The 70178-nt window shown below is 44.2% G+C and overlaps 5 protein-coding genes across 8 annotated transcripts; 3 read left to right on the forward strand and 2 right to left on the reverse strand.

Moving 5' to 3' along the window:
• Positions 1-344: 344 nt before the first annotated feature.
• On the reverse strand, positions 345-10068 carry LOC133972182 (claspin). Its single transcript, XM_062409472.1, has 24 exons — positions 9843-10068; positions 8873-8990; positions 8177-8571; positions 7812-7964; positions 7544-7618; positions 7386-7458; positions 7172-7274; positions 6479-7062; positions 6194-6382; positions 5858-6015; positions 5564-5751; positions 5369-5421; positions 5065-5252; positions 4394-4934; positions 4092-4125; positions 3868-3973; positions 3635-3756; positions 3354-3515; positions 2957-3078; positions 2593-2723; positions 2342-2462; positions 1999-2081; positions 1293-1454; positions 345-959 (listed from the first exon to the last, which is right to left on the reverse strand). Exons 1-24 carry the CDS (start codon positions 9867-9869, stop codon positions 834-836), a joined length of 4014 nt encoding a protein of 1337 aa, XP_062265456.1. The 5' UTR covers positions 9870-10068; the 3' UTR covers positions 345-833.
• A 960-nt stretch (positions 10069-11028) lies between these two features.
• ago4 (argonaute RISC component 4) lies at positions 11029-30314 on the forward strand. Of its 4 annotated transcripts, none has more exons than XM_062409473.1 (19): positions 11029-11205; positions 16673-16844; positions 17020-17140; positions 17732-17913; positions 18683-18819; positions 19564-19698; positions 20248-20335; positions 20474-20621; positions 20767-20886; positions 21080-21241; positions 23310-23458; positions 23713-23897; positions 23992-24151; positions 24468-24648; positions 24814-24957; positions 25048-25182; positions 25293-25394; positions 25727-25926; positions 26044-30314. In XM_062409473.1, the coding sequence occupies exons 1-19, from the start codon at positions 11187-11189 to the stop codon at positions 26150-26152; spliced, it is 2649 nt and encodes an 882-aa protein (XP_062265457.1). In that variant the 5' UTR covers positions 11029-11186; the 3' UTR covers positions 26153-30314. The 4 variants fall into 4 exon arrangements, with proteins under 4 accessions (XP_062265457.1, XP_062265458.1, XP_062265459.1 ...); XM_062409474.1 differs by having other exon boundaries at positions 24468-24639; XM_062409475.1 differs by having other exon boundaries at positions 23325-23458.
• Positions 30315-32885: 2571 nt separating this feature from the next.
• Positions 32886-33835, forward strand: cldn35 (claudin 35). Its single transcript, XM_062410330.1, has one exon. The coding sequence runs from the start codon at positions 33146-33148 to the stop codon at positions 33833-33835; it is 690 nt and encodes a 229-aa protein (XP_062266314.1). The 5' UTR covers positions 32886-33145.
• A 300-nt stretch (positions 33836-34135) lies between these two features.
• Positions 34136-36808, reverse strand: airim (AFG2 interacting ribosome maturation factor). Its single transcript, XM_062410331.1, has 4 exons — positions 36355-36808; positions 35414-35593; positions 35212-35330; positions 34136-34669 (listed from the first exon to the last, which is right to left on the reverse strand). Exons 1-4 carry the CDS (start codon positions 36621-36623, stop codon positions 34629-34631), a joined length of 609 nt encoding a protein of 202 aa, XP_062266315.1. The 5' UTR covers positions 36624-36808; the 3' UTR covers positions 34136-34628.
• A 73-nt stretch (positions 36809-36881) lies between these two features.
• Positions 36882-40480, forward strand: cdca8 (cell division cycle associated 8). Its single transcript, XM_062410329.1, has 11 exons — positions 36882-37015; positions 37297-37389; positions 38140-38268; positions 38439-38479; positions 38612-38687; positions 38793-38860; positions 38967-39049; positions 39150-39248; positions 39552-39681; positions 39962-40048; positions 40162-40480. The coding sequence occupies exons 2-11, from the start codon at positions 37299-37301 to the stop codon at positions 40195-40197; spliced, it is 840 nt and encodes a 279-aa protein (XP_062266313.1). The 5' UTR covers positions 36882-37015; positions 37297-37298; the 3' UTR covers positions 40198-40480.
• Positions 40481-70178: the final 29698 nt, after the last annotated feature.

Consider the following 70178-nt stretch of genomic DNA (forward strand, 5'->3'; position numbering starts at 1 on the left):
CATGCTTACATACAAATTTAGAGTCACACACTTACTTTTACTGTGCAACAGCGCCCTCTGCAGCCACATGGTGATAAATTCAGTTGGGCTGTGTCTTCGACCGATGAAGTTGTGTTATTGAACTCACTGAGCTGTGGATATTACCCATGATCCCCAGCTCCCTAAACCAGAAGAGCCACCACCAAACTCCAATTTGAATACTTCACACTTTACAGTCAGCCCCACACTGACCAGTAACTAAAAGACAGAACAAGGAGGTTCAGGGTGAGGAGTGGGAATGAAGGAGGACAGACAAGTTGATAACATGACCTCTGGTAACACGGAGTCAAATAGAGGAAACCCGGTAACGTCTTAAAATACACTTTTATTTACACTGTAAGACAAATACACACAAAATCATCATACAAAAGAAGAAAAAAATCCCTATTCATTAAAAAACTAATAATCCTATTTACACGATAAAAAAAACCTTTTTAAAATGGACAAACCAACGCAGCCCAGATCAAGTTGAGTGAGATGTAATGGACGATTGGTGCTGATGCCGTTACATATTTAATTTAATAATATTCTTCAAGTAAAACTGAGAGGTTTCTTCACTGCTGGTCTTTCGTTTTCCATTTTGAAGCAATGTAAACACACACTTGTGTAGCTTCAGACACACACATGTGAAGATGTCTGATCAGTAGCCTCCGCCCATCCTCAGCTATAATGTCACCACATCCTTCGTTGGCGGTGGAAACACTGGACGTGACTGGTAAAGTTCTGGTTCTTACCAATAATAATAATAATAATAATAATAATAATCATCAGTAACGCCTGGTGTTCTTGCCAACTCAGTGGTCCAGGAAGTTGAAGATGCTCCTCTGGGGGCCTTTCGTCTGGCCCGCAGGTTTGTTCTCTCCGCAGATCCGTTTAGCTGCCGGGTTCATCGCCTCCACCTGCCCCCTCTTCTTCACCATCTGAAGACCAAACACAAGAAGTTCAGGCACGAAGACTCTCATTCAAAACACTGACTGTGTGCGTTCTAGGATTTGAACATTATAACACTGACACTAAGAGGAGTGGTGGGCTTTGGCTCCATCTAGTGTCACATTGGGCAAATGTCAAACAATGAATTTGAAGCATCACATTCACATGACCATCACACAAAGATCTGAGATTTGGAAACTATTTTGTTTTTGTGCTTATTTGAAAACAGGAACCTCTTATCAACACAACCTGGAGCAGCCTCCCTCTGTTAGTGATCGATCAGTGCAAACAGTTTCCTGAGCCTCAGCTTTCCTCCCACTCACCTGTTTCTGAGGGATATTAGAGTTCTTGTTGTCCTTCTCAGGAGAGAGCGTCTGAAACAGAAATCCACGGCTGTTTCTGGGTGCCAGCGGATTCCCGTCTGAGATCGAAGCCAGTTTCTGGAGGACGGAGTGAGGCTGACTCAGAAGTGAGCCTCTCTTTAACTGGAAGAAAATCAATAAAACATAAATCTTACGTCTGACAGGTCACAGATCACAGATCGGAACTGGTTAAATAACACAGAAGGACGATCTCACCCCTCACGCTGCATAATTTCAGCGAGGTTTGTTTTCCGTATCATAAAGTCCCGAACAGAAAATCAATGTTCCACTCCAGCAGCCGCAATAATCTGACTTTCAAACAAACCTGTCAATTTACGGAATCAGATTCCACACTGTCAAATGATAAATTAAATGTAATATCTCGTGTGAACAGATCGTCACAGAACCACGAGATCTCCTCCCAGAGTAAAACCCATAGAAACGGCTTCAGGCGACAAGTGATGAATTAACGCTATTTTTATAAAGTCAGATGCTCAAGTTACACAAGAGCTACCTTTCCTCCGCCAGGCCGTGTGCAACTGGACCCAGAAGGAGCGTTAAATGATGAAATTCCTCATTCATAGAAGCACAGATATTATAACAACCAATAAACCGTTACAATATTTAGCCGTTTCCGCATCTTATGTAATCAACAGCAGTGACGTACCTTCAGGGGCTGTGAGGGCCTCTGGAAGGGATTGAAAGCTGCAGGTGTCGTCTTCCTCTCAGGCTGCGGGGCCACAGGCGACTCTGAATTAAAAAATGGAAAAGTAAATTCATGAAATACTCCGTGAACCCTTGAACTTTGTTTTGAAAACGTGTGGCTATGTGTTATTAAATCTTGTAAAACATTCTGGTGTAGATTTATCATGTATATGTTCTAAAATATGAAGCCATCGAAATCTAAAACTCTTGAGTATGATGTTTAACCACCTCCTCGCTCCCTGAAATCTTCAAAATGAGGGTTTGTTCTGTTTTCAGTGTTATTGAAGGTCTTGTATCAAACTGACCTTTTCTCTGCAGGGTCTTGGCCGTCAGTTTCTTTGCCACCTTCATAAAATGACTGTCTTCATCTCCGATCCTCTCATCGTCTGCATCCACATCGTCCCCTTTCTTGGCTTTTTGTTCAGACTATGAGAGAAAAGACAAAGAGAAAAGATTAAAGATGATATAACAACACGCTCCCTTGAGCTCATACTGAAAATGTACATTTTGTTAATTAATGGTTTCTCATGTATCTGTGAAAACGCTTGTGACCTACTTGTTCTCTGAGCCACTGTTCTCTCTCCAGTCTCTCTTTCCTCCTTTGGACCTCACTTGAGTCAACGTCTTCTTCTTCGTCTTCCTCGCCCTCCCCCTCTGCTCCCACTCCGTCCAGGTTGAAATCATCATCTGGAGGAAAGATTCAAACAGAAAACTGTGAGTGGCACCGTCAGACGCTTGAGTTAATTTGTGGGATCTGTAAATAACCCTGACCTTTACAAAACTTCAACCATCATTATACACTTCAAACACTTCAAATAGCCAAGAATATCTGGTGTTCCTGAGCCAAACAACTGTCACAAATCCATTATAATTCAAAATGAATCACGAGGACATGGTATTCGATCACCCTGGAAACTCACCCATGTTTTTCCAGCGGAAGCGACGAGCTCGCCCGGGACCTTCGGAGTGCAGGTCGCCGTCAGCCAGGTAGCGCTCCTGGTAGAGTCTCAGACGGCGCTTGTCATCGTCCATTATCTGCTTCCTTTAAGAACCAACAAAAACATATATTTTAAAATGAGATGAAAGTAATCCACCTTGCATTATGACTAAAGGCTTCTTTTAAACAGGCTTCCTCCTCCTTTAAGAAGAAAACAGGGACAGGCTTATCGGCTTATCCCCACCGGCTTCCTCTGTTCTTGCATTAATGCATTTTAACCAAAAGAAACAATTTCCACAGTGAAAGATATAATCACCACAGTTTAAACCATTACACAGAAATTAGTTGACAAACACGGTGTAAAAGCAGCTGGTACTCACATGTGGATCTTGTTGACCTGGTCCTGCAGCTCTTCATCAGACGGAAGATCCTCGAGAAGCTCCTCTTCCTCGTATTCGCTGCCCCGGTCACCATCCTCGTCATCGCTCCCTGCATCGCTGCCTGACAGCTCGGCCTCGGATTCCAGGTAGTCGTTCACACGCCTGTGAGCAACATGCAAGAGGTGTTTGTGGATTATTAGGATTGTAGCAGTGATGATTCATTTTTACAACATGTTACATTAATAAGGTGCCATAAACATGAAGTAAGACTTGATTCTTACATTTTCTTCCTCTTCTTGACCCGGCTGGGTGCAAACACACCCTGCATCTCTTCCTCTTCTACATCGTCGGAACCTTCCTCTTCTGCAACATCAGCTTTCTCTTCTCCTCCGTCCTCTTCCTCCTATAAAGCCACATTTCTTGTTAACTACATTTTATACACCACACATTAAATGTTTGTCCCTAAATCATAACAAGAACATTGATGAAGGTTGTGTTTTCAGACTCTTCTTACCTGTTCACTTTCTACATCTGAGAGAAGCCGGAATTCACAGTCCTCATCCTCTTGTTCCTCCTCCTCCTCCTGATTCTGCTGCTCTTCCTCCTCTTGGTCCTTTTCACTATATATAGAGAAATCACGATGAGAATCTTGCATTACTTTGAAATATCAATATAATATACTTCTATCAAAAGGACTGAAGGTATGAATAAAAAGGAGGAACATAAGGTATTCTGTACCTGTCTTTTGCTGGTGAAGTCATGTGGTCACAACCTTAAATTGTTAGAAAAGAAGAGAAATGTAAATATTGAGTCACTGGAAGGAAAAAAAGTTAAAAACTGATGATCAATATTTTAAAACCAACAATAAAGTAATGTGAATCAACTAAACACTAAAGTCTTAAGGGACATTAAGAAAATGATAGAAATTCTAGCATGTTCAAATGTTTCCACTTTTAACAACAAGGCAGAAAAACAGATTTAGAATAATTGAGTATACATTTAAATAAAAATATGACAAAGGGCCATACACACTCATTTACCTTGACTAGGAAATTTTCCAGAGCACATCCCCAGGAGCTGGTCCATGGTGTTGTCCGATTCTTCATCACGCCCTCGCTCATTGTTCTGGTTTCTTTCCATCTGCCTCTCTGTTCCTGTCTGCGTTGGTGGAAACGCTCCTGAGCACAACCCGAGCAGCTCGTCCTCCTGCGTCGACCCGAGGCCTCCGTCCCGACCGGAGCCGCTTTTTGCCGTTGCAAAGACCCCCGAGCAAAACCCTAACAGCTCCCCCATGTTAGCATCCATGGCGTTTTCATCCAAACTGTCAAGGATCAACTGTCTCTTGTGGGAGCGAGGGGCGCCGGGGCGAGGCCCAACGTTAAGAAAGCCGTCAGCGTCAAGCAACTGGGAGTGAGCGTCATCATCCAAGGAGAAGCGGCCTTGGGAGTCTCCTTCCAGGCCGTTGACAGAAGCTGCTCCACCCAGGGGCCCGGAGTCAGTACCTGGGGATGGCGGGGCATAGAGGTCTTGAGAGTCCTCGACCGGGAGGCAGAGAGAGGGCTCAGAGAGTTTGCCAGAACTCTGAGGACGGAAAGAAAATACAAATTAAACCACAATTTCAGGCAAACAACATGGTATGAATCTTCTTTGTTCTTCTTCAAGTAGAATTGAATCCCCTGATGACATCAAAATGAAGAAACTTTTTTATTACCTTAGAAGCAGAGCCCAGGAAGCTGGGTCTGAAGAGGCAGGGGGAAGGGGAGCGGAAGATGGAGGGGACACCTCTTCCTGTGGAGCGCTGATAACTCTCCGGCTGGTACGAGGTGATCATCGAGCCTGCCAGCTCAAAGCTGCTGTTGTGGCTGTAGTCCTTCACCATTGAGAGAGAGTCATCCTCTTCTGGAGAACGAGGATAAGTGTCAATAGAAGTAGGGTTATCAATAATATTAATAACAAGATATTAGTTTGTGTTGAGTGAATAAACAAACTGAACAGGGGTCCCTCTCTCTACTCACCCATCTTGTTACCGCTGTCCTGACCAGAAGGACCAGACCGTCTGAGACCATCACTAAAATGGAAAATAATAAAAGTTAAGCTTTTCCAACACACTCACAATTTAATCTAAGGCTGCTCTATCATTCATTTGTAGTGTGCATGCTCAACAGTCACTCATCAAGTCAGACAAACACAGAGACTCCAAACGCACTTACCCAGTGCGAGAGCAGGAGTTGCCGGGGAACAGCATGAGTGTTCCTTCTCTGTGAACAAGGTCAGGAGTCCGCGAGGGCCGAGTCAGTACCACAGGAGAAGAGCTCCTGATACTCTGAACTACACTGCCTTCCTCATCGTCCTTCTCCTCTTCCTCCCCACCGTCACCTCCCAGTAAGTCCTCCACGTCCTTCAAAAAGAGAAGATTAGGCTTGATGTGAGCACAACGAGATAAAAGCACAAATGTGTGTCGCATAATTGGTTTCAGAACAGCAACAAAAGAAAATGATTGTTACCTCTACTTCTGAATCATCAGTCAGCTCTTCCTCCTCCTCTTCCTCGCCACACTCCTCATTGTCGAGGCGATTCAGCTCGGCCTTGCGGGCCCTCTCCTCTTGTCTCCGCTGGGCCATGGCGAGTTGCAGCCGCTGCTTCAGGGTCAGCAGCTTCTCTCCTAAGCAAAAGACCCAAGCTTGAACAAACCAGCGTGTTCATGTGGACTATGTGGCTTAAAAAACGATTACCCTTTCTTTGTTAGCTAATGATTTCAAAATCTAGGCCCTCTTGTGCTTCATATACATTAGGACCAGTTTAAACTCTGGCCTCTACGTGCATGTCACATTGATCCTCACCAGGTTTGGTGGGCACTGGTTCGTCTGCTCCCTCCTTTACTGTGACAGCTACCGACTCCGTGTGCAGCTCCTCCTGCCCGGACGGGGTGCTGTCCTTGCGGATGATGTTGAGTTGCATGGTGCGCTCGGCTTGGGGCCTAACGGGAGGCTTGGCATGACGAAGGTAACGTTCCTTAAGGGCCACCACACCTGATTGACGAAGACGGGGGGTACACCGCGGATCATTTAGACTTGACACATTCTCGTTCTACATCTCTCGACATACAAAAAAGATCCATCACTCACCGGGGTTGAGCTGCGGAGCCTCAAGCTCAACAAATGCTCCATCATCCTGACAAAGTTTAGCAATAGGTGGGGGGTCCAGTCCCAGCTCCTTCAGTCGTGCAAATTTGTCCTTCTTGGGCTTAGTGTGTTGTTGCATTAAAGGTTCTTGTGCAGCTGAATTAGAACTCCCGGCTACAGGTACAACCCCAGTTACAGGATGTACTAGCAGGGTTTCAGAGTTAGGATTTACCGCAGTCGGTATTTGATCTGTGGGTTCAGCAGCGGTTTCTTCCCCAGAGTCAGAAACAGTTTTCTCTACTCCATCTGCCGATTCCTGCAGGCTCTCAGAGAGGAAAAGCATGGGCCCAGATTCCTGGTTGGAATCAAGGCTTGCGTTTGCTTCACCGGGCTGGCTATGGCTCTCCTTCTGCGGGGACGAGGTGGCGGCGGGACGAGACACGGGCTGGAGCTGAGTGCCTGAGGGGTCCAGAGAAGGAGAAGAGTCCTGCTCGACAGATGATTGCTGGGGCTCGATGGGTGGATTTACAGAGGGTGCAGGAGGAGCTGCCGGCTTTTCCGACATCATGACGGAATACTTAGTAGATCTGAAAATAATAGGATTATAATTAACTTTTGACCGTTGACAGAATTTGTACAAGTGGTACTTTGTTGCTGCCCTGGCATGTGTGTGTTTTCTATTATGTTTGTCTTTACTTCAGCAACGCCATGGCTGGGCCCTCTGGCCTGGCTTTCTTCCTGAAGAACTGGTCGATGGTCTTGGGCTCGGGGATGTGGTAGGGCAGGCCAGACGTGGACTCTGCAAAGACATGAGGAACATGTCAAAGATTAGGATGCATCGAAGACAGAGAAATAGCTAATTTAACACGTCGACACAGCAGATAAAGAGAAAGGTAAACCGTTAACTGACCTCTGACCAGCCTCTGAGTTTCACTGTGGAGTTGTTTCATGGCCTCTTTACTCGCTCGTGCAGCTTTCCTCTCCTGAGAACATCACACAAGTTGAATTATATGTAAATACATTTTTTACAGTGTTTAGCGAAAGTTCAAGCATTTTGCAAACTCATACCACACGCTGAGGTTTCTCTGGTGCCTCCTCCTCATCATCATCATCCTCCTCCTCGTCTTCATTAAGGAGAGGTTCCTGCAGTAATAGTTAACACTGATCAATATTCTTTGAATAAATTATATTACAAGTATTACATATGATTCACTTTATGCATTTCATGTATGAATAAAATGGTAGTTACAATTCAAAAGAAAGCTAACGCTTAACCAAGCTACGAGAAATAATGTTGATATCTTGATTGAACGATTCAAAATCATCTTTGTTGTACCTTGTGTTTTTTCATCTTGTGTTTCACTGCGGCTCGGATGGCCTCCAGAGACTCTTCCTCCATCTCCTCATCATCATCCAGTCCAGTGTCAAACAGGTCTGTGTCGCCCAGCAGACACCCGCTGTCATTCAGAGGCCGAGGGGGAGGTGCGTCCTGAGAAAAAAGATAAAATGGTCTATAATCGTACAATATAGGATTGATGATTTGGGTGTTTGGTGTTTAAGTACATGTAGAAAATGTTAAGTGTCATGTAGAGGAACATTTTTAAATAAATACTTATTCAAGGTTTATGAGCTGATTTCAAACACATATGACACAGAAGACCCGAGGCTAGAGGAGAGTAGAAACCTTGAAGTTACACTCACCTCATTCACTTCAGAGAACCTCTCTTTCTTTTTTAGTTTTTCTACTGCTTTGCTGCGCTTCTCCTTTTTCTCCCGATGCCTCTGGCTCTTCTCCCTCTTCTTAGATTTTGCTTCTTTCTTCACCTCCTCCTGTCGCTCCTCCATTTTTCCTTGCTCAGACTCACTGTCTTCACTATCAATGGGTGCTCGGCTTATTCTCCTGCTCTTCTGTGGCCCTTTTTCTCTCCTCTCCTCAGTCTCCATCTCCTCTCCACTGGAAGTAGACAACACCAGGGCTTCAGTCATGTTGACACTGCTCTCTGCAGCAGTCTCCTCCTCTTCCTCGCTGTCACTGTCTCTGATGGCGTTACGACGAGGCTTCCTGTGAGCAGTGATGTCTTCTTCGTCATCAGAATCTGGAAGAAAGTCGACCATTTAAAATTAGACAAATATCACAATGGTCACACTAAATCCATTTAAGACTTGATTGATATATCCTGAATAGATAGATATGTACTACTTTGTGGATTCCAAAGGAAATCACTCAATATCTTGAAGCCTTAACAAAACTAGGATATTAGGAACATTAGTATTTGACATGTAGTTTATGCCTGTTGACCAGGAGTCATAACCACTATTTACCTAAACTGTATAAAACAAATGCCACAACCCTTAATGGGTCTCATTAAATTGTACTCTATTGTCGTTATTCTTCACCTGGAGGCTTCTCTCCATTGTTGATCGTCTCCTTGACCATCTCCTCGGCTGGAGAGCCCACCCCGCTGTCTGAATCACTCTCTGCAGCTGTTCGGGCCACAGCTGGAAGCCCCAGAGCCTTGGTACATAACACAAAAACGTTATTCAACCAACATGCAACGTGTTTTTTTCTGTCACATGAGGAAATTGGAGTGTACCCATGTCTGGTTAGTGGGATAAAACATGGAGGCTCCCCTTTGACATCTATTATCTTCTATTAGTGCACATTGCTTGGTTAAAATACAAAAACTAGTTTTCTTTTAGTGCAACATGTACAGAATATATACTATTATGTAAGATATGAGTACAAGTATTGATTTAATTGTAAAAACAGTAGATTTCTACCATTCCTCGCAATGCGACTCGCTACACTCCTTTTCCTAAGATACCAAAGTATTATAAGTTCCATTATTATCAGAAATAAAACGGGAGAAAAGTACTATGTAGGTATAAAGTTAACATGAAACACGGAAGTCGCTTGTGTAGTTTAAAGCAGCTTAATTGCTGTTAAACTGCACAAATGGCGCCTCGAAACAATCCAAACAATAAGGCTCAAGTTAGCAGGAGACATGGCTTCCTCCCTTCTCCGCTTGTTGTTGGCTAAACGTGCACATTTTACAGATAACTATGCAAACACGAGTGACTAATATCCGGGGAATACTCCAGAAGAATATAATGTACTCAGAGAACTAAGGGTAAAGGCTAAAATGCCTGATAATCACACATGTAATCGACGAGAACCAGGCCAACGCTGGCTAAACGCAACCTGGCGAGCTAGCAAAGCAGCTACAGCTAACGTTAGCAGCATTTATTCTGATTTGTGACAAACTCTTAATATTCAACCACGACTTATAACGAACCCCGACATGTGTCCTAACGTGATAAATCCACGTTAGACACATGACCACCGTGTAGCTGAGTGTTTCCTCACCTGCTGCTGAGAAAGGACCGTGCTCATCTTTGTCCTCCGGCTAGTTTCACGCTCTCCAAACTCGAGAAGCCGCAAGAGACAACGCGTCCACGGAGCTCGACACCGACAGCGTCCGTCGGGAGGTGGATGTCTGCGGGGGAAGAGGTTACTTCAGCGGTTTAACGCGCATTTAGAAAGTGTTCTTTCCCCGGAGCAGCTCCTCTTCCTCCCGCCTTCCACAAGGACGAATTGAAAGTTTTGATCTTTCGCGCGTCGTGACAGCTGGTCCGCCGCGTTTCCGCCCCGAAGTGTCACTCTACGCGCTCCCGCCTCCCCATTGGTCCGTTTGGAGGTGAGTTGTATCCGCCCAGTGTGACGACACAGCCGATTGGGGAGTTAATTTTGGTCACCGGGGACGCTCAGGCGGGCGAGACAGAAAGACAAAAAGAAAGAGAGAGAGAGAGGGAGAGAGGGAGAGAGAGAGAGAGACAGATAGAGAGAAAGAAAGAAAGAAAGAAAGAAAGAAAGAAAGAAAGACAGACAGACAGAAAGAAAGAGAAAGAGTGAGAGAGACCGAGAAACATACAGATAGACACACAGACAGACAGATAGATAGAGAGGAATAGAGGGAGCGAGATAAAAACATAAACACAAACAAAAAGACAGACAGAAAGAAAGAAAGAAAGAAAGACTCAAGTAAAGGGGATATACCTGACAAATCTACTTAAGTACAGTTACAAAGTATTTGTACTTCGTAGATTTGACTTCAGTATGAGTAGTAGTACTTTTAGTAAACTGGTCAAGATAGGGTCAGATCAGATAAAATAAGACAAGACAATATAAAAATGAGATAAGATAAGATAAGTTAAAATCAGAAAAAGTAAGATAACATACAAAAATTATAATATGAGACGAGAAGTTGTGTTTCTAAATGTGCAGTATTCAATCAAAACCACACCCACATGTATCAATATCATGAAAATATAAAACACACAAAATACACGTTTATTGTATTAATAAAAAAGAGAAAATGTGATATTTATATATGTATATTTGTGTTTCTGTCCCACTCCTCCCTCGATCAGTAAAGTTGGACCAGCAAGTGCGCTCGGTGGGGGGGTGGGGGTGGAAATTACGCATGCGCACTGCGGCTCAAACGGTCTGTAAGTGGCGCATGCGCACTTACAAATCTTCAGAAGCAGCAGCAGCGGTGGTTCGGCTCCGTCGGTCCAAGTCGTCCACGCATCTATTTTATTCCCTTTTCTTAAGAAATTTGCCCTTTTAAGCTTCGCGATACCGCCCCCAATATCAGCGTCGGGACGGAGCCGCCAGGCCGGGACAGAGACGGAGAGCGAGGACTCGGCCATGGAAGCCCTCGGACCAGGTAAGAGATTTGAGAAACGACGGGGACGTGGGGGAGCCCGAGCGGCGGCAGGAAGCCGAGTGCGGGACGCGTGTGGGCCGGTGCGTCGCTTCACTGGGGGCCGCGGCTTCAAGCGAGGCCTCGACGCGCTGACGGGGAAAACAAACCCGAGGCCCTGCCCGTGTGCGGGGTGTGTAAATGTGCGTGGGAGCGTATTCACACCGACAGAGGGGGGCCCACGGTTCTCCTCCACGCGGGGACAGCGGGTGTTTTTTCACCCGTCGTCCAGTCGTGTATGCGCGGGTTTTATTCCCCCGGCTCGTCGTGTCGGGGCTGGCATTGTGCGACTGGGGGATTTAACTAGGGACCTTCCTTCCGCGTCGTGGTGCTGTGTTTACGTTGTTTGTCCGCCGTGTGCGTGTCATTTCCTCCGCCGCACGGTCGCGACCCCGTTTCAGCACACGACCCCCACAAAGGAGGCGTCGAAATTATCTTTAAAATATCCCGTTTTTTTCACCACCCTGCGTGGAAACCGTTCGATTCCGCAGGAACAGCGCGTCTCTCTGCCTGCGTGCAAGATGACAGCGGTGGATGGAAACACAAGATGAATGCCAGCACAACACATGTTGGTGGCGTTGAATGGGCAGAGACGCGTTATTTTATATTTGTGTGTGTCTGTGTGTGTTTCTCGTAATTTCCGTGGTGTTGCTGTCACTGGCACCTCTCCTCGGGCAGCAGCCATGCGCCCGTGAGAGCGCAGCAGGGAGGGATGGAGCTGTTTCTATCGATCACATCTGCAGCCCGGCTCCATATTACTCATCTCCTATATGATAACAAAGGCACTTGGGTGTTTTGTGTGTGCGTGTAGCAGCGGTGCAGTCTAACCATGACGCCTGCAGAGGATGCACACCAAAATCCATGCAGTGCGTTTTTAAACTGTCACATGCACAAAACATTTTCTCTGTGTGAATTGGATGCATCTCACAGGATAAATCCACCAATTCTTGCAACAGGGAAGAAGCTGTTTGTGTAGTTTTTTTTGTCGCTTGTCCACACACATCGCACACTGACTCCCAGGGAGATGCTGTTGGCATGAGGAGGGGAATCAAGATGTATTATTTAAGGAGGGAATTTTATTTTGCGGCAAAAATGAAGCTGCCAGAGGGACAGTGGGCGACAATAATGTTCAACCGTCCACAGGTGTGTGTGTTTGTGTGTGTAGGTCCTGGTGGGTCCATTGTCTCACACACAATCAGTGCAGGATTTGGGAGTTTTAATTCAGCAGCTGCAACAAAATTAAACTTGTACTCTCTCCAATTTTACCAGCGAGCTCCCTTTTTATAAATAGTTGTATTTAATGATTGTCTACGTCCCTGTGTGGAGTGTGGCTGCAGATTCTGTAACACACACAACGATAGAAGGGCAAAGATGTTTGTGGCTGTAGGAAAAAATGCAAAACAGGTTCACGATACAAACAAGAGGATCATTCATCAAGTTGTGTTTTGAAAACCTCTTTGTATCTGTAAACTTGTCGGCATGTTGACGTTTACAGGTACAACAAAAAATGTGTAGTCTGAGGAACACAACTTGTTTTTAAAGGTCATTTTTTTTCAAAATAATGTTCCATATTCTCTGCTCGAGTTGCAGCTGTATTAAGAGACTCCCTCTTAGAATGAGATCGTTAAATATCACCTCCCACGAAATTGGCCAAGTAGTAGCAGCCAAGTCGTTTACTAGAGTGACGCCGCATTGGGCCACAGCTGGAGGTCCTGTCATTCGACGGCTCAACAATAGAACCTCCTATGGTTCCGTTTTTGCAGATTTCTTAAGGAGCATGTCATATTATCGGTGCTCTCGCTTCACTGTGGCTGGATTTATATCGGCAGGGCTGCGGTGATTTCACAGGGTGGCCTTCTTTCTTCTTATGTTTCCGAATTGGTGAAGTCCAGCTGTTTAAGGAGTAGATACAGACTCGCAGGAAAAACGTATAGATGGAGGCGAACTGACAGTTTTGTTTATGTGCTGTGAACTGTGGCAAAGCTGAGTCGACTGAAGTTGAAGTGTTTTCGACTTAAGTTAGAGTTTCACAAGGATCCCAAAACAATTGCATGACTCAATTTCATGAAAAATTGCCGCACAAAGGAAAAGAGCCAGGAGGAAGTTAGAAGAAACGACCACAGCTTCTGATGAGAATTAAAATTTCAGCAACCTCACATGGACATATTGACACTGCTGGGTGGATATTTACATTTGGTGAATGGTGAGGAAGCCTTTGTCTTTGTCCCATGCTCTGTGTATTGTACCTTTAGGAATCCAGGTGTCTTGCAGGTGTGGGCGTCACAGCGCTCCCACTTCAGTGCTGTTAACTCTGACTCATGCTCAGCTGAAGCCCGGCTGTCTGACGGCTCCATCGCACTGTGGTTACCAGCGTAGTGTTGGTGCAAGAGCAGCAAGCGGCGCTCCACACACTGATGGTATTTTAACATTGGATTGATGTAGAAAAGGTAGAAGGAAGACGAGCAGGTGACAATCTTTGTCTGGTGTCGCTCCTTGAAGCTAGTGGTCAGGTTGAATCGAAAGCTGCTTTTGCGTTTTATTGTCTTTACCAGGAAAAGTTCATTTCACTTCCTCTGTGACTCAAAGTGGATACTTGGAAGGAAGAAAGCTTCCTTGACGTGTTGTTTTAAACGGAGACATTGTCACAGTTGTGAAGTCAGCAGGGCGTCTTTGTGTTATAACTTGAGAAGTTAGTCTGTCGGGGAGGAAGTGTTTCAGTGATCTTCAAGAATGGGACATGGCTGCTAAAGCTGTGTATAAAAACAGACAAATATAAATTGTTATCCAGATTAAAAGGACTTTCTTCATATTCATTAGAACTTTTTATAACTTAAATTTGTAATTTAAGTCATAGCTCCAGCCAACACAGCACTACATGTTTTTACTGCTGAAATTAGTTTTGACATCATCTGGTCAGAGCTGAGAAGATGAATCAATTAGTCAGATATTCTGTAGCTCCTCAAATGTGGGGATTTGTCTCACCTGGATATCTTTGGATTTTGGATTATTGTTGTGGAATTTAAAGATGCCAACATTGGGCTCTGGAAAGATGCGGTTGACATTTTATTTTTCCCAACTTTCATTGTTGCCATTGCTTGTGCACGTAAACAACCTTTTTTAAAAGAGAGGTTCAAGTTACAAACCGGTTCAGAGCTGAAACAACCAGCTGATTTAAAAACTCACAGACAGAAAGTTAATCAACAACTGTTCGATAATCAGAGTAATAATTCCAGTTTATTTGTAACCATTGTACATTCAGCATCTCCAGCTTCCAAGCTGACATCTTGTTACGTTTTGTAGACTTGATGATTGATCGACTTATCAAGGAAAATACCGGTCAGATCAATTGATAATGAGGACGTCAGAGTTGGGTGTGGCGATATGAATGGGGGGGGAAAGGAAATAGAGAAGTTGCAGAGTAAGGATGGGTTCTGGCGTTTCTAAACGTGGTAGTGTGGCAGCTGAGGAGGCTATATTTAGCTACAGGTCTGTTTTTGGTGAAAGTGGAAGAGGACGACCTCAGACTCACTGAGCTTCACACGCACACACACAGTGTAAAAGCCTTTCTGTTGTACCTGCATGCACCAAGTGAGCAGAAAGAATAGAAATATACATAGAGATATAAATGTCTTGTATTGTGCTTTGTCTCCTCCAAAAATAGCAAAGAGTCTTAAATTGAATTTACCAGAGTCTTTTATATTGCCTCTTCCCTTTTGTCAGGGGACGTAACCAACCTATAAACATGAAGTGGGACCATAAGACACTTGTTATTGTGACACAAAATTAAAATGCACTGTTTAGTTTATTATCATGAGGAATTATTGTTGTATATCTGCAGGGAAATACAGAACAATTTAATAAATAGTTTTTCTGAGATTTTAATGAAGTAAACGTTAGATTTTGTGTTCATAGTTGTTGATGGTGGTGTTGCATTTAATTCAAACCTTTTCTCCACCTCCTGTGCAAAAAGAAAAGAACTTTCCACAAGATGTTTCCATACACATCTTGAACGCAAAGCACCCAAAAAATGGAGGGAAGAATAAATGTTCCTCAATGACAACTTAAAATCATTGCACTTGAAATGTTGCAGTGTGCCTGTGACACATGATGCAACGCTAAGCTTTGTCAGCGAAGAGAAACTTGTGTCGCCGTCAGATGATTTCAATCCAAGTTGTGACAAAAAGCAGCTTCAACATGCACCGACCAGCTCTTTACGTGGGACTGTGTAATAAAGAGGAATGATGTTACAATCAAGCTGTTTGTTTCTAGGAAAGAGGAAGAGGAGCGGGAGAAGGAGGTGTGGGTAAGCAGGGGCGGGGGTGATTTGGGGCCCTGGCTACATGAGGACATGTTGGGAAGCGTGTTTTCAGGAAGTGATGGGGAGGGTCCCGATTGTCTGTGTTCTTGCGCTTCACTTGCTAACTGGAGCGTGCGGGTGCATGCAGTTCAGGAGGACCCCTGCAGTCTCTCAGCCGTCGGTTGACAAAAGCATTGAGCCGCCGCCTCCTCCCCCCTCCTTCACTACCACCAAGGAAATATTATTTTAACTTTATATTTCTGTTTTTATTTTTTGTCTTGAGTTTGTTCTTCAGTTCCAACTTAAAGCAAAAAGAACCACCCTGTGTCCTCTGTGAGGATTTAGCAGATTTTACCAGCCTCCTTCCTTCAATTACTATTTAGACATGTTATAATAATACGTATGATTGACGACTCATTATCAGGGTTACCTGAGGCGGCCTCAGGTCTTAAGTATTTAAAGCCTTCAGACCTAGTGCACCTTCATTGCCTGCAGCTACAACTGCAAAAGTATAGGATTCACAGGTACCACACCTGCCTGAATGCACGAACACAAAGTATATGTAATGTGTATGGGATGCGTGTGTGTGTGGCGTGCACTTCTTAACGGTAATCCCAGACCCTCCGCGCGGCTCCCCTCCATATGGCCCTGCTGCTGTCTGTCTGAGAGCATCTCGCCCTTTGTCTCTCGGCGTGAGGGGTGGGCGCCCTGTGTTTTTGGGTGGAGCTGGGGGCGGGCCGAGGGATAATTGTTGTCATTGTTTCGCCAGCCCCTTGTTGACCCATGTAGGTCAGGCGCCAGAGTGGCACATCAGTCAAAGCGTATACATGTGTGCCTGTGTGCGATGCAAGGGCTATTTCAGTTCATTCAAGCAGGTGTCAGTGATGAGATGGTTTGCAACGAGCTTGGCGTTGGCCGGCGCTCATTCATCCTTCAAGTCTGACATGAGTCATGACCCTGTGACACATAATGAAGAGATTAATGCATCCTCGCTCCCCCTGCACCTGTTAGAACACAAAATGAATGCTGCTTTCAACCTTCGTAATCATAATTTCTCATGTAGAGGATAATTTAGTGTGTAACTGCATAGTAAAAATAAATAAATAACACTTTCCTTCTCTCCGTTCTCTGCAGGCCCACCAGCCCCTCCCTCTCTGTTCCAGCCTCCGCGGCGTCCCGGCCTCGGCACGGTGGGGAAACCCATCCGGCTCCTTGCCAACCACTTCCAGGTGCAGATTCCCAAGATTGATGTCTATCACTATGATATCGACATCAAGCCTGAGAAACGGCCTCGGAGGGTCAACAGGTAAAACACTCAAGAAAGTCTTGACTTATCTAAGCTTCTTATTTTAAACAGTCAATTGCATCTGTAGCCCTCATCACCCAAGACTACTTGTTTCTCTGGTGCAAGAAGTTTTTGTTTACAGTGTCTCCAGGAATGTTTCCTCACCGCTGTGTGTGTTTGTATCTCTGCCTTCTAGGGAGGTGGTGGACACCATGGTGCGGCACTTCAAGATGCAGATCTTTGGAGACCGGCAGCCTGGCTACGATGGGAAGAGGAACATGTACACAGCACATCCACTGCCAATAGGAAGAGACAGGGTTAGTATCTCAAACAACGTGACCCCCCACTAATTTGTGTGTATGGTAAAACTCTGTCTGCTCGGAGGAATTCAAAGAGTGGAAGTGTTTGGATTCAAACCAAGTGATTTGTTCATGTTTCACAAGTGAATGGTTTGTAAGTAGTTCAGTGGATTAGCTCGAGCAGGCAGTCTTGATTTATGTAAATTTGTTCGTGGAAAGTTGCCAGCTTGAATTCCAGATAAGAAGAATTCAAGCTGGCAAGAGACTTCTAAAAGAAGAAACAACCCCCCCGCAGAAAATGTGTTAATCACTTTTCCTCATAAAGAGAATTAAGTATATTCTTCTCGGCTTGTTTACACCTGTTGCCTCCGTGAAAAAATGAAACGCAGTAAATCTTCCTTCTCGTTTGTCGCTTCAAAGACAAATCGATTTACCGACGTCTTTTTTTTCCCAGTCTGCTTTGCTCTCGGTTATTTACTACTTATCTCTGTCCATCCATTGCTCAAATCAATTTCCCCTCACCCGTCCTTTGTTTGCCTCACTTCCCTTTGTCCCGTACCCCCTCCCCCCTCTCTCTCTCTCTCTCTCTCTCTTTCCCTCCATCCTCAGGTGGATCTGGAGGTGACCCTGCCCGGGGAGGGGAAGGATCAGACGTTCAAGGTGTCCCTGCAGTGGGTGTCCGTGGTCAGTCTTCAGATGCTCCTGGAGGCGCTGTCGGGTCACCTTAACGAGGTCCCTGAGGACTCCGTTCAGGCTCTGGATGTCATCACGCGGCACCTGCCTTCCATGAGGTACCGCCGCTCATCCTCTCCGCCGCTGCACGAACACACGAGCCGAGTTATTGCTTTTTATCAGCTTTAATTTGACCGTATTGCTTTAATTTCCTGCCGTCGTGTGTCTCCCTGAACAAATACAATTTAAATCTGCTATGGACGGATTCAAGGATTCATCTTTCCATTGTTCTTTAAGGTTCTATGAATAAATTTTCATGAAATTGACTCAGGGGTTATTTTAGCTTTTATAAAACTAATCCACTGCTTGTCTGACACATTCAATCCAATTGCAAATCTAACATCTTTACTTTAATTTAGCTTACACGGCAGATTTACTCGAAACAATCCTGCGGTATGAGATACTAATAGTCTATTTTAATCTGATATTTACCTTTTTGTGTGTTTGTGTATATGAACCAACTACTCAACATATTTATTTGATCTGATCTCTTTTTCATCTTGGACATTCTGCACGCGTCAACATACACAGAAATTATTCAGTTAGTTTCATTCAAAATTCATTTCACTCAGAATATGTTTTACTTGAGGCCATTCAACCACATTCATATTTTATAGTCTAAGCTGAGGGCATGTCAGTCCATCTCCAGCTCCTTGTCAGAGTCCGTGTTGATAGATTTTGATAAGTTATGAACTTGGAATCCATTATTGTTTTATTCCTAAAACACACAAATATCTATATATTGGTTTTGTAGACATTTAGTAGTTGCTCTCCCTGTTCAGTCAGCCGATCTTATCTCTGATTTATCTTCTGTGTCGGTTCACACAGGTACACTCCGGTGGGGCGTTCGTTTTTCTCACCTCCGGAGGGTTATTACCATCCTCTTGGTGGAGGCAGGGAGGTGTGGTTTGGTTTCCATCAGTCCGTCCGTCCTGCCATGTGGAACATGATGCTCAACATCGATGGTAAGACCTGAATGGAAATGATCTGCTTCAGTGCTGTGGGTGAACTTTAACTGGTCTGATGCTCAACCCAGTGATTTGATCTGGTTTCTAACTCATCTAGGGGTTAAGTTAAGTTGAAGTTCACTATGAAGGTCAGGTTAAAAAATTCAGGTAATGTTTACATGCTCAAGAGAAAAAGGTTGTAAATCTTTCTTAAACAGTTTAAGCTAGAAAAGAATGCAGCAGTCAGATGAATAGAAATTAATTAATAATGTAATGTTTGTGGGGAACATGTGACAACAATGAACTAATGTGAGTTGAAGTTGGAAAGATTGGCCACCGTGCAGCTGCACTGATCAAACAGCTTTCAGGTGAGAGCAGCTTTCAAGCAGCAGAAATAATTACAACAAACATGTGGTCTAAACCTGGTTCAACCTTCACTGCAACTCAGTGCAGTGTGATTTGGTGAATGTCCTGTCAAATACACACAAGCACATTTCACCTGTTTTACTTCACCATCATTTCAATGAAAGAGAGTGACAGGATTGTGATTATTTAGCTAATAAACATAACATTTGGTTGTATATTGAAGAGTCAAACCTCAAGCAGTTGTCATGAGGACCATTATTATGGCCGAGAAGGAGTCTCCAGACTCGGCCTGTGATACAAACCATCCTGGACTTTTTTTTTGTCTCAGTTGTATTTAGTAATTTATGAGACTGCTTGATAAATAATGCCTCATCTCTCTCTCTTCTTTTTTGACAGTGTCAGCCACTGCTTTCTACCGTGCTCAGCCCGTCATAGAGTTCATGTGCGAGGTGCTGGATATACAGAACATCAACGAACAGACCAAACCACTGACGGACTCGCAGCGCGTCAAATTCACCAAGGAAATTAGAGGTGAGCGCCAGTTTACCAGCGTGAAGTCCGAATAATGTGTGCAGTGCTTTGAATTTATCAGAGGATGTATGAGCCTCTTTGTAGCTTCTTCACCACAGAGACTACATTTAGGTGTGAGTCTGCAAGAATTGGCTTTTGTTTTTATGCAGTTTATAAGCAGCTAAGAAGCTACTTACACATAATCATATTCAGATTTGATGTAACTTTAAAGCCAAAAATTTGTATTTCAGCTGCATATGTTCAGAGTAGATTCTCATAAACTCTCTGCTTCCCCCTTGTAGTTTGTTTAATGTAGTTATGACAGTTGTGTGCAAGGAAACTGCAGTGATCTGTAAAAATCCCTCTTCACATCTCGCTGCCCTGTCACCATTAATCTTCACCGTGGCCTCAAAATCCAGTAGAGGAACAAGAAGAGTAGAACAGCTAAATTTACATACATCTAAATATTTAAAACGTCAGTTGGTGGCGTGGAGGAAAAACCCTGCTCCCCTTTTTCTTCTTCAGTTTTGTGACTTCGTTTTTTTTTCTTGTGTGTGTTTTGAAAAAAAGGTTTGAAAGTTGAGGTCACACATTGTGGTCAGATGAAGAGGAAGTATCGAGTGTGCAACGTCACACGCCGACCTGCCAGCCACCAAACGTAAGCCTTGCTCAACTTCGTATGTCTGCAAAGGCAACACTTTGTGGAGAAGAGGTCACACCACTGTGAGGCCTCATGGACATGCATCAATTCAACTTTCCTTGTGTGTCATCACCCACCTTTTCCCTTTATTCACAGGTTCCCCTTACAGCTTGAGAACGGCCAAGCCATGGAGTGCACAGTAGCTCAGTATTTCAAGCAGAAGTACAATCTTCAGCTCAAGTATCCACATTTACCCTGTCTGCAAGTCGGGCAGGAACAGAAGCACACCTATCTCCCCCTGGAGGTGAGAAACCAGCTGTTCTGATACTTGGGATTTATTTTTCATCTGCACCAGCGACCTTTCCCCGTTGTTTAATTTCCTGCCTTTGTTCCTCTTGTTCCATTTGATTTTGTTTAAGTCACCTAAAGTATTTGTCCTGCTCCTGTAGGTCTGCAACATCGTAGCAGGCCAGCGCTGTATCAAGAAACTGACAGACAACCAGACGTCCACCATGATTAAAGCTACAGCCCGTTCAGCCCCCGACAGACAGGAAGAGATCAGCAGACTGGTGAGTGCACTTTCCCCCTTGGGGTAGAAGTACACAAAGCAAGTAGAGGAGCTAACATATGGTGCAATTTTTAATTTTAAGCTTTACTTGCTGCTTTGAACTACTTTGAGCTGCTTCTGTAAATGGCTGAATAGAATAAACTGTGTCCTTCTCGTCCTAAATTGGTCAATCTCTTTTTTTCCTCCTCTCCCAGGTCAAAAGCAACAGCATGGTCGGAGGCCCGGACCCTTACCTGAAAGAGTTTGGCATCGTCGTGCACAACGACATGACTGAAGTAACAGGGCGTGTTCTCCCAGCGCCCATGCTACAGTACGGGGGCCGAGTTAGTACGGACACAGGACGGGACTGTGGCAGGGTGAGTACTGGGCAGGGGCTGCACTCCAGGTGGCGCAAGCCTTCCTGGGGACGCACAAGGTGTGGGGGGGCGGGGGGCATTGCTGTGTGAATGCATGGGGAAGATCCAGGTTTGCAGGGGTTTGGGGCAACGGCCAGTATTTTGGGGAAGACAGCAGATATATATGGGCGAAGATTCTGTCTTCTGCTCACCGACTAGTTCCTTTTGTCAGACAAATGTTTCTCTCTCCAAAAAACACACACAATCATACTTATTGAGGTGTTTAGAAGCGGAAACCAGGAGGTTACGTCCCCAAAATCATTTTCCTCGCCTACAGATTCCGCATATTCACATTTAGAATCTGTTTGAAGAGATTACATGCAAGTTTAACTGAACATTAGATTGATGCAATCATCTCAAGCGATGACTAGATGCGGTGTTGAGCTTTTAAATATGAAGACTCCTGCGATCTGGATCTTTCACTGCGTTTATAATCCTGTGGTGAAGCTCAGCAAGTCTGTTCAGTGTGTGCATTTACTTTAAATACGCTTTCCCTTCATTGACTCGGCTAGTAAATATGTAAATGACACCACAGCCCGCAGAGATGAGCGCTCGGCTTTTCACTTGTCGCATTCAGTCGCGTCTATCGCTGAAGGAAATGAGATGAGCAGCCACTTAACTGCAGAATGCTGAGATTCACCCTCTGAATCTCAAATCGGCCGTTCTCCAAGATCCAAACTGGATGGTGCATGCAGAGGAGAAGTGGGAAAAATATTTTGTGTAGCTGTGAAAGGCCTCATTGTTTGCATCCAGCGAGTCGGCAGGAAACATAATTTTGTAATAAGACATTTGCATATTTTTGTGTGTGACTCTAAATGTGCTTGTAAGATGTGAGGGGCTGAATTGAGATTCGAGGATTGTGTGTATGGGAGATAAAACTGGATGTGCTGCCAATAGGAGGAGGATGATAAGACTCGTAGCCACCCAGCATGGAAGTGCAACCTGTCTGAAATATTCACCAAAGCCTGCGGAGTGAATTCGATTTGTTTTTTATCTCCCATCTGAAAATTTAAATGTTAATATAAATACTACAGGGGCTGGAATAAGAGTCTCTGTGTGGTGACGGAGTTCAATGATTCTGAGGAGATGAAACTTTAATGATCCCCGTGGGCAGGTTGCCTCAGTCTCTGGCTGCAGCTCTGAACTTCTTTAAATTGTTCCTCAGAATTTAAGCAGGTTGCTGGTTAATTTACAGAAGATCCCTTCACAACTCTCTCTCTCTTCCTACTCATCCTGCCTGCTGGGATATCGAGTCTAATCGGCTTCCAGTGTAATGCCTTTAAATGTAGACTTAAGGCTTTCCCATTTCTGTGATCACTGTGTATGAATTAAACACACACTGTCATTTTATTCAATGGAATGATGTTCGTGTGCATCCAGCTGCATCAAAGTATTCACAAACAAACTAAGTTTTGTGAGATGGAAGACCTGTTTTATATAATTTATTACCTGGTTTTAAATCCATAAACCATGTTGAACACTTTTTCTAGACAATCTTTTCTTGTGTCTTGTAATAAGACAGAGAAGCTCTTAACTTTTCTTGGCATTCTCCTCTGAAGTAGTTCATTGTCGCTTGTTTTGGAGGAAGAAAGCTCCTAATGGTCTTTGGCAAATCTTGTTAACGTAATTAAAAGCCACTGCCCTTTTGGATTTGTATTCAACACCAAACTCAGATCGGAGCACTCGCTTAATGAGGTCTCTCTGAGTAGATGCATTAACAAGCTTCACAATGTTTGGCTGTTAAATTGATGTTTTGTTCAAAGTGATCGAGTGCTTTAAACCTTAAGGAAGAAAATTGTTTTTAATACATAAATAATCAAACTGGTATGAATATATCAAACCAGTCCGGAGCCTCTCGAGATGTGTTCAATTCTTAATTTGTGCCAAGTCGAACTATGTGCATTAGGACTTGCTTGAGCATTTTAAGCCTTTTAAGGCATTGTGTTTCTCTGAAAATCAAATTGTGGGGCTGGGCTGTGTTGTACCTTTTGTGTTGCTTATTCAAACGGGGGGTTGACTAAGAGAGTAGGGACTCTCTCCGCAGAATAAAACCGTGGCCACGCCCAACCAGGGCGTGTGGGATATGAGGGGCAAGCAGTTCTACGCCGGCATTGAGATCAAGGTCTGGGCTGTGGCCTGCTTCGCCCCGCAGAAACAGTGTCGGGAGGACCTGCTCAAGTGAGTCCTGGACTTAAGTCCTAAAGCGTATTAAATCTATTTGACAAAAATACATAATTGAATGTATTTAATGTATAAGAAAAGATGAAGCTTGACATTTAAATACTGGAATCTCTATTTAAACTAAAGACTGTGTATATTTGGATATCTGAAAAACAGTTGGTTTTCATTAACAATGTTACTGTAGACTCTGCCGCCTTCTGTTTACGCTCTTACTTCTGATTTCTGATGAGCGTTTAATGCTTTTTCTGTAGGAGCTTCACTGACCAGCTTCGAAAGATCTCAAAGGATGCTGGGATGCCCATTCAAGGCCAGCCATGTTTCTGTAAATATGCCCAAGGAGCCGACAGCGTGGAGCCAATGTTCAAACACCTCAAAATGTCTTATGTTGGTCTGCAGCTGATTGTGGTCATTCTGCCTGGAAAAACACCCGTCTATGGTAAGAAGTTAAAAACTCGCAAGTTTGCTTTTCAGTGAATGAGAAAATCAAATGTCTGAGGTATTGATCTTTGTGATCTCATCTTTACCTGCAGCTGAGGTCAAGCGTGTGGGCGACACCCTCCTCGGCATGGCCACCCAGTGCGTCCAGGTGAAGAACGTAGTGAAGACGTCCCCCCAGACCCTCTCCAACCTCTGCCTCAAAATCAACGCCAAGCTGGGAGGCATCAACAATGTCCTGGTGCCTCATCAGAGGTCAGCATGGATTTTATTTGTCATTTCTTCGTCGCCTTCCAGATGTGATTCTGGAATGCGTCTTGGCTTTAAATGTCTGAGATTGGTTGTTGGACGCTTTCTGAATACAAATGGTTTAATCATGTGGTAAAGAGCAATTTGAGTTGGAAGTAAAACAAATCTGCATAATTGTGCACTTCCTTTTTTGAGAGGATAATGACTTTTCAATCTTTTCCCTGCACATCATTTTCTCCAGAATTGTGTTTTGGTTCCGACTCTGAATCAGAAATGTAAGTCACAGTCTCTTTTCTCTTTGTTTGTCCTGTTCTCGGTTCAGGCCCTCCGTGTTCCAGCAGCCCGTCATCTTCCTCGGTGCGGACGTGACACATCCTCCAGCCGGCGATGGGAAGAAGCCGTCCATCGCAGCAGTGGTGGGCAGCATGGACGGACACCCCAGCAGATACTGTGCGACGGTGCGAGTCCAGACGTCTCGACAGGACATATCCCAAGTAACAACGGTTTGCACTGTTTTCTTTTCTAAAGTGGGCTATAACAAAGAGAAATCAATTTAGAAAAAAAAGTTGTTACCTTTCTAAAATCCATTTGATTTGAATGCATTAGCTTTTAAACTGCAGTTTTCTGTGTTTTTGTTAACCCCCACCTCTCCGCCTTTGTCTCTCCAGGAGCAGCTCTTCAGTCAGGAGGTAATTCAAGACTTGACCAACATGGTGCGTGAGCTGCTCATCCAGTTCTACAAGTCCACGCGCTTCAAGCCCACACGCATCATCTATTACCGTGGCGGCGTTTCTGAGGGGCAGATGAAACAGGTGAGACACTCGCAGCATGTTTCTGTTTTCACTTCTTTTTGACATTTTGGTCGTGCCTAAGTGTAAAGCGATATTGTTGTGTGTTGTCAGGTGGCGTGGCCGGAGCTGATAGCCATCCGTAAGGCCTGCATCAGTCTGGAGGAGGACTACAGGCCGGGCATCACCTACATCGTGGTCCAGAAACGACACCACACTCGTCTCTTCTGCTCCGACAAAGCTGAGAGGGTCAGTGAGACTTTCCTCTGCCATCACGTGTGATTATTATGTTTTTCTACTGTACAACTCACTGATCGCTCCCCCCCCCCCCCCCCCCCCCCCCCCCCCCCCCCCTGCAGGTTGGAAAGAGTGGTAATGTCCCGGCCGGCACCACAGTGGACAGTACCATCACACACCCGTCCGAGTTCGACTTCTACCTGTGCAGCCACGCTGGGATTCAGGTGACTTTTACAAGAGACCCGACATAAACTGTACTCTAAAGAATTTTCAAAATAGTGGCCAGCTCTCTGCAGATCTCCGTCCCCTCTGCTGCTCTGGAATGATGCAGGAATTTGGCACATTTACAGGCAATAAAATGTGAATTATGGTCGATGAAGTGGCCATTTTGCTTCGTGGTTACTGCATCAATGAGGCTTAATGAGAATAAACGGCATGATTGGGATGTTCCTTTGACCCGTCAGATGGTTGTGACTGTTATCTGAAGCAATGCAGCGTCTACAAACATCAAGTTATCATCGCAGTGTTGACACGTTTTGTTCCGTCCTCCCCCCAGGGAACCAGCCGTCCCTCCCACTACCACGTCCTGTGGGATGACAACTGCTTCACGGCGGACGAGCTGCAGCTCCTCACCTACCAGCTGTGCCACACTTACGTCCGCTGCACCCGCTCCGTCTCCATCCCAGCGCCGGCCTACTACGCCAGGCTGGTGGCTTTTCGAGCCCGCTACCACCTGGTGGACAAAGACCACGACAGGTAAAACTAAATCTGTAGTTCAACCCCCTCCAAATCACAATTTCCTGTGGTTCTTTGTGATGTGATGTAATTCCTGAAGGCATCACAGTACAAACCCGGCTCTTCTCTGTGTTGCAGCGCTGAAGGCAGCCACGTGTCGGGCCAGAGTAACGGTCGAGACCCCCTGGCACTGGCCAAAGCAGTTCAGATCCACTATGACACCCAGCACACCATGTACTTCGCCTGAGCTATGGAGCACGTCAGCCAGTCAACCCGCAGATTCCCCCCCCTTTTCTCCCCTCTCTCTTTATATCTCTTATTTGCCAGTCTTTCTCTCTTCTCTTCCAATATCTCTATCTCTTTCTCTATCCCTTTCTCTTTGTGTCATCCGTCTCCATCTCTCCATCGTCACTCTACATTTTCCCCGAATCTGCACCAAAGCGACTCTTGGACAGGAGACTCTGCTGCGTCGCGGCAGTTTTCTTGTTTCACGGAACAATCTCCAACCAGCGTTCCCAAAAACCGAGTCGCCTTACTAACCAGCAATCCAGCACTGTGAAACCCCCCCACACCCCCAGAGGCTTCACAGTGCACGAAAGAAAAAAAAAAACTAAAAAAAGCAGGAAAAAACAAAAACAAACCATACACACACATACAAGTTGAGCCATTATTTCTTTTTTTGTTTGTTTTTGTTTTTTCTATTTGAATGTCTGCACTCTTGTGTTTTTAAGATACACTGAGCGACGGGAGTGGACTGACTGGCACCATCTGTGTCGGCCCAGCTCTCCCAGCTCTCCCAGCTAAGCAGGACTCTTATCTACTTTTACCTCAAAGCCCCTTTGGGCAAAATCTGTCACAAGGTCTTGGGTAGTGGGGGAGGGACATGAAAAGAGACGGAGGGGAGTCGACCTTTTGAGAATGATATATATATATATACACATATATATATTTTTCCTTTTTATGAGCGTGTGTTTTAACTTTTCTCCTCTATGGTCTTTTACAAAGCGAGGTGACCAGGGTGTCCATGCCCATTATTACTTTCCTCCCATCTTGGCAAAGAATACACAAAGGTGTGTGTGTACCTGATTGTGTGTGTGTGTGTGCGTCCATCTCTGTATATATACATGTACTGCTGTATGAGAGTGTGTTTGTGTGCATGTGTTTCATGGCAGGCCACTGAATTGTAAAGGGAAATCAAGGCGATAACTGCTGTAAATGCCTCAGATTTGTTGTTTTTATATTCACACATACAGTACAAATAAGCATATATTTACATCTCTAGAGAACCTTTTGAGACATGACGTAAACTGGCTCAGCAGAGGCAGGTGGCGGGAATTTCTATCAAGTCCTGCGTTTCACTTCTTGGTTTGAAATGTTTTGAGTTATTGATCATGAGCGTGAGTGCGTTCGCCCGCTGCTGTTTCACAGACGAGCAGGTTTTCTTCTTTCTTGCATCTTAAGGGCACCGGCTTCTCCCTTTGTGCCTCAATACATCACTGAGTCCCAGATCAAACTATAAGTAGCTTAATCCATTTTGAGCAGGAAGTGAGGGCAGGTGTGACGTGTAGCAGGAGCGGCTGTGGTCTGGCCTGTGAGCGGCTCAGCACTGGGACCAGTTCACTGGCACCAGGCGCAGCGGGTGTGGTTTTATCAGCCTTGCTTTCTGTATGAAGAGCAGGATCTTACTTTTCCTTGGACCTGATTACCTGAAAGATTATATGATGACATTGCTGGACGTTGCTTTTTCTTATTTTAAAATGTTTCAAATAGTAGTTTCAAGGGCCGGAAACCAACATTTATTTTTTATTTAATTTTTTTTTTCGAGGTCTCCTTTGCTAATACTGGCCAACTCATTGCACTGACCCGGGACGCTAGGCAAGCAACAGAGGGCACTCTCAAATCTCTCTTACCTTTATGCATTTATACATATGAATCAACAAAGCAGATTTGTAAAAGTTTAATATAAGATGTTTTGTGGTTATCTTAAAAAAAAAAACTGTTTAGAATTAGTAGTTTACCATTGATGTTGTTGTTGTTATCGTTGTTGTCAATGTTGTTACTATCGTGATGAAATTTTAAGGATGGCAGCAAAGCCAGTTATATAGTTACTAGAGCGACTTCAGGAATAGACTTTGGTAGTCGGGCTGCAGGTTTTTTTAAGGAGTAGAGCTTTGGGTTGGAATTTAATTTCCTTTTTTTTTTTAGCATTCTGGCTAATGGCGAGAAGACGTAGGCCCCGGGACGGATGAAATCAAGCTTCCTCTGTAGATTCGAGTAACGGTCAGCGGCAGATTTAAAAGTATTTTGAAGTGTAGCACTCCGACAGGTTAAACAGATCTGCCGCCCTCGTTGGTTTTGGATTCCGATGGATGGAGAAGGTCGGGGATCGTAATCAGAGTGAAACCAGATTAAGGGATTTGTTTGAAAGCGGTCTGTGATAGGCAATGAGTTGAATTTGTAGGCTTTTTAAAAAAAGAGAAAAAAAAACGGTTTATATTATTCTCGTGTGTATTTTGAAGTATACCCATCTTAAAAGTCTCTACTATTTAGCAGTGTTTGTTTCCTGTTTTTATGCATTTTTAACACTGGATTAAATGAATTGACAATAAGCATAAGCACTGCCCTTGAACCCCCTGTTACCACAGAGAGAATTATGGTGACGTTGGCTCGGTGACTGCTGCAGAAGTTGCGCCCCCTGTTGTTTCAGATGAAGATGTTAGACGTGGAGGGCTTTTGGAGAACGAGTCGGCGCGCACGCCTCCTCAGGGGGGCACCGCTCAGTGAAAACTCTTTTGTAATAAACCACCCATAAAGCAGCAGGTTTACTATGAATGAGTTTGAGCACCTGCCTGTTGAAGGCGTGGGCGCTGGCACCGGTGAGGAGAGGAAGTCAAGAAGCTGGGCTAGTGGGGGGGGGGTTGAGAGGGTGTTGTCCAGGCACTGCATGCAATAAGTGTTGGCGGATCAGATTTTTTAAAACGTGCACTAGTTATACCGAGCCAAGTGGGCTGTGACTGAATATTCATCTGGCATCTCGAATAGGGAACAATTTGACGTTTTTTTTAATCACAATATTTGATCGTTGAACTCCCGTCAGATAATTGATCACCCCCAGTTTTGTAACATGACATTGCAAAGCAATATTAACCCAGTTGTAGTTTTCAAACGTGGAAAAACAAAGCTATAATTCTACTCATTGTGGTTGTTGGTCTAGTTTTTACGCTATTGTGTCTGTGTACTTATATATTTTTTTTTATTTGTTTATTTTATTTGCTTGTATCAATCAGTGGGAATGTGCATTTGGTGGAATAGTTCTGTAGACGTTAGACCATTTTCTTTAAAGCTACTAAATTTAAACTTTGCTCGCCTGCATGCCAGAGTACTGTCCTTTTTTCTTTTTTTTTTAAGAAAAAACTAAAATCTTTTTTGAAATCATATTTATTATGAGAAAGGAAAAAATATAAAGTCTTTTTCTTTTTGGGTAAATGTTTTATCGACTTAGTGGGACTATTTTAGGCTAGCAATATTTGTCCAGTCTCTCTAAGATGTATTTTAAAGATTCCTACACAAATGTCAGTAATTTGTGAGGTACAAGCTGTTTTTTCGGAGTATGGTGGGGGGGTGGGGCGTCGGGCTCTTTGCGTGGTGTTCAAATTCAAACGAGGTACTTTCTTCAATCGTGGACCCGTTAAAGAGCCAAACCCCGCCCCCCCCTCCTCTCCACCAGGATACCGTAGCGAGTGTTGTCTCCTCGTTACTGGTTTGTACCTGTGGCCACGCCTTTCGATGGGATGGGGGCACTCTACTGTCTCCACGGCATCTCTGCAGACCCCTTCCAAACGCACTTCCTCTTTGTGGGGGGGTCCCCATAGCATCGACGGAGCAGGATTACCTCTTTTTAAACCTTTTTAAAAGTATACCCACAATTCTTTCTGTGCCCCAGTAGAAAGAGAGCATGAATTATTTTTTAAATTCCTCTACCTTTGATATATTGTTATATCTTAACGGATTTGTAATTTGACAGTGTATCGTGTATTTTAATTTTATTTTATTGGTTCCTTTTCTTTTCTTTTTCGGGGTTTGTTAAAGTTTCTGCTCTGTATCTTTTTCTTATTTTTTTTTGCTAGTGGTCTCTCAAGCTGTGTTTGATCGTTTAATAGCAATAGAGCCGGGGTAGAATTGGAACATTCCAATTCTGTGAATGGAGCGTTCCGATCCTGTGAATGAACACAACCGCTTTCTAACCATTTGTGAGGGGGGTGGGGCGTGTCTTAGCTCCACCCCGCCAGCAGAGGGCCATTCACTTAGTTATTGCTATTATGTGACATGTTCAAATAATTTTTTAGCCTGCAGGGAATTCTTGTGTTTATGTGCAAAGTAATAAATTGGTATTTTATGCCTGAAACTAAGTTTTTCGTGTCCTCTCTATTGACCAATCAACACCAAGGGCTGTCTGTTTGTTGTGTTTTGTCAATAGATGGCATTCTTCACCAAGGTCATTGATCACATGACTACTGGGAACTGTTAAAACATTAATTATGTCACTGGTTCTTCACCTTGTTGATTGCCAGAGCAGATCTGAAGGAAGGAGTCACATGTTTCATTAGAAACCATCAAACCATTGTAAGAGGTTGTGAATCCAAATCAAAGATTAGAAGCACACTGGATTCTAAGTTACAGGAAAAAGATTACATTTTCAGTGATGATGGAATTATCCACTTAAATGTTTCAAATCTTTCCCTTGGTTAGAGAAACATAAATATGTACACAAACATTTCAGAAGCTCAACAAAGTTATTTTAAATGCACAGTGAATATCACAGGTTTAAAAAGAGGATTCAAATGAATATCAAAATCATCAGATTTATTTCAAGAGTACAAATATTTACCATTATTTCTGCATGCAAACCAAGTTTTCTATAAATATTTATAACAAATTAGCAAAACAATATAAAGTTCACACAAACTAACATAACTTAATACATCACCAGGGGTTCTTAAAACCTTAATACTGTAATATTCCATATATATTTGTATTTATTTACATATGCACAATACTCTGCACTTTTACTGCCTTTTTTGCACTTCTGGTTAGACGCTAAACTGCATTTTGTTGTAAAAGTACTTGCAATGACAAAGTTGAATCTAATCTATTGACAAAGTTAAACATAAATAAACATGAACTGATGAGAGAAATCATTTTAGTTAATATTCAACAATATAAGCATTTAATTTGATAAGAGATGGTTTTATTCTATTTCCTATTAAAGGAGGTAAATTCTTGGGTTTTATCTTTGCAGAAGTACCAGTCCGACACCACTGTGTGTCCCCGTCCTCGTCCTCCCCCCCGTCCTCCCTCTCGTCCCCCCCCCCCCCCCCCCATCCTCGTCCTCTCTAATCGTCTCCTCTCCTGTGTCCTGCGCTGGTTGCCATGGCCACCGTTGCCCAGCAGAGCGGAGGCTACAGAAGACTCGGAACCCGAGCCGGAGATCTTGACGCCTCGATATTTAATTCATCAGCACAATGGAACACCACCACCGCGGCTCAGTGTGATGCAGATGGAGCAGCCTTGGGTGTAAAAAAAAAAAAAAGGACATTTCTGCGTGTGGAGACACAAAGAGCTGCTGTCACAACCTCCTGTTACACAAAGTGTGTTTCTCCTCCAGCTGCTGGACACACACTGATAATAAATGAGCTGGTTCTGAGATCAAATATTTATGGTTACACACAAAACGCTTTAAAACCTAGGGGTTTGTCATGACACAATAGCCTGTGACTCCTTTTTTTTAGCTCTAACCTGTGGATTTTCAGCTTGTCCACCTCATTGTCGGAGGAACTCTGACCCCACTTTGCAAAGCTGTCAGTGCTGCGTCGGACAAAAAGTCCAAATGAAAGCTAATTTCTGTGAAAGCTTCTTTAAAATATGTGAGTTTGTGCGGCACGGAGCGACACAAGCGGTGTAATCCCCATTGTCGAGGCCCCCCCTGTGTTGTCTTTGTGTGAACTGATCCACCTACAGACGCCGCTCCATCCAGCTCACCCTCCTTTTGTTAGTCTCACCCTCTCTTTGCCCTCTCCCTCTCTCCCTCCCTCCCTCCTGCGTCCCTGTGTGTTGGTTTCCTGGGGTTCAGTGTAGCTTGTGTAGGTACCTGATGCTCAGTTTGCCCAGAAGTCTCACTACGCTGCCCTGATTTGTTATTTATGCTCTTGCTGGAACTGGATTGACCCATTTGGGCTGCGTGGATACCGGAGGAAGCGGTCGGGGGGGAGGGTGAAGCCTCGTCAAGTGGCCTCGTCAAGGCTTTGGACCCCGGCGTGTTTATTGTCACTGAGGACGCACTTCAGCCGGCAGCCGCAGATGAGATCTGCTGCTTGTTTCCCTCTGGAAACCTCAGATAAATCACCGGAGGAACCTTTTATTTTTGATTGACCTGTGCGGCCGATTGTTCATCTCCTGTGGATTATCTCCTTTATTCATTCCGTGGGGACGAAACCTTGGATTTCTGTCGACTCGAGGTAACAAAGCCAGGACGATTGTTATTCTGTGTAATCAAGCATCTCTGTTTTGAACCTGGCGGTGACAGGAGACACTCGCAGCAGCATCGGTGGCCTTGAACCCAAGTATCAGGTTTTATCTGTCTCATCCACGTAGGTAAGGCTACACCAAACCAGGAGAGTGGCATTGAAATACACTGCAGCTCAGCACTCTGCCTCCTGGGCTCCAACCACAGACGACGGCAGAGGAAACACTTTCTTACACTAAAACCATCCAGTCTGGCTGAGATCCATCTTTTCCCCACCAGGCCTGGAAAGTGAAGCCTGATTGATCCCTGCTCCGGTGGGCTGTCACAGGTGGCTGCACAGCTATTGGCTACTCAATAATGCATTGACTCTAACTCGGCAGTGGAAAGACAAAAGGGGGAAAGTGTGAGAGCCTCTGATCCTTTTGAAAAAAGGTGGACGACTTTCGAGAGAGAGCCGGCGATTACATCTGGATAAACCAGAGAATTGAGCAGATGTTGAAGAGAAAGAGGAAAAGAGAAGGAAATGGCTGCTGACAAAGTGAGAGCGAGGCGAGGACCTTGAGAGACGAGGACAAGACAAAAGACAGACAAGTTAAACCAAGGAGTGGACTTGGAAGATCAAACCAACAAGAAGAAAATCTCACCACAAACAGACCAGAACAGATATCGGTGATCGCTCAGGAGAAGCTGTGAGACAACCAGGAGGCTGTTGTCATCATGGTGAACACTGGCATGCAGCTGATCAGCTTCACCTGCGCGGTGACCGGCTGGATCATGGCCATCGCCGTCACGGCCTTGCCCCAGTGGAAGGTCTCGGCCTTCATCGGCAGCAACATCCTGACCTCGGAGATCAAATGGGAGGGCATCTGGATGAACTGCGTCTACCAGACCACCGGTCACATGCAGTGCAAGACGTACGACTCCATGCTGGCCCTGCCGCCGGACATCCAGGCTGCCCGCGCCCTCATGTGCCTGGCCATCTTCATGGGCTGGCTCTCCTGCACCGTGTCCTGCTGCGGCATGAAGTGCACCACCTGCGCCGGGGACGACCGACGGGCCAAGGCCGGCATCGCCCTCTCGGGCGGGGTTCTCTTCATCCTCACGGGCCTGTGCGTCTTGATTCCTGTCTCCTGGACCGCCAACACCGTCATCCAGGATTTCTACAACCCCAACGTGCCCCTGATGCACAAGCGAGAGCTGGGTCAGGCCATCTACCTGGGCTGGGCGTCTGCTGTCATCCTCATGATCAGTGGAGCCGTGCTGAGCAGCACCTGCCCCCTCATGGAGAGGAGTGGCCGATACCGCAGAGGGTACATCGGACGGAGCTTTGCTAATTCACCCGCCTCAGCACCAGATCCCCCAAAACCCATCACATCCAACAGTCTACCCCTGAAGGAGTACGTATAGGAAGAGAGAGGGGGAAGATGATGCTGGTAAAAACTTTATCTCTGGTTCTTTCCCAAACTTCCTGTCCCAGGTTTGAAGTCCGTGACTTTTAAGCTACAAATCGATATATATATATATTTATCATATATTCAATTTACATTTTGTTTAGTTTGTTTATCTCTTTATATGGTTAAACCTGTCTCCAGTATTTAAACACATTCCTGTTTGTGTGAAGTTTGACTTTTACTGTGATCTATATTAGTGCCTGAGAAGAGCCCGATGCTTTGAATGTCAAATCAACAGCATTTCACAAGACAAGTATGAATGTGAAGATGGCTTTAATGATGGCTGTGCTGTGAAGAATGCAGTGATTTTGTATATTTATTCTCTGACCATGTCATTACCTCCACATCTGACACATGAAGCCTTGACCAAGTTTGCAAACATCAGAAATGTGAAATAAAACGAGTTTGGTAAAATGTGATTGAGTGTGATGGATTTCCCTGAAATATCATTTGGCTTTGGATCATTTTTGCCATCACGGAGGATAGAAAGTCATTTTAATATTTCAGTATGAAGTGGTGCCACAATGTCTTTGTGTGGTTTCTCTCCCCTTCTTCTTGGAGTACTACTTGAATGTATATACAGTCTGGTGCTCACAGATACTTCCCATCCTCGAACTGATCTGGAGACGTTTATCAGACTAGATAAAAGCATCTGAACATCCATCCAAGTTGAACACGTACATATAGTAAGTTCTCTTCCAAATTCCCTGAGGTGCTCAGAGTTCCACTCAGGTTCCTTTTAACTGTCCTCACTCGGAATCCACAAAGAAGGACACTTTGCAAAGTGAATCTGAAAGAGGACAGAGAAATAATTAGGTCAACCTCAAATCCTCAGGGTTATTTATTTAATATGCATCCTCACTACTAACACTGGTAGCGATAGAAAAATGACTTTTAGATTTTGTCTTCCATTGGTCTACGTGCAGCTTGAATTAAAACAGTTATTCAAAGTGGCTTTAGATCAATTTTACAACATTTTGCAATCAAATCTCCATTTTATTGCACAAGAGTTTTATGGGAATTCGCATATTTTGATCAACTATCTAAGTGAATAAAAGGAACATCTACAAAACCCAGCTTGTGTCATAATACATTAAGAAGTGAATGAACGGATTCAAATGGTCGGTGAAGGTGTTACTTAATGTTTAAAGTTATTTAACCTATAAAAATGAACCTTTCAAATATAATAACATGTATTTTCAAATGCTAAATACTTTACATTTTCAGAGCACAAAACAGTGATAACACAATAACAATATTAGTTTATAAAGTGAGTAAAATCTTAATAGTAGAAGAGAACATGATTTGATATATTAACATTAATCTTGTTACCTGTGATGCCGTCTTCTGCACTCGGAGACTCTAACGATTTCCATCTTTTTGGAGCAGACTCTAAAAGAGAGAGGTTGTCGGCTCTCAGCATCTGAAGAAGTGTTTTCCTCCTCAGGAATCTGAACACATGAGTTGAGGAGAAAAAAAAAAGCCCCAGATATAAAACACAAAGCCCAATGCAAACAAATACATAAAAGGATACTGCTGCCGATAGTGACGCTCGGCATCCTGCAGCCACTCCAGCATGTCGGCGATCGACGGGGTGATTGGTGAGCGCTCGGTGACACTGAGGACATCCAGGCTGTCTGTGTTCTGCTCGTAAAGCTGGACGACCAAAACGACCTGGTTGCTGATGGCGTCTCGGACAGACTGAAGCGAGGACCTGAGGAGAAGAGGGAAGAAGAGATTCAAGGGCTGAAACATGGATGGATATATAAAAATATGTCCAGCTCACATGTTCAAACTGTAACAAAACCTGACACATGGGAGAATAACAGTGTATACATGTGATGGAGTATATATGTGTGATATATGTGCTCGTACTGGTTTACACCAATGGTGTGCCAGTAGTATCTGATGCTATAACAAGAGTGGCATCTGCCAATGAAACAGGGACAACACACACACAGCAGTATTTCTCTATTTGGGGACAATAAGACTTGTCGAATATGTCAATGGCCAAAAGTGCCATAAGCCAGAAAAATGACAGAAACACACCAATAATCACCAGTGAAATATTAATCAATATCACCACAAAAATGGGACAATGGTCCATTGAACATATTGCCTCTGTCAGACTGTCACCCTGGTGGCTGCTGCTTTAATGACTGATTTTCTGACTGATTTCATTCACAAGTTATGACTGTAATAGTGAAAATCTGTCGACAGTGATGAGAGTGTGTACATCATCACCATTTTACAGATTCAAGAAGGTTTATTGTCATTCCAGAATATGAGGCACATGAAACTAGAAGTCACCGGTAAGCAGCAATGAAATAGAAATACTAGAATCTAAAAACTGAGCAGAAGCAGCCCATAAAACAATACAACAATAGAATCTCAATCTAAACAATGTTAAAAACCATGCAAATGAAAAAGTGTATCTTCTGAGTCTGAGTTGCACTGTTCATCCCCCCCACTTACATCTTCTCGTGGAGTCGGAGCAGGACCGTGTCAGTGGCCAGAGACAGCTTGAAGCCCAGACGCTCCTCCAGGTCAGGGAAGTCTCTGAGCGGCGTGTTGGGGATGTGGACGCGGGACAAGGCTCGGCTCTGCTCGGCCAGGTTCCCCAGAGACACCATCAGAGGGTCGCACTCCGCCAACACACTCTTCCACACTTGCTGGTTGCTCTCCACGGTCTTGAAGCCTTTCCTCAGCGCCTGATGGACTGATGCTACCTCGGGTTTGGACATTTCAGGAGCCGATTTTACACATAAATCCAATTAAAAAATAAACCTGAGTGTATAAAATAAACTAATCATGGTTTTAAAAACATGTTGCTATAGTTTTAGATAAAACAACATGGTTAATTCGCCTCCTTTCAGCCTTTAACACTGTGTTTACGCTGCTGCTGAAAACATCACATTTCCACCATGTTGCTCTAAACACCACTTCCGGTCTTCTGACGTAAAAGCCATCAAACGTGCTACGATTGGCCGAGAGCTGCTTTTTCCGCGACGTGCAGAGAACGCGCGTCCTGATTGGCTGATTCGGGATGTGGGCCCCTCCCCGCGCGTAGATTTGAAAACTGCTCAGAGAAGAAGGAAGAGCCGAGAGTCCGACCAGCGAAAAAACACACAACCAGGTAAAGAAAAACCCGCACAACACACACCACGCTGGTAGAACACAGCAGTTTGAGTTGTTTGTGAAGTACTTGTACTCGTGGAGGAAGTGATACACCGAAGAAAGCGGATGTATTGTCCGGGGAAGCTACGACTCATGCTAAGTAGCTAGCTCCAACGGCTAGCTCGCTAACGTAACACCTGTTTAAACAAAAATAAAGATAACAATGGCGTCCGGTGGTTGTGTCGTCGTCCTTGTTGTTCACTCGTGAGTAAACTGACTTCCTGCCCCCGTGCTCCCTAGACATGGCGCCGAGGAAGAGAACCACCAAGCAGCGGAAGAACAACCCCAGGTCCGCCAAGCTCGAGGCTTTCCTGGAGGACTTCGACAGCGAGGGTGACTACAGAGCTCCGGTCATGGAGGAGAACTTAGACGTGTCAACGTGCAGAGACACTTAAATGTTATAGAGTCACACGAGTCATCATAGTTCAAGTTTAAGCTGTTTTAAAAAAACACTGAAACCTTATATAAGCATCTGCATCGATATCATCTTTGTTTTTATCAATGAAAACCACATAAGTCCAATTTAGCTGGTTTCATTCATGCAAATGTCAACCACTTGTATTTACTGTAAAGTAGTTTAAGTCAAGTGTACTATTTTAAGTCTTCATGCGCTTTATCTGTAAATACTGTGATGGACTGGATTGTGGAAAGTGGCACAAAGTGTAAATACTCACTCAGTATTTAATCACATTCCATTATGAATACTGTGTTTTCTAAAGTAAAACATATGAAGACAAGCATCTAAATATCAGTGCAATAGACAGTAAGACAGATTAATGGTCTTATTGAGTCTATGATGTTGTATTAAAACAGATTTCAGACATTTAAGACCATTGATATGAGATGAATATTAAATGTTGTCGTACATTAATATATACACTGATAGGTATTCTATTAAGGCTTCCTCACATTAGTTTGTAGTGTTAACAAATGGTATCCACAAACTGATCCTGATGTTTCTCTAACTTTCGGTACAGCAGGTTCTTAAAAGCCGATTTATCTTTATTTTACTTTATAAACTGCTGGGTTGTGTTTTTATGTGACACTGCCTAAACATCAACCCCACCTGCTGTGTTTCTCTAGTGAAAACAAGAGTTGGACAAATAAAAGAGAAGCTCAACCAGCTGCTGAAAAATGTGGACAACAGCTACAACATGGCTCTGATCAAGTTGCCCAGGCACATCAGGCAGATGCCCTGGATGGAGCACTGCAGTAAGTAAACCCAGGAAGGACTTTTAGAACCACAGATGCTTATTATTATTTGAAATGCTGAATCGTCTCAGGGTATCTGCAAGTTTTAGATGGGTTTGGGTTTCTCTTGCTGCAAAGATCATTAAAACCTTATGTCATTCAATGCATTAACCCCACATCTGTCTCTGTAGATCCTGAGAAACCAAAGTCCCCCGAGGTGGATGTTTCAAAGGTGAGTGGATGATCTTCAGACAACAGCGACACAAGGTTTAGATGGTGTCAGCAGACATGGCTCGACATTGTCAGTCTCTTCCTGTGTTGAGTTCAGCACTATTTTCAGTGTTTCCTTCACGTCTGTTCACAGAGAGAAGAGGAAGCTGCTATCGTTGAGAGCGTCGTGGCCGAGGATCATGCAGTCCTTCTAAAATCGGTCAAGAAACGTAAGTTCTGATAATAATAAAGCAAAGCAAAGTTCCATCGCTGATGCTAATTAGATAAATGGAGGATTTTTGCAGAATAATTAAATATATTTATTTTTTCTGCAGCATCCAAAAAGAAAGCTGGAGTCAAATCCAGTTCAGAGGATGAAAACAGCCCGAACACAACAAGGAGGGTTAGTGGCTGTTTTTCAATCGTTTACATACGAAAGACACAAAACACAACTGAGTGTTAAGAGCCAAGTTGATGAATGAATAAATGTGTTGTTGTTCTTAATTCAGGGGAAAACAACGAGAAAGCCCCCGACTACGTCCAAAAGAGCGAAGGCGCTGGCCGTCAGCAAGCAGGGCGCCTCCATCAGACGGTATGACATCATCCTTCTCTGATTATTACAACCCCCCCCCCTTCTTTATCATGCCATGCGTGTGTGACACTAACGTGTGTGTGTGTGTGTGTGGGTTCAGATCGAGCAGGAAACCTCTGGTGACGCCTGCCAGGAGCATGATGGATCATTCCATGATGATGGGACCCACCCCCCTCGTCACGCCACGCTTCGACCCGAGGTAAACGTCAGTGCTCGACTCTTTCAGGATCTTCAGCAGCCAGAACCGACACTTAGTTCGGAGATAAACTTGTTTTAGCCACGTGTTCGTGTGGATGACCGGATGTGAGTGTGATTGTTTACATACTATGGGCACCGGAGACCTGCTCTAGCAGCTATCTATCTAATTGGAAATGCTCTCGCATGGGGGGGCCGTCTTGCTCAATTTACTCTCTCGTAGCTTGTGTGTTCTTTTCTAAACCGGAGACATTATCCTCACCGAGGGGCTCGCGTTACTCACCATGTCTCTCTTCTCGCCCCTCAGGCTTCCTAAGACCCCTGCTGTGAGAGTTCCTCGCCACAAGGAGAGGGTCTATAGCATCTCAGTCAATGGCTCTCCCATCGCAGCAGGAAACGAGGACATCGTCATCAACGTCCCCATCGGCAACGGAGAGGTGAGCGCACAGGGAGTCGGACTCGGGGCTCCGGGTCCTACGAGACGATGTGGTATTTAAGTGATGAATTGTCGACAAAGGGCAGCCTGGTATTGAAGAGCCAAGAAAATCAGATCTAATGATGTACAACAGTGTTTTTTTCAGTTATGAATTCAAGATTTATCCTGTTTCTTCTGTTGAGGTTTTACCTGGGGGTTTTATTTGGGCTTTTTTGGGACGTGAAGACCTTTTTGGTGTGGACTGATTCACTAACTCTTTGTCTTGTGTTGTGTTGGACCAGAGCGTCCAGCTGTTGGCCAGTCAGATGGACTCTGTTGATCTGTCGCTGCTGGATGAAACTGCCCTGAGGAGCATTCGACTGCTGAAGGTTCGGTGTATTGATCACGTCTGCAGGACTTTTACCGCAGCCTACCCCTGGAGCCTCTTTTCTCATCATTGTGTCTCTCTCTCTCTCTCTCTCTCTCTCTCTCTCTCCCACAGAATCGACTCACAACCCTGTGTGCGAAATCCGAGTGACCGAAGCGTCCACTGCTCTGATTCAAGACTTTTTCTTTTTTCTGATACCATTGGTTTAGAGGGGATGGCAAGATTTGAGTAGTTCTGCCTTTGCAGCTTTTATAAGATTGTTTTACTGTTTATTCTTTTATTCTGTTGTAAATAGATTCTTATCCTACATTTTTTGGTTTCCACTCAATCTTTCTATACAGTAGCTTGCATTTATATTGTTAGTGCAAATGCATTCGTCATGTAAATACTTTAACCTTTGTCTGCAAAACATATAAAAGGGTTTTGAAGAACAGTTTTGTGATGTGGTTTTTCTGAGGGTTCAATCTTGATGACTCCATAGGATTAATGAGTGCATCACTTCCAATGTGTCTAAGTCTAACATTTAAACTTTAAGAAGTCCTTTATAGGTCCAAATCATATCAACGTTCATTTAATGATTATTTTGTTGCACTTTAAAACAAATTATCTTTAAGAGAAATGTCAAAATGTTGTAGTTCTCTCAATTATACAAATTTAACATGAAATAAAACTACAACCAAGACCAACAGGTAACTTTGACATAAGAAATCATCTGTTTCCATCATTTGTAAAAATTCTCAGATTCATGGACAGTTCAAGTCTTTCCAAACCGGCTGTACCATTACACACTGACCACTAGGTGGCAGCATTTCACCATAGGAAATGAGGTTGCTTCATTCTCTCATTTTTGACCGGAGTCAAAATCATGATTGTGTTCAGGCCGAAGATAAGGAGTGATTGAGACGGGTCAATTTGCTGCATCTTTAACACTGTCTTTATAGTTAGTGACATTTTATTGGCGGAATATTTAAATGTACCATGTGTCTGGTTTAATGTAAAGTTACAGGAGACAATGAACATCACTGCTATACTGAGGTTTATTTATGATTCTGCTGATTTACAGGTTAATAAATTTGCCTCAAATCATCTTTTAAAAAAATGGATCAACTCCTAGCAGAGCTGCCATCTCCTGGCACAGGAACCAGCCCTCTGACTTCCTCCTGTGTGTTGTTTCCCCTCCTATAGGTTATCAAACTCTTGCTTTTGCTTATGTAGGAAGTTCCTTGTGTCCTTTTCGCGACTTTGTTTACACCGAGGGACTTTAGCGAGTCACGTGACCTGCTGTTGGCAGGAAGTGGCAGCCTATCCCACTCCTGGCACGGGAACCTGCACTCTGACTTTCGGGGGGGACATCATAACGCTGCCAATTAGAAGTCGGTTCAGGTTGGTTAGGCCTGATGAGCTTGTTAGGGTCCCCACCTGGGATGATGAACTGGGTCAGACTGGGCTTCACCTTCAGGCCCGGACAGACGGGCAGAACTCCTCCGTTATTCCCTCCGGATTCTCATGCATCACATGCTACAGAGCCGCACCCCACGGAAACTCTGTGCACCAAGCTGCAACTAGGGCCTAGCACCTTCCATCTGTATCCATCTCCAGTGCTTTATCATCTTCTCTCTCTCTCGTTGTGTTGAAGAGGCAAAAAACCCAAAACTCTGCATCCCCACAAACAGCAGATGTTGTGGTCAGTGGTGCATGCAGCTCTGCTCCCTCGTTAGCGGAGCAGCGAGCCCTCGCGCACCTGCTCTACATATCACAGAGTTTTCCTCGCATTGCCTCTGAATGGATCGGAATCTTTTTTTATTCTCTAGGTGGGTGGAAAATTGCAATTTTGCACGGATGGCTCGGTTTTCAGTAAGCACGCAGGCAGTGGCACGGTGACAGGTGCGGTATGGATGGGGCGGATTTTGAGGTCACGGAGCGACGCCGCTTCATAAATCATCCGCTGAGATGTTTGGGATGAGGGACTGGAAGCCGAGAGGGAGAGACACAGGACAGACATGCTTTGGCACAACTGACTCCTTGTTGGCGTTCTCTCTTCTGTCATTGTGTTGTTACTTTTCAGTGTCGTTCAACTCATAATTAAACACAGTTTGGTTCATTGATTAAAGCAGAGTTCAGGAAAGAAGCTCCTTCAAACTCAGTAACTAGCTCAAGAACATATAAACAAGCATTTGAAAGGTGAGGAGCCGTATAATGGAAAATAAAGAAAATAGAGGTAAATTTTCATCAGCGATGTTGTGAAGACAAGAACTCCCATGATGCCAAGCTGCCTCTCAATGTCATCAAACTGGGTCCTTTGTTATTGTTTTGATTGAGTCATCCCTTGTGGCCAAGTTAAGTATTGCAAGTTTTAGCGGCCTTAGCTTCCATGACAGTTTCCGATACTCGTCTTTTGTTCCTCACCACCAAAGCAATCTCTAAAACCCCCGACATCGCCCGACTCCAACCTCCCTCGAATTCTCACGTGTGTCTGATTCTAACCTGCAGTACCCCCCCGCCCCCCCCGCCCCCTCCACCTGCTGGAGCCGTTGGTTAATTGAGCCCCCAGACCCCCAGAAACTGCCACTTTTTTTCCGCCAAGACAAATGAACCCGGGCCGGGGCGAGTCCTCCCAGCGAAATCAATTATCTGATGCGTCGGGGCCTCCTAAAAATCCCATCCGTCAAGTGCGGCGCTAATCGATTTATTCATGTACCCACACCTCCGTCTGCCATTGTCCCTCACTCAATTCATATCAAGTCAGCCAGGGGTCGAGACTCATCCTTTGCTAAGTTGGTTTGTCAGCACAAACTTAAAAAGAAAAGAGGCGACGCTTCTGTTCCGTCGGTGGTGGAGACACAGAGTGATGGTAAAGTGAAGTGGCGTGGGGGGGGGACTGCCCCCACATGGGCATGTGTTCATCTGGTGGCCAGCAGCGCCCTTATGGCGTTTTGATGGGCGGCCCCCCCCCTCTGGGCCCCCTGACGATGGGTGAGGTGCAGAGGAACATCTGCTGCCAAAGAAAAACCTGGAAATTACGAGCAGCTCCGAGGAGCGGCGGGGGGGGTCATTCCAGTCGCTGATTGCACGGAGGTAAACTTCAGCTGGAGGAGCTTCTCTGAAATACAGATGTTTGCTTGCACACTGACATTCAACCTGTTCTGTGATTCCAGGAAGTCCTAAACGTTTGTGGGTCATGTGCAAATGAACCGATCTGATTTGTGTAATTGTCACGATTGAACAGACGCAGCAGACGGACGTCTCCACACAGGAAAAACCAACACGACCAAGAAGAAAAAGGCAAAATCCTGTCAATCGAAGGTTTCTAGCTTTTCAAATCGAGTCCTTTGCTTTTAGATGTGAGTGAACGGTGAAAATTGAGCTTGAGAGAAAGTTGGGGCGACTTTAAATTGTCCATAAGTGTGAATGTGAGAGTGTAATGTTGTTTGCCTTTGTGTGTTGGCCCCGCCCTCTCGTCCTATGTCAGCTGGGATTGGCTCCAGCCCCCCGATGATACCAGACACACACTCGGGGCCATCTGAATCCAGACACTGAGCCCAATACAATCACCTGATATTTGTTTTCTTCTGTGTCGCCTTGTTCTGGCTAATCTGTCAAATTAACAGCAGTTTAGCAGAAAGTCCTTGTTTATCGTTTCCCCAAAGTGAATTAAACACAGTCTGAATTTCTCCGTTTGTCTCCTCTCTTAATTGCTCCACAACAAATCCCCTGAATACAACTTTCTTGCCTCTCCCAGTGTCCCCAGTTTCAGACTCAAGGGCACAGAGTCGTAGTCTCCTAACAGGAGGAACTGACGCCGTGCACTCACAGGGTTCTAATGTGGAAAGCATTAATAGTGGAGACACTCTCTTCTTGGCGAGTAGTCATTCCTGAGCTGGACCTGGCGTGGGCATGTTGAAAAACAAGCTTTTTCTTATTTGGTTGAGATACAAAAACCAGGAAGGGGCGACGGAGCGCGGAGGAAATAAAGTGAATTCTCACCTCGTTCATTACCTCCATCACGGAGAGAGCGGGAAAGTGACGCTGCGGTGGAGCTGTGGCCGGGATTTTGCCTTTGAGAAATAATTAAAGCCTCTTTGCAATGCTCCCCAGCCTCTTCTCTACGGTCTCCAATTGATGTTTGGTTTACCAGCTCCTCTGTACAAAGCAGACCTTCGATAAACTGTATCACCCCACTGCCGTCCTCAATCAGCTGTAAATGACACAGCAAATTGGAAAATTAGGAGGAGAGGGAAGGATGATTTGCTCCAAAACGGGCTAAAACCAATTCATTAGGACATCAGGAAGGAGAGGACGGGTGTGTGTCTGTCCTCCAACTATAAGTCCCTGTGCACTTTTAACTTCAACTGCTCACCTCGTGCACAGGCTGCGTTTCCCAGGCCCATTGTTATGACTCATTGTGTTATAAATAGAATGTGGAGCTACAGGTTGAACCAATGGGTGAAGTGGGAGAGAGAAAAATCTTAGTCAGAATTTTCCAATTTAAAAAATGTTGTTTATGATGGAACACTAAACAGATCATAGTGATGATGCATGGTTCTGTGAGGTCGAAACAGGACAGTGATGCTGGTCTCTGACGTATTGTGATGCGACAGTGTGTGCGTGTGTGTGTGTGTGTTTGTGTGGGCGTCACTTCTTCTTGGTGTCACAACTACTTGATGTCACTGCTCAGATACGTCTGCTGCTCTGTAGTATTCTGTCGAGTGGAACCTCATATCATCTCAATTTAGGGGATGTGCTCACGACCCATATGTCGACTGTACACAACCCGTATGCTGTTAAATATAACAACACAATCCAAAAACATCTGCTGTGGAATCTAGCTGCTAAAAAAAACTTGCACCCACACGGTGTGTCGGTGTCCAGTTTGGATTCTGGTCACAGATTAACTCAGGGATGAAGTTAGTGGTGATTATTGGTGCTGTGAGACGGTGATTACACACACTACAGACACACACACACACACACACACACACACATTGGAGAAACACCTGTCTCTCTTGGATTCATGGGGACAAACCGACATGATCAGATAAACTGGAGGATCTATTAGTCTTCATTAGCAGACTCTCCTTTTATTAGATGCTGTTGGGAGTGATATGATCGGGGGGGGGGGGGGGGGGTGTCATTAACAGCTGCAGCACAACACAACCTCCTCTCGCTCCACAAAACATACAATTTATATTAGTATTCCTCCTGATAAGTTAAATCTGCAGTGATTTATTACTAACAATACATCAACTTGTCTCTCAAATTTGTATAAAAATGAAGTTTAAAAAAGAACTTGATGAATTGGTTCAGCGTCAAAACAACAAACTCCTGCCTGTCCCCATTTCCCTGTCTGTTTTCCTGGAAACAACTTGTGACGTTAACAAACCCGTAGAAAGCTCATCAGGACTGTGGAGCTGCTGAGTCGCTGATTTCTCCCTCGGCTGCACAATCAGTGTAAAAATGACATCAGCAGTAATTTGAGGTATTCTATACCGTAGGGCCTCCGTCTGCTGATGGAGCAGATTATGCTGAGTCACACTGAATTCAGCAAAGATCTCTGTTCTATCCAACAGTTACATGACGTCTTTAAAAGAGATCCTTCAGGTGCCTTGTTGTCTGTGCAAGTCGTGCTAATCTAAAGTTTCACTGTGCTCATAGCGACTCGGAGCTTATTCAAACCGACTGAGCGGGGCTGCACCTGCCAGGAGCTCCGGTGATGCCACAGCTCAGCAGGTTTAACACAGATTATTGCTGCTGAGCTGCTGAAACACTCTTTTCTCTGCTCTCCGTGTTCTCTTTTTACAAGAGGCGACAGCTGACACAGTCGGACGCAAGGACAATTTCGGGATGAAAAGCAAAACAGCAAAATTAAGTGATTCTTTCTTTTTCATTATTGGCTCGGGGGAAGGACAGGTTCTGAATATGATGTGACATAAAGACTGTGTGTAGAATTTAAGAGGCAGAGATTGAATAAAATGTTCATAATTATGTTTTCATTTGTGTATAATCAGCTGAAACTTTGAATAGTTTTTGTTTTGTTTTTGTTTGCTTTGAACGACCCCTTCACATCTGCATCTGGAATTGACACGCAGCTCGGAATGTGCTGGCTGCCATTGTTCCTCTAACATGCTTGGAACATGAGGGGTGAGGGGAGGGGTCTTCCTTTGGTTGCAATCTGCCCCCTCACCGCTAGATGTCGCTAAATCTGGAACATAGTCGGGAGTCTCAGTTAATCTTTCTACCTCAGCTATTTAAATTAATTCTACACCATCTAATTTAAAGTGTGTAATCTCTACTATTTTACAACTTGCTCTCAAATCTTTAAAACTAATATGTAAATGGCTGGTGATGCGTGGATTGTCAAACGTCCTCTCAGCAGCTTGTTTCTCCGTCTCTTAAGGAGAGCGATTCAGCCATATGCAGCATCATATGGCCATCTGCAAATATATTATCCAATAAATAAGCCTCACTGCAGCAAACTGTCCTCGTCTCTTCTTCCCTCACACTTTTCTTTTTGCTGGGCAGCTGCCGTGCAATAATTAAAACAACAACTTATCACCTACAAAGATGGACCTGCTTTTCTCTGGCAAATTTCTCGATTGAAGATTAGAACGTTAATTAAAAGATCTTATTTGCTAGTGCTCATAAAATTCTGTGCCTTGAAATGCGAGGTAACATACTCCTGACAGGCCAGGACAGACATTTTGTAGATGAAAATGTAAATAAATATATAAGTTATATAAGTGATATTAAAATGTTGCAGCCTGCTGTGAGCGGGGGAATTTCCCCATTATTTAATAAAAGGGCATTCAAGAAATATAAGGGTATATGAGGTCCTATGGTGTCCATAGGGACCAGCAATAAAACAATGCACCATAAAAACAAACTGGTCTTGCAGACATAATAAAAACCTACTCAAGAAAATCCTGGAAATATAAATGCCAACTTTAGGCACAAATTAGTTTCACACACAAATCAGGATGCACATAAACATGTGTGATTTATAACTGACATTTTAATATGTGTCTATTTTTATTGAGGAACAAACCCTGGACATGCCTCCACCATTCACACCCACATTCACACCTATAGTCAGATTAGAGTCTGCCATTAACCTCAATGTGTATTTCTTTGGACTGTGGGAGGAAACGCGAGAAAACCAACAGAGGCACAGAGAGAACATGCAAACAACACATACCAGAAGCATAAAAACACCTGAATATACAACACAGTTCACGAGAGTTTCTGATTTCACTGACAGCTCCGACGCTGACTGACTCTCACCCTCTGATGTGAAGGTCTTGAAAGAAGAAAGTCGTGGAACTGATGCAGAAATTGACTTTTCTTGCGACCTTGCTCCTGAATGACAGGTCGTTCCACTTGCTGCATGAAAGGGCCGCATCGGAAAAATGTAAACAAGCAAAAAGCAAAAAAGAAATAAGAGGGCGAAGTCGAGAAATAAATCTCTGTCATATTATCATATAACTGCTAATAAGAAAAATGCGAGAAAAAAAGAAAAGAAAGTAATTTCGCGGAGCGTTCAGCTGTGGCCCCGCTGAAATTATTTAAACCACTCGAGGACTTGACGTGACAGGAGGGGGAATTTTCTGAGAGCTGGTAAAGTAAGTGTGCATTGATCTGAGGCTGAGCAGCTTTAATAATGAATCGATACGTGTCAGGCCGACTGTGTGTGTGCGGACGCGTTAAGTGTCAGATGGAGGTAATGAAAAGAAACTCTGAGCTGTCAGATATGACCTTATTATCAAGCTGCAGAGTCAACACGTCCACAAGTTCCCAGTTCATGTGTTTGTCATTAATGGCAGCACGGCCTGCTGAGGAAAAAAAACATTATAAAACACCCTTGTTCATTACGTTTAATGCATTTTTAACTATATGAAAATACGTTATCTTTCCACAGGAGGAAAAACAAGCTTTTTGTAGTTTTAGATTTTACGGTACTGATTAAAAAAAGTCATCCTGTTGCAGGGAATTCTTTATTTCAATGATTCTTGGTCTTTATATTCCTTACACCCGTTTCCTTTGCATACGCTTCATCACCTGAAAAGTTAAAAAAGGAAAATCATCATAAGATGTATTTCTTGCTCCTTCTCCCTTGTTTGTCTCCAATCCCCTGATATCCCGGTGGTTATATTACACAGCTGAGTCTATCTGTGAAGGAATCGAGGCAATAAAAATGTTTTATTTACTCTTATCTGGAGCAGACCCCCCCTCCATCCCTTCCTACCACAAAAAAACGGACTTTCACCATGCAGCCCTGAGAACGACTCTCGGTCCCGTCTCCTGGCAATATTGTCCGTTTATTAAAAAAGTCGTATTCCTTGTCGCCGTGCATTGAACATTATTACTGCAGAATTCTTTCATTGGGAATCGTCTCTCCAGTGAGCTGCTGAGGCTAATGGGGGGGGGGAGTGCAGTCAGAGGAAGGAGGAATGAAACCTCAGGTTGCTAAATCAGGTCTTGCCTTTGACCACTTAATAATGAAAAACCAATTACAGGCCGGCTCAGCGAGGGAGTTTGCTCTTTCTTTTTCTTTATTATCGAGGCCCCGGTAGCGCTGGAATCCTAATGCATGTTGTCAAGAACAGTTTTTAAAGCAGTGCTTTCTGTTGAGGAGCTGCAGCGACTTCAGTTACAAAGAGTTTTTGTTTCTTCTGTCGGAAGAAGAAAGTGGCGGCTGATTTCTCCTTAGACACATTTAACATTCACGTCTCTCACTTTAAAAGAACGTTAACATGTTCACAGTGTCAGGACACACAACAGATCACCTCACAGATTATGAGTTTGCAAATATTTAATCATGAATTTTCTGTGTTTCCATGCAATGGGAATAATAACATCTGTCCTTTCTAATAACTGTCAAATGTCACTTCAAGCAGATTGGAGAAAGTGTCTGTGGGAATAAAGTATTTATGGTTATATTTTAATTACAGTAGAATGACCTGTATCTATGAAACTCTCAGCTCCTCTTATCTAAATATTATACATATTATACAACCTATGACCCAATGAGCCCCCCCCCCCCCCCCCCCAACACATGTGTCCTGTGTGTAGCACCTACAGACGGGAGTGTGTAGTGTCTTACTTCATTAACAAGACGGTGATAACTCCAGCTGGCGTTGTGTTAAACTGTGTAACTCCTGCTGTTGTAACTGTGAACCCTCACTGTGATGCATTAATATTTCATCCTGCAGCGAGAGACCCCGGGGTTAGAACTCTTACGGCAGACGGGGATTTTTGGCAAATCCTGATGACACAAGGTGACCTTGTTGCTTTTTGGCGTTGCTGTGCAGCGGTAAATACATTCAAAGTGAAGTGTGCATCTGCAACTGTGTGACAGCCACCGTGGCATTTCCTGCGAGGTGTGATGGATGGTGCGAGCCCCTCGCAGCGGGCCTTCCATGGCGGACCATGAGCCCAGGCAGCGAGTCGGGATGAAGGTCGTTTGAAAACTGAAGTGTCTAATTTGCGGTGTGAAACGCGAGTTGAACCGAACTCGTGTCACCGTGCCCGGCTCACCGTGACCTGCAGCACAAACCACTTTCCACTTTCCACAGACGCAGGCGGCAGCAACGTGCTTTTCAGGTTTACGCCTCCTGAACTCAAACTCACACTTTACCTCCATGACCGGTTCTCGGAGAATCCACAAGGCTGCAATATAAAAAGAGCCGATTGCAGTATTCACTCCCCACTAGAGGTCCCCGTCTGAATATAACCTGCAATTTGTTCCCTTGAAAATATCCGTTATCGCAGCTTTTTATTGTCCTTGGGCTGTTTCTGTTAATATAGCCCTTTCCTTCCCCTCTTCCACGACTGGGATCTGTGCCCTTCATGTAAATATCCCCCGTGACGAGGATCCAGAGCAAAGAGGAGCCATATCTGCTGAGCTACCCTTGCTCCGAGTCTCGGGTTGAGACATTCCCGATGGGGCCAATCTATCACTATGTGATTTATAGGCTTTACAGGGGTTTGGGGTGTAAGAGAGGGATGAAAAAAAGAAAGAGTAAAGGAGTGGGAGGTCGGAACGCAGGTGTAGATGGAAAGAGGTGTGGGAACGACCGTAGGGAGAGGGAGAGTAAAATGAAACAGAGAGAGAAATTACAGGAATAATAATCACCCAACATTAACTTCACCGACCAGAACAAAAAGCACAAATCTACATGAGTGTTGATGATGCTGTTTTGATGCAACTGGTGTCATTGCATCTAAACACCAGTTGAGGGGAAAAGCCAATCCGCCATTGGTTTAAAATGCACTAATGTGGTTATGATGTACAACAGCTGACCTGACGTTTGATTGCACTCATTATTTTGAGGTGAGGTGGTTCATCACTGAATTAAAAGAAATAAAAGAATCTTTCATAACATCTCAGTCGTCTCTCTGGTGAGTTACAGACTCTCTGACTCTGAATCTTCAGAAACATCTGATCTTGGTGTTCGTGGAAAAGAATCTTAGAAGATTCTTCTTTTAAAAACTCTCCTTCTACCTGTGGTCCACCTGGCTGCCGTCCCTTCCCTCCTGACCCCCCCCCCCCCCCCCCCCCCCGCACAGAGTGCAGGCCCGCCCCTGTTATGACCCAGAATGATGAGGGTGAGGCTATCAGTCCCTGTCAGGCCACACAGTCAGGCCCCTCTCCACTAAATCCCAGTCAATCACTCTGCTCGGTATCACACGGCCCCAGGCGGCAGGGACCGCGTCAAGAAGCTGTCCCGATCCATCACATGTCCGATTCTGAGAGGCGTTAGGTATTAACGGTGTGACACGAGGCTTTTTACCGCTCGGCAAACCCCACAAATCTGCCAGAGTGCAGGTTAGAGGTGACTCTGTCCAGAGCGGGTCACCTCCGACCCAACCCACTTCACTGTCCATTACTCACAACCACTGCTCACGAGGCGGCACCACCTCTGCTCACCTCCAATGTTTCTCTGTTCGTCTGGATGTCTGTGCACTAAATCAAACGCACACACACGCACACCTACCGCACACACACACACACTTGCACACATGTATGAAGGCACCAACTCACTGAACTCCTGTACATCTACTCCCACCTTGTCTTTGTCCACTGTTGAGTCGATGATATGTATAACTAATACAGTCACTTTACTTAGTTAATTATTAAACTGTATATAGGGTAAATAGAGTTGTAAAATAATAATTTTTTTTAATGGATTTTGATAAATTATCCTTTGGAGGTATCACAATGCATTAAGATACAATAAAATAACAAAGACATTTGTGCTACAGGAGCATATACATGAATTCTATAATATAAAAATTATAATTTCTTAATAAATATAATTGGAAATCATCGGCATAGATTTTTGTATGTTGCAATGCCTAAATAAAGAAGGTGAAATATGTCTATACACACACACACACACACACACACACACGCATCTAAAGACCTAAAGACACAACCGCACACAATACACAAATGATCACACATACATGACGACACTCACAACAAAGATTTTCCATTTGTGCTCCAGATCATTGGCCCCGATGTGCGACTCCCTCTCCCCCGCCTCGGGCCATTTATTATTTTAATAAACCAGTAGCCTGACCCTGTTGTCACTGAGCCGCTCCTCCCGTCCCAGTTCAATCCCTGGAGTTGCGGCTGCGTGCAAACACACACAGCGTAAATCATCGGTGAGAGAATAAGGTCGGCCACCGACGACCTTTCAACTTTCTTTGACCTTTTTTTATTTTTGGGCTGATGACGCTGCAGCATCCTCAGGGGAACCCCCCCCCCCCCCCCCCTCTGTTAGCCTGATTTAAATAGTTTCTCGAAGGATGTTGGGGAATTTTTTATTATTAATTGGATTGGGGAATTCTACAGGCATCAGCAAAATGTCTGCGTTCCTGTCGTCTCATTATCATCCAGCATTTTCAGCAACTTCATCTGGACGATGGGAGTTTCTGCTCTGCTCTGTTTCTCATTGTTTAAAGTTTAGTGGAGAAGATTAAAAAGATCGATTCCCCGACAGAAGAACACGTTGTGCCAAAGTTCCGAGATCTTCTCCAACTTTATTTTTCTGCCAATTCATTGGAAGTCGCTGGGGGACCTCAGGCTGATTAAAACACAGATATACAGTTGAATATAGATTTTGAAATCTCTCCAAAGGAAAAACAAAGAACCATGTGAGGATGGAGATGTAGGGTAAACGCAGGAAGTAAGGTTATTAAAAAAAACAAACATATATTTTAGGCAAATCCCAGTGTTTTTAGATGCAATACTTTTAGAATAACACCTAATTATTCATGCAATATCATGAATGATCCTTGTGCAACTTAAACATCCACTAACCAACTTATTATATTAATATAAACATGCGTATATAAACCTTCTAGTAAAAGCAGGCTGTGTAAACTGTACGTATATGTACACACACTACTGAAACACTTTGTTGTATTTGTTCCATTCCCTCCTGGCACTCTCCCACCTCTTGCACTGTCTATTTACTTGTTTACCTCTTGTATTGTGTATTGCATGTTGTTGATGTTCTCTCCCACTGGCTCCTACATAATTGCCATATATATGTGTTGATTTACTTCCTTGGCTTTGTTACTGCTATACTGTGTGTAGAGAGTGTGGGAAGACTGAGCCTGAGCAGACCTGAGTCATATATCTCACACTTTATTGATGTAAACCTATTGAAAATAAGCTGAGACATTAATTTAAACTTCAGAGCAGCAGCCTGTGCATTATCCATCCATCTGTTATCTTTATCCGTTAAGTGTTGCAGGGAGTGTTAGAGAAGTTTATTTTTCAACTTGGGGAACCCAACTGGCTGAGGAAGAGGAGGAAGAGAAGAAGAAGAAGGAGGAGGAGGAGGAGGAGGAAGAGGAGAGGTCAGTGTGGAAGTTAAAAAGCATCAAAGGACATGGATAAAGAAGAGAAGAAGAAGGAGGAGGAGAAAGGTAATGCACCCTCTTTCCATTTGTCTGAGTCTCTGCTTTCCTTCCATTGCTTTGTGTATTTGACATATTGTGTACTGTGTGTGTGTCAGTGTGTAGCTGCTGTGTTTTAGTCGACAAACCTGTTGAGGTTTCCTGTGGTGAAGGCCTGTGAGTTTCATGAGCCCCTGGTTGTGTTGTTAAACTGATGATTGTGTTAATCAGGCCTTGAAGGTTGTTTGTCCACTGAGGAGACAACTGCACGATGTTGCATGATGGGAACTGTTTTGAGATAATGTAACTTTTTTTGCGTCATAATTTTAAATGACCTTTCCTTCTGTGTTGTTCTGTGTTTCTGGTTCCTGAGCTTTAATTGGTTCACACTCACCACTGTTTTTCATCTATTTCCATCATATAATACTAATAATACACAGGAACACTCGAAGTTCCTCAAGACACATACACAAAAACACTGTGTGTCCCAAAAAAAGACCTGAGAGCGAAACAAAGTGTGAGTCAGTTGGAGACACAATGCACAAAGTGTGTAAGGAGGATGAGTAGCTGAGGTTTCTCGCACAGGACCTGGCAGATTGTGGGAGTTGTGCGACAGTTTGCAGCTAAAGTGTGAAGCTTCATAGCTAAAGTTACACTTTCTTTACACTGACAGAGTTTTGGTTAATGCGGCTCGGTAAACAACAGATGCAATTTGTCAGAAATAGTTTTCTCAAGGGGATTCTACTGTGTGTGTGTGTGTGTGTGTTGCTACACAACAACAAACTGTCTCAGTTTTATTTTATGATCCTGTTCAGAGGAAAAGAATTTGGTGACCTAAACACAAATTAAGACAATACATGGAGGAATAAGAAGAAAGGGGAATGGTGAAAAAGGAGGGAATACATGTATACAAAGCTGGATGACATGACAGCTCCCCAGAAGGGAAGCCAAACCATCTGGATCGCCCCCTGGTGGCTGGCTCCAGCATTGGTCCCTTCCCCCTTAGCAGATGGGGCCAAACTAAAAACTCAAAGTACACGTTGTACATTTTTCCTAGTTTTCATGACACTGACATGTTCAAATTGTAACATTTCTGATAAGTTTGATTTTAATTAGTTATTTGATTGCAGCAGGGACTGACTTGTGATTGGTCGAGCGACTGGAACCTTGATACGGTGAATCCACAGCACGATCACTGGTGTGCAGATTTGTTCTAAAGCAACATGGCCGCACGAAAATGGCTCATTTTAAACCTCTGTCTCCCTCAGCAGCCTCCTCTCTCCTCCATCTGCCTGGTTTCTCAACAAACTTCTGTCCTTCTGCGACTGCTTAATTCCTTATTAGCTGTAACATCCGTCTGCACCTGCCGCCCCCCCGGCCGCCCCCTTCCTCCTCCACTCAGCCGCCTGCACACTCGCCACCTCAGTTCCTCAGCTTGTCAGCGGATGGACGGACACACGGGCGGTGGAGGTGACACCTATCAGCTTGTTTATTCTTCATCCTTCCATCACCGTGAGGAGGGCAGAGGCCAGCTGCTCTGGAATCTGCACTTTTGGTAAATAAGGAGACAGCTCGTCTCTCCGTCAGTCTCTCCCCTTGCAGCCCACCTGCAGGCTGCTACATATATCTACCTGCATGTCTGTCAAGACGTTTTATTCCTTTTTGACTTTATAAGACCGTTTCCAAGACATTTTATGCAACTCCTGTCTTTCCGTTGTCTCTATTTCTCCTTCTTTACTATCACTAGTTACCTGGAAGACAGAGTAGGTTGTTTGATTTGTTTGTGGATTTTCTGATCTGCCACAAGGTGTTTGGTCGGTGTCATCGTTTAAAAAAATGTTGAGTCCAGTTTCTGGGTTTGAATCCCGCCTGTGGGTTTTCTCCAGGACGTGCAGGGAAAGTGAAGTAGGGACTCAGGTGTGTTTGTGAACGGTTGTCAGTCTATATGTGTCGGCCCGACCCTGTGACTCACCGATGACCCTGGCTAAGGTTGACCCCTCCCCTTGGTCTAATATTAGCTCCACAACCCCAGAATGGAGGGTGGACAAGTTCACGGGTAGAAAAACATTGTTGAACCATCAAAGTCAGAGTTGGAACCTTTTGTTGTAAGCAGAAAAAAATTTAAATAGCCAGCTGTATTATTTTATTTTTTTGGTTCTTTCTACGTTCTTTATCACAACCTCCAAACAGTCTCTTTACCCAGTCAACCTCATCCTCCTCTTCCTCATCTCCTTCCTCCTGCTCTCCTTTCCCCCCGTCATCACCTCCTCACTATTTACTAATGATGTGCAGCAAATGCTTACTCTTGTGTTTTCACGCTCCCCTCTCCACCTCTCCTCCTCACCTTGCTCCTCTCCGCCTCCTCATCCCACAGCACCTCCCTCCCTCCCTCCCTCCCCCTTTGTCCTACCCCCAACCCCTGACTCCACCTCGCCTGACCCCTTAGAGGTGAAACCTGAGGGGCTTTAATTGGCTGGTATCAATTAAATTCTGAGAGCACATGGAACTCACGGGGGGGCGAGTATAAGAGGACTTCACTCCAGCTAGTTATCTCCTTCTCCCTTGCCTCCTTGGACTCCTGGACCTTTGTTCAATTGATGCCTCTCACTCTCCCTCTCTCCAGCCCTTCATTACACGGCCATCTCTCTTTCTCTGTCTTCCTTCTTCTTTTTTTAAACCTCCTATCTCTCCGTTCCTTATTCGCTCTGTCCGCCACTTTTAAATAGATCCCTGCGGCAGTGACTGAGCCAGACATGGCCTCCATCGCGGGACCAAGAGGAGGCTAATGCCTTTTTAATGAGGCCTCGGCCACAATGTGACTCAGTAAAGTGGCAGGAATCGGTGGCTGGTGAGCCCTTGGTCCAGGGTATTTATCACCCAAAACCCTCTGATCCACTGTGCCTGTGGGACGGAGGGAGAGGGGGGGTGGAGAGAGAAAGTTACCAAAGAGCCCAAAAAGCAGGATGGAGGGAGCGAGTGGAAATAGATGGCGACGGGAAAGCAGGATAAACGGTAGGGATTGGAAAAAAACATGTTTTAATGTGTCACAGAAAGAAACTGAGGCAGGAAAAGAAGAGTAGGAGCACAGAATAAAAATGGCTGGTTTTTAAAAAGCCCTACTTTCCTTTCCCCCTCCCGATCGTCCTAAGTGGCTCGTACCTGTTTAGCATCCCACCGCCGATTGCCCCCGGAAGCTGCATAATGTGGAATCATAATAATAACCATAATGCTCTGACAGTCATTAATATTCCTCCATAGATATATTACCACAGAGCCTGAGAGAAAGGCACCGAGCGCGGTTTGCCTCCAGTGAGGGGGCTCGCATTATTATAATCCCACTTCATTCAATATTAATGTCCACTGGGCCCAGCGTTCTAATATGAGCTCCAGTAAAATGGCCTTAAGTGGCTGACTAGCAAATAAGATAGATTAGCAACAAAAGAAAACCACCTATTTTATTATTAACACAGATGATTGAAGTTAATGTGCAGGGCAGAGGCGTGAAATCAAAGAATCTCTGAAATATGAACTGGTGGAATCTCTTTAAACTGGCGCAGGACTTCAGTGGCGAGCTATTATTGCTCCTCCGAACATAAAAGAGAGTGTGAGGGCCAATAAAATGGCCGTGGTAAGAACCGCTCATTGTAGTTATACTTGGATCTCTTCACACGTGGCTGCCTCGAGCACTGAGGAGTTGGCATGGGGGATGTCTGTGGTTCCGTGGTAGATCACGGAACCACAGACATCATAGTAGATCACTCGTATCATTAGAGATATTCATTCTATCGAGTTTCGGTGCTACTGACGCTCTGGACGGCACTTTCCCAGGACACTTGATATAATTGCGTCCGTAGAAATCCAGGAAAGGTCGACGTGTGGACACAGCAGGGGATCTGTGTGTCTGCAGAGAACCTCCCGCTGCGTTGTGCATGTGTGAAAGGAAAACCTCTCTGGATTTTACCCGTATAGGTCTTGTCTGAAAATGGCTGTAGTCTGCCTACTGCCGTTGTGTCTGTGATTCACAATCTCCCTCTGTGAGTAATGGTGATTAGAGATCTACCAGAAAAGTGAATTGGATTTTTTTTGCTGTTATTGATAGGACGTGTAAAATGGGGCGAGATTCTTGAAGTTGAGGCCAAAAATGTGTGTTGAGAGGTTATAAAGTTCTTATCAGTCCAAGTGATTGTTACATCCAAATCTATCACGTTGTATTTGTGAGGTCACAGTGACCTTCACCTTTGACCCTTGACCCCTACAATTCTAACCAAGTCATCCCTCAGCGTAAGTGAACGCTTGTACCGGATGTAATGAAATTCCCTCCAGGTCTTCCTGATGAATCACGTTCACAAAACCTAAGGTCACATCCACCGTGACCTCAAGATTCCCTCCAAGTGTTCCTGAGACGAATGGACGACAACCCAGTAACTGTGTGGAGGCATGAAAACACAATAACAATTTTATTCCCACAGATGAAGATGGGGACATTACAGGAGTAGTCGTTGTGTGATGCAGTGTCTCCAGTGTGTTCTGTGTGCCTGTGTTGTACCACTATTGTTTTAAAACAGTAAGTAGGTCTTCAATACCCTCGACACTCTAGATGAGATTTTACTCTCCTACGCTCATGCCCAACAAATGTGCTTCAGTATAATCCTGTTCTCTAATCGCAGAAGGTCCATTTTAGGCTCTCCTATTCAACTGAAAGATAGCTTTAAATTGATTTGCTTTACAAAAATCCCTCAGAACCAGACCTCAGAGCAGTGAGAACACAGACACGCTGCCCGAGACAGACAACAGCAACCGAGAGAGATGCACGTGGAGCAGAGAAAAGAAACCCAGGAGGGCAGGGAAATGGCTTGTGACAGGAGAGTTGCTGTTGCAAAGCTCAATCTGAAATGACTCAGCAACCAGCATCAGGGTGCCCTTGAGCAAGGGGGGTGAAGCTGGCGTGTGGTGGACAGGAGACCGCTGTGATTACACTGCCCCGGATCCAATGAGTGTAAAAGTTTCACACACGGAGCTCAGTCAACTTTCTATTTCACATAAAACTTCCCGGGAGAGAACAAACGACAAAGTGAGGTGTATTTATCTGAGGAGATATTGTCGTCTCGGAGGTCCCACATTTCACAAGCTTATCACTGCTGCTGCACGGCATGGCACGGGGAGGATCTGGATTTACATTCACACGAGAAGTCAGATCGACTGCACGTGGTCGTCGTCCCCGAGGGGAAGTTTGTCTCGGACTCCACACGCTGCATTTTCTCCAGCGGAGGTTTTAAGCAGGGTGCTGCCACCAGGGAATCGGTGAAACGCTGTCCAGGACAAAAAAAGAAGAAGACACTTATAAGGGACTTTCTGAGTCAGACACCACCATAAGCTGTTAGACAGTAATACTACCGGTGTTAGCATCAGAATATATGCCCTTCAGTTTCCTGCTGAACGCCTGTGTTCCAGACAGTCGTAAATGTTGTATGAGCCTGTTGAGGGCCTGGGGAGAAGAGGGGAGGGGAAGAAAGGAAGGAAGGAAGGAGGAGAGGAAGTAGAGACGAGATATAGGAAGAGGAAAAGGAAGGAGAGGAAGAGGACATGAGGAAAAGATTCAAGGCCAGAAAGCGTGTTTTTAATTTAATGCAAAACACCTTTAATATCGTAAGCAAGTCTATTTTTATACGTGTGCACGAGTTTGTATAAGATGAGACACTTTATCGACATCAATGTCTGCAGGTTGAAAAAAAGCAAAAAAAAAAAAGCAATCAAACACATTCATCCATCACACATTCATCTACATATAGAGCAATATACATATAGTGCAGTATAAGACAGGGATTGATGAGATGTGGACGAGGAAAGAAAGATATATAGCCTATATTTATATTCATGATGTCACTGCAGTGGTGTGTGTTACTCTCAGGTTTAAAGACCCTTAAGTGATATTGACTAGAATTCATACCAGACCTCTTATTACTGAAAGGTTTAGAAGCATCTAAACATGAGAAGGAGTCACAGAGCGTCTCCTCAATGAAAGGGATTTTCATGCTTTCATCATATGGACTCTAATGAGTGTGTGTGTCTGTGTGTGTGTGTGTTTGTGTGTGTGAGAGGACATCAAAGTAGTGATCTGCCGAGCATGACCATGTACCGTGCATGCTTTAGGTTTAATCAGGCTCTTAAACACTAAATATGTCCTGCTTGTAAATGAAAACAGATCCATTTACATTAATTTACATTTGCTATCAGCTCATAGACTTCACATCAACAAGCATATTTAACCAGGGGAGGCATCCATTTATTTATTAAGGCTGGACTATCTATACTTGCTTGTTTTTTTTTACGCTGCTTGTAATTGGGGGAAACATCGGGTCTTGGGTTCGGACACAAACCGGGTTCTGGTCGGGCTCGGACCATTTTCTCTCCGTCGGCTTCTCTCAGAAAAGACCTGCTCGCAAATCCAAATATGTAATTTTTGAGAATTCAACAAAGTGTTTCTGTGTCTTATTTCTTCCAAACACAAACCCTTCATTGCATCATTGCTTTCATTTTGGGCTCCAGCTGCTGTATTGATTTTTGTCTCTTTTTTTATTTTTGTTACTGATTAAGGTGAAGATTATTTTTTCAAATCATCTGGCTTATAGAAAGTTTTGCCCCGTGATACTGAAACATACGAGAAATGAAATATTCAGTTTGATATCAAATGAGACAAATTGGATTTTGCTTCTCGACGAGCTAATGGAGCCACGTTTCATTCCTTTGCACGTAGACTCGGCCAAAACAAGAATGTTCCTCCTGAATCAACCTATTCTCATTCTTAATTTATCTAATGTTCCCTTTAATGTATTCTGACTCTGCCGGCTTCATCAGTCTTTATACTTAATTAATTGCTGGGAAACTCGGAGGCAGAGAAAACCACATCCAGAGGCAGGAGAGCTTTGGCAACAAGCAGCGTTTCTCCGCGGGCTGGTGTGGGGCAGTGATGAATACGATGGCTTCCCCCGTCATTAATCAGGCCGCTGCTTGTCTCTCTCTGGGACGGCCCTCGTCAGACACCTGCCCCCCCCCTGGAGCTGCCTCGGAGGGGGCTCGGCAGACACTGTAGAACCCCCCCTTGTTTATTTTTTTTCCTCTTCCTATCTCCCTCCTCGTCCAGCCTCCTCCACCTCCCCCTCCTCCTCTTCCTGACAGCTATCGCCCCCATGCTGCAGTCCCTGTGGTGCTAGGGCGCTCCCTCAGTGTAGAGGCTAAAAAAAGGTGCTGTGGAGGCTGGAGCGTGGAGAGCAAGGAGAAGAGGAAGTGCACTACATTAGAAATGGCAGAGCAGGACGAGAGATGTAAGTAGGGAAACTTGAGGAGGAAATAAGGTGTGAAAAACTAGATTAAGTGGAGCACAGGGATATCAGGGTGCTCCTTTATTTCTAATCCCCCCCGGCCCACCTCCTCCATACTGGTTTGCTCCCACAGACGGAAACACGCTGGCCTGTCTTTAACAAGGCGCCTGTCCTTGGGAGATTTCTCTCATCATCAATCAAACTGCAGCCGGGGGAGTCGCACAGGGCAGGGAGTGGGCGAGAGAGAATGAGAGTATATGAGAGAAAAAGCTGAGAGAGAGCGAGAGAGATGGAGAGAGATGGAGGGAATGAGAATAAAAGAGAGGCGGAGAGGAGGAGGGTGGAAATTGACTTAATTAATAGATGGAGGGAGCTCTGAATGAGGTGGAGGAAAACTCTGCGCTGCGCCTCCACCCCTCATGTCACATGCCATGTCACACGGGCTCATTGAATATGAACCAGCGGCTGCAACATGTGGCCGAGCTCGTGTTGTGTTGTCGGGTATTCCAGGTGGGATTCCTCTCACTGATTCATTGCTCGGATATAAGTTTTGATCTCTAATCCTCCTGTTGCTGTTGTTGTTGTTTTGTCTGCACATGTTTGATGGGCGAGACTTAAAAATAAAAAAGAAGAGAATCCGAGTTTAACATCCCTTCGATTGCCCCGCGGCCCCGGACACTAGGAATTCATCTCCGCTCAGATGAAAAATCGCCCCACCCCAACATTTACAATACCCTCACAGCCGACGTTCAGAATGAGATTGGAGATGTGCCAGCCTCCAAACAGATTGTCCGGGGTGTGGGCAGAATCTGACTTTACTCACCCGGTGTCAAACTTTACTCACGGTTTGGTTTTAAGGTGTCTCTCGCTGAAAGAGCAACGAATTCGCATCTGTTACCGTAATCACTGGATGAGTGGTGCATCATTAGCAGCTTAAATGTCGAGAAAGAACTTTCCCAAAGATTTATGAGCGGTCCAGAGTCATTTTTTTTTTTGCCCATGAATTTACAAGCAATACAAAAGGTACTGAAATCAATGAAGTGACGAATAGTTGTATTGTTAAGCCATAAGCACATAACAGATAGGAATAATATTGATCTGCATCCTCTAATAGAGATTACTACTGGAGAGGCGGTGGTCTAGTGGCAGAAACTTGGACTATGGGCAGAGAAGGTCTCTGGTTCGTCTCTGGTTCGACTCCACGGAGAGACAACAAAAGACGAACCTGGATTGATCTGTCCAAAAATCCAAGAGTCTCCCTACCCTGTCTAGTGCCCCTGAGCAAGGCACCTTACTCCCCCAACATCTGCTCCCCGAGCGCCGTACATGGTCGCTCACTGCTCTGTGTGTCCTGCACCAGATGGGTCAAAAGCAGAGGCTAAATTTCCATACCTGCATGAGTGTGCCTTTGCGTGTCTGTGCATGTGTTTGGGACTAATAATTCCATCTTAATCTTAATCTTACACTAATCTCAAATTTTAAACGTACCTGAACCGGGGCTTTGCAATTTACCGAAAAAGAAGTGAACAAAGATTTATAACCTTGAACCGATAACTTAAAATAATCGTTTGTTATTCGTTATCGAGGTAAAGGTCTTTGAAATAATCGTGATATTGATTTGAAGTCATGTTGCTCAGTCCTACTTTGAATTCAATGCAGAAATATGTGTTTCTTCCTAAAGACTAAAGAACTAAAGACCCTTTTTTTAAAGTTAGCTTATTTACTGTCGAGCCCCCCCCCCCCCCCTCCCCCCTTCACTCCATAACACACTCAGACATTTATCAAATGAATTTGATCGGTCAGCTGCAGTTAAGAAGATTCTGTGATTGCACATTTGTGTAAAACACAGATACAAGCAGATGTTGTGTAACTGTCACGTGTGTAACTGCACTCTCTCTCCGTCTCCATGTGTTTGGACTCACAGCTTGAAAGTTACCAATGAAGACGCTGAACAGACTGTTGTGTGACTGCATGTTCGTTGGCAGTTGACAACAATGGTACCTTTTTTTAATCGATGCATAGAGGCATTGTGTTACTGCGGCAAGGTAAATACACTAAACAAGATAAGAAAGTAAACAAAACTATACAAATCATAAGGGAATGAAAACATGGCTTCCGTGTGCGAATTGCATGTATTTACTAAGTTGCGTGTATAATCGCAGCTGTAGCTCAACCAACAGCTGATGTGATGCCAGCTGATCTGTTCGACCCAACAAATGGTGTGTGTGTGGGTGCGTTTCTGTGTGTGTGTGTGTGTGTGTGTGTGTGTTTGCATCAGCTCATCTCTTCATCACCCAGTCTCCCCGAACACTCTGTCTCACTACAAAGACAAACGGAATCTGATTCATGTATCTCCCTTGACGGGACATTATGACTGCTGATTAGCATACAATGATGGGTGGACTCACACACACACACACACACCACACACACACACACACACACACTCACATACACACACACACACACACACATACACTGACAAAAGCTTAAATCGCCTCCTCTCGGTCTCATGGGCACATGTCAACCATCTAACCGTCTGTCTTCCTGGTCGTCTCTTTCTCTCTCTCTCTCTTTCTCTCTCTCTCTCTCTCTATTTCTTCTTCTCTCTCCTCCCCCTGCTCAGCCTTGTTTTTGCTCTGCACCTAAACAAGCCGTGTGCTGCCTCTCCGCTTTCCGTCTGTACGTGGGACTCGACCGTTTGCCAACAAGCAGGTGAGCCCTCTGAGAGCTTGTCCAAAATCTCTCTCAGTGCCGACTCCTAATGGAGATTGTGACTTTTCGGCTAAAGGATGCAACACAAACACATTGGCAGGAGTGTGCACATGCAGAATCTTGTTTAAACACACTGGCACGGACACTTGCACGGACACACACACTTGCCACAGGCGGAAAAACTGATGACATTTTATATCGCGTCTCAGAAGCTTTTTTTTCTTTCTTCTGTCCCCCCCCCCCCCCCCCCCCCCGTCTCCAGGCTGGACAAGACAGGCCGAGCATGTCCCATCTCCTCGCTGCCTCCTGTGAGTTCATGTCCATGCCAGCTCTGTCTAACTGCTGAAGGTAATTAGATTAGTGAAGGCCGTGTTAAAAACAAAAGCCTCTCATGTTTCTCAGGACGTTCGCCTCATGTCGGGGTGTGAGGCGTCTGAAGGCCGACTCAACGCCGCGCTGTCGTCCTCGTGTGCTCGCCGCAGGGAGGGAGGGGAGGAGGGGGGGGGGGGGCACTCAAAGGAGAGAAACTTTCATTTCACAGAGAATGAGCCGGTCGGTTTCCTCAGAGAGACGAGAGGTCAGAGGTCAGAAGGTTCCGTTTGGAAGTGAGGATGTTTTTTGTCCTGAGGGGAAAAGATTTGGATCACATCACAGAGACATTGAATTTTGTCCCCCTGTTGCGAGTTGGCATGAGGACATTGTCTGGTTCTGTCCTACTAACACAAAATTGCAATACCATGATATTAAAGAGACAAATGACGTCTTATGAATTTACATTTCGATGCTCGTGTATTGAGTGTTAACTCCTTTGGGTTGTTGTGGTCATTGCCATCAAGAAAATCTGTCAATCCTGAGATTTGATGAATCTGTATTGTATTTATGCAATGCACCATTTTCCTGTACGAGCCGTATATAGTCCATTAAGGGTTTTTTTTTTCACTCATCACAGAAACACATTTTTGTATATTTCTGCAAAAGTATTTCAGCCATATTACTTCTATCTCATAAGCAGTGTTATTGAACCTTGCATACACATCTGAAGCGGTGAGGGGGTAACAAAGTTTTACTGGAGGTAAACTCACTTTTCCAGATGTGCCCCGACGAGGGTGACGTCACGGTGGTACAAGAAGGAGCCGAGGTCCCTGGCTGGAATCAAACCCGTGTCACTGCAGTTACAGAGTCTTACAACCAGTAGACCTCCAGACTTCAGTTGTACAAATCCACCTCTGCAGCTGTTGCTCACCACAGCCGTTACAAGGATTCCCAGGAGGCGACTCCCTGTGTGTTCTCGTGTTCAAAGTCAAAGATAAGCATCTGAGATGGTTCGGTTTAATTGAAGTTTTTTTGGAAAGCAGTGGAGCTCTTATTGATTTCTTTTTGTCCTGATTGACATTCTCTCTGCGGTCCACTGTTCACAAATCTTTCCAATTTAGACGGTGAGTGAAATGTTCTCCAGAGCCAAACTGGTATTAGTCAGAAAGCAGACGAGAAGGGAAGGGGGGGGGGGTCACAGGAGGAGTAGATTCTCATTTCAGACACTCGGATGAGTAATGGGAGTTTTATGCCTTTTTCTATACTGGTACCTGTGGTTTGTGTGTGTATGTCCCCCTACATACATTACAGAGCCCCCCCCCCCTCTGTATCTACTCTGCCTTTCCCTCTCAGGTGTGGAGGCATCTGGGTCGATCGTGCGAGTCTCACTCTTGATTCCTGGTGATTGATGATGTGAAGGTGATTTATTAGTCACGTCCGAGGGACAGGCAGCCGGGAGAAAGCTATTTTGTCCCCGTCTCTCGAGTGCCTCGCTGTTGTTTTTCATTTCGTTCTCTCTCTTTCACAGAACAGCTCCCTCTTTCTTGTTTTTTCTCACCGGCTGTGTTTTATTGTCGCCCTGCAGTGTCCTTCGTTAAAAGAACCTGGCTGTGAAGTCTCCTTGTTGTGAGCAGCATCTCAGATGTCTTTCCCTGGTATAGAGATACAACATCGGTCAGTGGAGACTGTCTGGAGGAGCCACAGGCAGCAGCAGCGTTCTCTGTAGTGTGTGTCTCAGATTCTTTGCCCTGGTGTCGCTCTCTCTGTCTGACTGGGGGCCTAATGGCTCGCTAATCACAGGCTTCACCAGGTAACCCTGCAATGAGCAATTTCCTATGAATGTGGTTTGATGGTGGGGGGGGGGGATGAAGAAAGAGGAAAGCGACAGGTTGCCAGCACTGCTCTTGGTACTTGTTGTATCACACTGACAGCGAGCAGAGCTGCAGAGGGCCGCGGCTGCAAATTGATTGTGACTGTTCATGAGTGGCACCGTGAGACGGAGGCAGGTGACAGGTTCCACCTGCTGCACCGGAGTTCAACCTTCAGTCTGGTTTAAAACATGAGAAATCTGAGGTAGAACCTTTTTTTTAAAACAATTAAAATGACTAGGAAGGAGCCTCATGGGCAAATATCTCCCGTTGTTGAATAAAATGTTGTAGTTTCTGGTTCATGCCCCAGATATTCATAACATTCAAATGAAAGCAGTTCAGTAGTTCTTGAGTGATCCTGCTAACCGTCAGGAAAACAAATCTAAACATAACAACAAAAACCTTTTTATCCTAAAGCCAAACTTGCACAATGCATTCCCTCTATTCCTGGACGTTTGAGCCAGTTCCTCTATTTCTACCTGTTCGTTGATTTGTACGTTTGTTTATAAGCAAGATTAAGTACTAAAGTATAGGTAGTTAATTATGTGCTGTTTTAAAATCACAATTCTAAGGCTAAGTTACTAAGCTAATCAACAATTGATGATTATGTTTGTGTCAGATCAAACAATTACTTTAACCTCTACACGGAATGTTTCCCAAGCTGTCAGATATTGGAGGCTATACATTTTTCCAGGACATCTTCTATTCTAATGTACTTGTTATATATTTACATATAGATGCTGAGAGTTTTTATTGTCCCCGTTTTGATCTGCAGCCCTCGTACGTACTTTACAGATGAGGATGTTTCCTTCCAGAGACTCCGCATCGTACATCTCAACGTGTGTTCAACGATCCAATTCATAAATGATGTATCTCAAGCTGCGGTAATTTGATATCGCCTCGTTTCTGTGTGTAATGCAACATAATGTGGAATGATGTGATGGGATCCAGTGGAGCATAAACGGCTCCATTTTAATTCTGCTATGTTTTCATATCGCTTGCATGAAAGGGGGGTGGGGGGGGATATCCCGGTAAACATAAATCAGCACAATGCAGTGAGAGAGAGATATTGGAATGGGCTCCTTCACATTATGTTGCGGTGACATTTTATAAAAATGTACTGGATGTTTTTCAGCAGATAGAAGAAAGTCAGGTCATTTAATGCTTTAAAAGTGTCTGTTGTGCATTGTATATAAATGTGTGTTGCTTCAGAATAAGAGACTAACACAATATGTTGACTGTCAACAACACGTGTGGCCCAAACTTTTCACTGGGACCATCCAACCATACGTGACGTTAAAGGAGACTATGAGGCTTTTTCAGTTCTTCTTTTCCTCTTGTGTCATATTGTGTTACTCTGGATGGTAAAAGTCAAAAAGGCCTCTGGTGAAGGGAGCTCCTCTCGACCGTCGATAACTCTGAAGCTCTGAAACATCTCGTCCATCTATCTGATACTTCTGCATCTTTATGATGTCATGTGACCCCACTGATTGACACAGCTGGCCAATCAGAGCAGACGTAAAGAGACGGGAGCTAAAAACCAAGTGTTTCACACAGAGGCTGAAAAGAGGAGCTTAAAATATGCATTAAATGATATTAATTATTTTATTATTTAATCGATCGGACAGCAGAAGCGTGAAATGTGGAGAGAGAGAGTATTAGTATGTAATTACCAGATTTCAAAGAAAAGCTGAGATGAAATAAGTTACGTTTTAGTAACTTTATCATTTGTTTTAAAAGCCTGACCTCCTGTGCTTCTGTCATCATCAACCTCCAGCGAGGCCTCTTCTCTGACACGTGGTACAGAAGTGAAGGTTGGAGGAGGAGTCTCCTGCTCCTCAGAGTCTCCACTTTAATCTCTGAACTCACCGGCAGCTTGTCACTATCTGCTCCTGTGGTTTGGCTCAATCAGAGAGATGGTTGGGCTTTTTGTATCGCCCACACAGAGGAGTGAGGTCTCCACTTTGATTCAGACAGTGTGATCATTACTTCAGCTTCCTCCCCAAGATCTCTGCAGTGCAGTGAGTGGAAGCAGGTGGACACTGAGCTCTGCTGCGTCTCTCAGGGGAGTTCAGACGCACTCGAGCTCCAGTGGCAGTGACATCAAGTCTTTTTCACTTTCTCAAGCTTTTCTGCTTCACTCTCCACATGTGGAGTTTTCTGTGATGTCATATTTACCCCTTTTGTTGTTACACATCTGTGTCATGTGACATCTGAATCTCGAATGCTGCCATCGGCCATTTACAGATGTTTTTGATTGTCTGGTCACATATTTTATATAATGTAAATGAGATGATATATTAGTGGAACGTCATATTTTCCTAACATTAACAACGTTATAGATTTTGTTTTGCAAAGTGGAAACTTGCCATATTTAAAGAAAGTGAAAATAAATCCTGGATAATTTTCAAAGAATTCTTTTGAAGAAACAATTGCAACACTTCTTCTAAATTGGCTTGAAATTATGTTTTCAGTTTTGTCATTCATCAGCCAACGTGTATAAGCCCTTAGTGAGATATCTGCAGTGTTATCTCGTGATACATTTATTGAGTTCTAACAGTTGGACATTGCATTTAGTAAAGAGATTTATATAACTGTATTTTCAAAGCTGGGTAAAGTCTGTTTTCACAAAGGATGGAAAGAAGAACTGAAGCAGGTCGGGATGCGATCACACGCTGGTTTGTGTTTTCTTACGTTTTTTTGTTGCAGCATTGGAGTTTCTCATTGTTGCGCACTCAGCAGGAGGCAGTTTGACAGTTGTGAGTAAGTGTTTGTGTGTATGTGTGAGTGTCTGTGTGTGTGTGTGTGTGTGTGTGTGTGTGTGTATGTGTGTGGTAATGAGAGAGAGATGGGAGTGTTGAATCACTGTGCATTTGAAGTAGGCGCAGTGATACCTGCAGAGAGCTTTCACAGGAGGTGAAGAAACTGTTCTTTCACACGTGTGCACGACGCACACAGACACACACAGAACACAAAGACACACGGCTACTGACAAACACGCACTTTAAGGCTAGACTCTGAGTGTTGGGGCTTTAATTCGAAACAGGGAATTTAGGACGTGTTGAAATCCAATTCAGGAAATAAAAGGGTTACTGTGCATCGTTCATTATGTTTGTATTTTGTCTCTTAATTAATCATTAATATGTGTATGTATATATATGTACAGTACTAGAAATTAACACATTTATGACTATGAAGGTGAAGAATACTTTGAATCCACTTGATCAACAGGAATAATCAAATGTGTTTGTACTATTTCAAGCAAAAATATTGATACTTGCCAAAATTAGTAAAATATTCTCAGATTTTTAATCACTGTAAACTACATTTTTGATGTTTAATATCCAATTAAATGTAAAACATGATCAGTTATCCATCAGAAAATTATTGTTAGATGTGGTTCTTACGTGTTTATATTTATTTACACCACGAGATTCACCAGTTTCCTTGAAAACAGTATTAAACTTTGCTCCTCCCACCAGCCTCTAATTTTCGTCCCTGAGCAGCATTTATTTGAAAAGATTCCTTTATTGTCTTTCTCTTTAAACTTATGTCCTTTATCATTATTATCACTGCTGCACGTCTGCGCCTCCTCCTCCTCCACCTCCTACACCTTTACCTTGAATAAACACTTTCACTTCTCCCTCCTCCACCTGCGTTTTGTTTCACTTTCAGCTGCCGGTCGTATCTCAGAGATGATCAGCGCTCCGAAGAACGTTTAAAAAAAAAAACTTGATCTCTCCTTCTGCCATTATGAAAAGAGATTAAGTAACATAATGACTGAGGATGGATCAGAATACATCAGAACAAACAGGGCACATCTTCAACTCCCCTCAGAGGCAGCAGCTGAAATACTGCAGTGTATTTTTGGCTTCATCCACTGGGATGTGGGATGGAAGCACACTGTGTTATTTTGACTTGTTATTATTATTATGAGCCCTGCAGTAAAAACACTTTTGAAGGAATTGCACATTTGCAAACATGACTTTTTTTTGTTTGCAGATTTCCTCTCTGACCTTTTTGACCCTTTGTAGTTTGTGACCTACAGAGGGCGCCCTCTGACTGCTCAGTGTCAGACGAGCATGACCTGACATTATCTAACACACTGATGCTTCATTGTCTCTCTCTCTCTCTCTCTCTCTGTGACACACACACACACACACACCCTCCAACCTGTCGTTCCCTGGCTGTGTCCGTCCTCCTGCTCTCAGGAAAGGAGTGATGAGAGTCGGGCGGGAGAGTGATGAGCGGAAGGCGAGATTGGCTCGGCCACAGATGATTTGAAGATCATCCTGTTCCCTGAAATAGCCTCGGCTTGTACGAAGGTTGTCTGAAAGCATTAAAAAGTAATGACCGACCACTGCCCCGGCTTTGTGGATTCATGTTTTGAGACATAAACTTTGAAAACATTGAAAGTATCTGGATGAGTGCATGTGTGTGTGTGTGTTTGATCTGATTGAACATAGGAAATCGAATTGTCTCTATTTTGTGTCTGTGTGTCCATTAGTTCATGTGACACATCATATCTAATCTGGTTCATGTGTGTAAATGTCTGTATATGAATAATATTTAGAAAAATAGTTTTCTCAGATGCCTCTAAAATAGAAAACCATGTGTGCAGGTATAAAAACCACAATCCATAATGTAAATATAAACAAAAGGATCATGACACTGTCTTCAATCAAAGCACAATGTTAGAACCTGACGTCTCGTTCACTTTGATCGATGGGTTCTTTAAGTTCTTCCTCAGGAACTTTTTTATTTGAGGTGTTAAAGCATCGACACAAGATAAATGTGCTGTTTGTTTATTTGGGGAAAAAACACCTCTGCTCTTTTTTTTACTTCATGATTAATGTTTTATTTCATCAAACCATATTAGTTTTTTATGATGTTGGGAAAGGTGTTTTGGGTTTAAGGTGAAGTTGATCATCACGGATATAAAACACTATTTAAAAAAAGCACAGATTCATGCAAAATGTCAACTACACCCATTTAAAAGTAAATATAAAAG

This window comes from Platichthys flesus, chromosome 17, assembly GCF_949316205.1.
Source record: "Platichthys flesus chromosome 17, fPlaFle2.1, whole genome shotgun sequence".
In the NCBI taxonomy this organism is placed as follows: Eukaryota; Metazoa; Chordata; class Actinopteri; order Pleuronectiformes; family Pleuronectidae; genus Platichthys; species Platichthys flesus.

Excerpts from the sequence above, each read along its gene's own strand:
- airim (XM_062410331.1), bottom strand. The coding sequence starts at position 36,623 with ATGTCCAAACCCGAGGTAGCATCAGTCCATCAGGCGCTGAGGAAAGGC. Across the intron at positions 35,594-36,354 it reads CTCCGACTCCACGAGAAGAT|GTCCTCGCTTCAGTCTGTCC; the intron begins GTAAGTGGGGGG and ends TCTTCTCCTCAG. Across the intron at positions 34,670-35,211 it reads TGCAGAAGACGGCATCACAG|ATTCACTTTGCAAAGTGTCC; the intron begins GTAACAAGATTA and ends GTCCTCTTTCAG.
- LOC133972182 (XM_062409472.1), bottom strand. The coding sequence starts at position 9,869 with ATGAGCACGGTCCTTTCTCAGCAGCAG. Across the intron at positions 5,422-5,563 it reads AACTCCTGCTCTCGCACTGG|TGATGGTCTCAGACGGTCTG; the intron begins GTAAGTGCGTTT and ends TTTCCATTTTAG. Across the intron at positions 960-1,292 it reads CTAATATCCCTCAGAAACAG|ATGGTGAAGAAGAGGGGGCA; the intron begins GTGAGTGGGAGG and ends TTTGGTCTTCAG.
- cldn35 (XM_062410330.1), top strand. The coding sequence starts at position 33,146 with ATGGTGAACACTGGCATGCAGCTGATCAGCTTCACCTGCGCGGTGACC.
- cdca8 (XM_062410329.1), top strand. The coding sequence starts at position 37,299 with ATGGCGCCGAGGAAGAGAACCACCAAGCAGCGGAAGAACAACCCCAGG. Across the intron at positions 37,390-38,139 it reads GGAGGACTTCGACAGCGAGG|TGAAAACAAGAGTTGGACAA; the intron begins GTGACTACAGAG and ends GTGTTTCTCTAG. Across the intron at positions 40,049-40,161 it reads GGAGCATTCGACTGCTGAAG|AATCGACTCACAACCCTGTG; the intron begins GTTCGGTGTATT and ends TCTCTCCCACAG.
- ago4 (XM_062409473.1), top strand. Across the intron at positions 17,914-18,682 it reads CGGCACCTGCCTTCCATGAG|GTACACTCCGGTGGGGCGTT; the intron begins GTACCGCCGCTC and ends CGGTTCACACAG. Across the intron at positions 24,152-24,467 it reads GTCCTGGTGCCTCATCAGAG|GCCCTCCGTGTTCCAGCAGC; the intron begins GTCAGCATGGAT and ends TTCTCGGTTCAG.